The 71,763-nt window shown below is 29.2% G+C and overlaps 9 protein-coding genes across 16 annotated transcripts in view; 7 read left to right on the top strand and 2 right to left on the bottom strand.

Annotated features, from left to right (window-relative positions):
* The window catches only part of LOC149881018 (uncharacterized), a 933-nt gene extending 191 nt beyond the window's left edge, over positions 1-742 (top strand). The window contains exon 1 of the mRNA XM_090069830.1: positions 1-742. This exon is cut by the window's left edge and continues 191 nt beyond it. Within this exon, the coding sequence (XP_089925956.1) occupies positions 1-742 (742 nt within the window).
* The window catches only part of LOC149881016 (uncharacterized), a 12,187-nt gene extending 2,414 nt beyond the window's left edge, over positions 1-9,773 (top strand). For 2 of the 8 annotated variants that reach the window (XR_016446014.1, XR_016446017.1), the window contains 8 exons: positions 2,875-3,069; positions 4,347-4,416; positions 5,007-5,102; positions 5,382-5,421; positions 5,521-5,553; positions 6,423-6,522; positions 8,263-8,351; positions 9,531-9,773. Coding sequence is in view for 4 of the 8 variants with exons in the window: in XM_090069831.1 (XP_089925957.1) it covers positions 2,991-3,069; positions 4,347-4,416; positions 5,007-5,102; positions 5,382-5,416; positions 5,521-5,553; positions 6,423-6,522; positions 8,263-8,351; positions 9,531-9,601 (573 nt within the window). In the remaining 4 variants the exon portion in view is untranslated. The remainder of the gene's footprint in view (positions 1-2,874; positions 3,070-4,346; positions 4,417-5,006; positions 5,103-5,381; positions 5,422-5,520; positions 5,554-6,422; positions 6,523-8,262; positions 8,352-9,530) is intronic. The other 6 variants (XM_090069831.1, XM_090069833.1, XR_016446015.1 and 3 more) reach the window with 5 other exon arrangements.
* LOC149881017 (uncharacterized) lies at positions 800-1,881 on the top strand. The gene has a single exon (XM_090069828.1). It carries the CDS (start codon positions 800-802, stop codon positions 1,778-1,780), a length of 981 nt encoding a protein of 326 aa, XP_089925954.1. The 3' UTR covers positions 1,781-1,881.
* A 3,038-nt stretch (positions 9,774-12,811) lies between the features above and the next one.
* On the top strand, positions 12,812-15,893 carry LOC145194464 (inositol-3-phosphate synthase-like). The gene is made up of 2 exons (XM_080072117.2): positions 12,812-13,703; positions 14,092-15,893. Exon 2 carries the CDS (start codon positions 14,096-14,098, stop codon positions 15,758-15,760), a length of 1,665 nt encoding a protein of 554 aa, XP_079928243.2. The 5' UTR covers positions 12,812-13,703; positions 14,092-14,095; the 3' UTR covers positions 15,761-15,893.
* A 12,342-nt stretch (positions 15,894-28,235) lies between these two features.
* On the bottom strand, positions 28,236-30,323 carry LOC145194073 (purine nucleoside phosphorylase-like). Its single transcript, XM_080071661.2, has 6 exons — positions 30,185-30,323; positions 29,631-29,800; positions 29,380-29,483; positions 29,097-29,272; positions 28,737-28,908; positions 28,236-28,537 (listed from the first exon to the last, which is right to left on the bottom strand). Exons 1-6 carry the CDS (start codon positions 30,202-30,204, stop codon positions 28,322-28,324), a joined length of 858 nt encoding a protein of 285 aa, XP_079927787.2. The 5' UTR covers positions 30,205-30,323; the 3' UTR covers positions 28,236-28,321.
* A 4,280-nt stretch (positions 30,324-34,603) lies between these two features.
* Positions 34,604-35,823, bottom strand: LOC149881015 (uncharacterized). The gene is made up of 2 exons (XM_090067918.1): positions 35,203-35,823; positions 34,604-35,133 (listed from the first exon to the last, which is right to left on the bottom strand). Exons 1-2 carry the CDS (start codon positions 35,249-35,251, stop codon positions 34,604-34,606), a joined length of 579 nt encoding a protein of 192 aa, XP_089924044.1. The 5' UTR covers positions 35,252-35,823.
* Positions 35,824-48,476: 12,653 nt separating this feature from the next.
* On the top strand, positions 48,477-55,966 carry LOC145193780 (uncharacterized). Its single transcript, XM_090068801.1, has 9 exons — positions 48,477-48,715; positions 50,563-50,633; positions 53,857-53,906; positions 54,017-54,080; positions 54,232-54,324; positions 55,050-55,103; positions 55,221-55,282; positions 55,512-55,615; positions 55,838-55,966. Exons 1-9 carry the CDS (start codon positions 48,571-48,573, stop codon positions 55,924-55,926), a joined length of 732 nt encoding a protein of 243 aa, XP_089924927.1. The 5' UTR covers positions 48,477-48,570; the 3' UTR covers positions 55,927-55,966.
* Positions 55,967-56,382: 416 nt separating this feature from the next.
* On the top strand, positions 56,383-59,294 carry LOC145193779 (GPI-anchor transamidase component PIGS-like). Its single transcript, XM_080071306.2, has one exon. The coding sequence runs from the start codon at positions 56,437-56,439 to the stop codon at positions 57,916-57,918; it is 1,482 nt and encodes a 493-aa protein (XP_079927432.2). The 5' UTR covers positions 56,383-56,436; the 3' UTR covers positions 57,919-59,294.
* A 1,951-nt stretch (positions 59,295-61,245) lies between these two features.
* LOC145193847 (vacuolar protein sorting-associated protein 4A-like) lies at positions 61,246-70,755 on the top strand. Its single transcript, XM_090068572.1, has 13 exons — positions 61,246-61,357; positions 62,117-62,228; positions 62,346-62,490; positions 63,405-63,589; positions 63,958-63,995; positions 65,182-65,300; positions 65,671-65,819; positions 67,895-67,976; positions 68,097-68,228; positions 69,546-69,633; positions 69,787-69,853; positions 69,964-70,037; positions 70,287-70,755. The coding sequence occupies exons 1-13, from the start codon at positions 61,334-61,336 to the stop codon at positions 70,386-70,388; spliced, it is 1,317 nt and encodes a 438-aa protein (XP_089924698.1). The 5' UTR covers positions 61,246-61,333; the 3' UTR covers positions 70,389-70,755.
* Positions 70,756-71,763: the final 1,008 nt, after the last annotated feature.

Here is a 71,763-nt window from a genome sequence, read left to right as displayed (position 1 = left end):
TGTCAAAAATTTTGAAAAGAAGTTTGTGAACTGGCTTAATGAATATTTAATCGTCAGAAAAAAAGACAATGAACCAACTGCAAGTAGACGTGGTCGAAAACCAGTTGCATTTGATAATAGTTTTAATAAAACTAAAAAACGACGTGTATCTTGTTTAATTGAATCTCATTCATCCACTGAATTATTTTTTGCTGCTAATAAAAAATTTAGAGATGAATCTATTGTTATTGCTGCCAAGAACGTTTTAAATATTTCAAATACAGATAAAGCAACTAAATATTCAGCAGACGAAGCACTAGCTTTAATAATTGATGCAAGTCTGACAAAAGCATCCTATCAATTGATTAGAAGCGGAGCCTTGGAGAAAGAATATAACATCTACCCCCCTTACAATGATGTCAGAGATGCAAAATTGAAATGTTATCCTGCAAACATAACAGTGGAGGACTATTCAGCTTCAGTTCCTTTAAAAGATTTAATAATTCATACTTTGCAAAGAGTCTGTGCAGTTCAGGAACCTGTGCTAAGGCACTTGATATTGAACGACAAAGCAATAAAAACCATGACACTAACGTGTAAGGCTGGTTTTGATGGTGCTACTGGGCAAAGCATTTATAAACAAGTTTTATCAGAACCCGACATTAACAGAGATTTAAAGCGTGAAGAATCATTATTTGTTACTTGTCTAGTACCATTGGATTTGACTGGATTTAACAACAGCAACAAAAAGATGCCTATTTGAAGAAATTAAAAGTCATCCTCCACAGCCTATTGTAGACCCATAAGATTTGCATACAAAATGGAATCCAAGGAATCTGTGATTGAAGAAGATCAGTACATTAAAAGTGAGATAGAAAGCTTGGGTATGATTTTATTAGAGGTTTGCGGATCTTCTATTGAAGTGAATTGTATTATTGAACTTACAATGATTGATGGGAAGGTTCAAACAACATTATCTGAAAAAAATAACTCATACCAATGCTGTTCAGTGTGTGGTGTCTCTCCAAATAATATGAATAGTCTTGATATCCTTAATATAGATTATACTAACAGAGAGTTCAAGTATGGTCTTTCCAGTCTTCATGCATGGATTCGATTTTTTGAGATGGTATTACAAATTGCATATAAAAAAGAAACAAGAAAGTGGCAAGCAAGATCTAAAGAACACAAAGAAAAGGCATCTGTAGCTAAACAAAAGATTCAGACTGATTTTATGAACAAAATGGGACTTGTTGTTGATTTCCCTAAAAGTGGTGGTTCTGGAACAAGCAATGATGGCAATACCTCAAGGCGTGCTTTTGCAGCATATGAACAAACAGCTGAAATTCTGGGTATTGATCAAAACCTTATATTCAGATTTTACATTATCTTGGTAATGCTCTCTTCAAGATATGAAAGCCTAAAGTTCAAGGATTATTGTTTTGACACTTTTAGACTATTTGTGTCCCTTTATCCATGGTATTACATGGCTCAATCAGTTCACAAAGTATTGATACATGGACATGACATAATTAAAAGCCATACATTACCCATCGGACTTATGTCAGAGGAAACTCAAGAGGCTAGAAATAAAGGCTTTAAATCTTATTGCGAAAATTTCAGCCAAAAAACATCCAGAAAAGCAACAAATACTGATCTTATCAATAGACTCCTATTTTCCAGTGATCCTGTTATTTTATCACTGCGTAAATCAACATCACACCAAAAAATTCATAAAGCATTTCCTTCAGATGTTTTACAATTACTTAAACAATCTTCAAACGTTATTATTGTTTTATAATTTTTTGATGTAATTTAAAATTGATAATGTTTTCTTGCACTATTTTTTGCTTTTATTATTCCTAAAACATTATTTACCTAAATACTCAATTTTTATTCAATATAAGTGGGTCAAAAATCCAATAAAATATTCAAATATCAATTTACCACTTTGTAACTAAGGAAAGTATCCGGTAACTAAGCAATATAAGTATCCATAACAACTTAATTTAAAAAATTATCACTTTTGTAAGAAGTATGATCTCATATTGATACTCATACCAAATTTAGTGAATATAGTACTTGTAAAATATCTGCAGATAACAAAAGTAGGTTGTTGCTAAGCAAAATAAAGGTATCCATAGCAACAAAATAAAAAAATATTACCTTCATAAAAAGCGCAGACATCATATTAGTACTCATACTAATTTTAGTGAATATAGCTCTAATATTAAATTAGTTACGAATTTTGTCCAGTAAAAGTGCATTCTGGCCCACTGTGCATTGTGTACTTGATTGCTAGATTGAGATTCATGCAACTCCTCTCATACACTTTCAGACTTGCTCTTTGTATTTTCCTCATTCAAATATTTATATTTGATGCTGTCATCACATTGCTTGCAATTTGTAATGTGTACCTACATCACAAATTGCGAGCAAAATTGTGATGACAGCATCAAATATAAATACACAAGTACCATTATTTGCAATATCAACACATCAAAAGTTATATTTCATGCAAGCCCCTTTTTTACCTTTTATTTAATTAAAAAGCTTAGTTACACTGCTTTTTGGTATCTCTGAAACTAGTTATTTAGTATTTCTTCAACATATGATCCCTGCTTTTAAGTAAAGAAATGAACTTAATATGGTATTAAAGAATTACTCAAGTATTCAATTATAATATGGTCTATGTGACTATGTATGCAATAAATGTAAGATTGTAGAAATGTAATCATTTCTACTGAAACTGAACCAAGTAATGTAATCTAGTAGAAATGTATTACATATGGATAAGCCTGTAGAATCAAATACTGTTAGTAACATTCTCTGAGTTGCTTTTAAGTTTTAATATTTTATAACTTTATAGGTATTTATTCATTTAATTATCAATAGCTTAACACAATCCCAGACATCCTATCAGAAGAGTCTGAAGAGAAAAACTGTTTACAAAAAATGGCCTAAACAAGGCTGACAGCCGAACTGTGACCAGTTATATTCCTGTCTTCAACATGTATATCCCTGGTCCACACTTGGTCTGCACATTACAGCTCAGTATAAGAATGAGCTGTTATGTTTACAGTCTTCAAGGTATAGTTGATAGTACTATATTGTTTAATTTTTTTTTTTATATAATATTCTGATCTGTCTACTGTATTTTGGAAAACAAATGAAGATAAATATCTCAATAATTCTTACAAAGTGTGTACTTTTTTATTTTTTAACTCTGATCATTAGCTAAGGATTTAAAATCTTAATTCTATTTGTAATTGGTGTATTAATTAAAAACAGTGATGAAGCCAGTATTTGATTTAGTATTTTCTTTCTCCTTTTCCTGCTTTTTCAAAATGTTAAACTCAGGATCACTTTTAGGAGAGTTCTGAGATGCAAAACCCATAGAACTACTAGGTTCAGTGACAAGAAATTCTTTAGCTGAGTTACTGATATAACCAACCAACTGAACAGTTTATTCATTTCTCTTCTCTTTTCTTTATCTATTATTATCTATTTCTTTTCCATTATTAGTTTTTTTCGCTGGAGTCTGAGATCTTTCGTCTAGTTTGAAAATACCGCTTTAACCCAGGAGAATTTGACTGGCTTCATAGTTAATATTACAGCTTAGATTTTAAAATACTTAAAATGATGTCAGTCAGACTAAAAAAAAATTTTATGCCCTGAAAAAATATGTAAACATTTCTGGTAGTGGACAGAAAAAATTTGTAAATCTTCTAAAAGATATCAAATCAACCAATCATTTTGTTTGTTGACTTCAACATTTTCACATATTTATTTTTCAGACTTTCTTAATTTTTATGATTTGATCTCTTTTTCCTTCTGTTTAAGAGGTGGCCTTCTTTCATTGTCTTCTTACTTTGAAATGCATCTAAACTGTAATTTAAAACTCAAATTAATTATTGTGTTAATAAATTTTATATATATATATATTTAACTTTGTTCATTTATGATAAAAAGAACAGCATTGTGCAATTATAATTATAATTTGTAGACTAAATAAAAAATCACCATTACTTTCATGGAATTACTTTGTTTATTTTTTATTATGATATTTTAATTATAAAGAGCAAATTCAGCAGTACTCAGAAACCTCCCACAAAATGCTGTTATATTAAAAAGTGCATCTAATAATCAGAAGAGCAATATTTAATGCAACTATCATTTTTGAGAAATTTGTATGATAGTGTTTCCTGTTCTAATGTATTTATGCAAATATATAATTGTTTTTTTTTTCTGATCCAAATTTTATTTAAACTCTGCTTTAAGACTCGATTTCCCATCTACAAAAGTATAATTGATACCTGATGAATAAACACATCATGTAGTATTTATGTTTTTAAAAATTTTTACAGTGAAACAGCTATCAGAACTGGTAGGAAAAACACCTGCTACAAAGAGTGTTCAAATGGGAAAAAGCAAAAGGTCTTTTTATTGGCATTATTGTTTACATCTTTTAGGACATCATTATGTAAATGTTTGTTAAAATCTATATTAAGCTTAAATTAATGTTTCTTACTTGATCAACTGGAATTCTAAATTTAACTGCCTGCACTAAGAAATTTAAAGTACTTTTTTGGTAAATGTAATTAACAAGTACTATATTAAGTTAACAAAATTTTGCAATTTGCTTGATAAACAAATTACTAATTTCAAGCCAAACATTTTGGCTCTTAACACTTACAACTTTGAGCCAGAAACATGCAGACATGAGATATAATAAAATACATAAAATATACACATAAAAAAAAAACATTTGTACTTTTTTATGCATTGAATTTAAACCAGGTTTAAAAAAGTTTTTTATCATAATGAAAAATCTTACTCTTAATACAAAAGCATAGTTTTTTAATGCTTTAATTTTTTTTTTTGGTTTGATTTTATCCATCCCTTTAAGTTATGAAACAAAGAAACCAATTTTAGTTTGTATTTGTAATGATCATCATCTCTCTTTAAGATGCAGTTATAATGCATTTGCTATAAATATGTATTTTTTTAACATTTAAAAATGACAGAGCTTCAAAAGATGATATGGCTGATTTGAATGTTTTAAAAATAACACCTGAGTTTCAAAAGTTTGCGTCTACAAAGTTGTCCGATTATTTAGATGAGTAAGCTGCTTAATTTGTTTAAACTTTTTATTCGCGTTTTTCATTTTTTGAAAGAAGTGCATTTATTTTTTGAGACTAATATGCATTCTAATAAATAGGCAGCCTTCATACTCTTTTTTTAATAAATTTTTCTTACTTTGTTTTATTGATATATACTTTTGTATATTTACACTATTTAATTTTTCTTTGTTGAAGTAATTCACTCTTTCAATAATGATTTTTACTTTTTTAAGTATGATTTTAGAATTTTCTTGCTTTTGATTTTTTGTATTCTTACAGGATTTTGAAGGAGAAGAAAATAGATTCGCAAGCATGTAAGGTATTTTTTATTGTGTTTTTTTTTTTAGTTTTATTGAATGTAATTTTTTTCATCAATTTAAAAATTGTTTTTAAATTTTAAATTTTTTTAAAATCTTAGCCTTTGTGCCTGTTCAAAATGGAAAAAAAGAAGGTAAAATACTTTTGGTAGATTTTTTTTGTTGATTAATTTTAGGAACAGAGTAAGTTTGATTTAAACTTACTCAGTTTCTAAAATTGATAAACAAAGAAACAAAGTGGTATAAAATACACCAATTTAACTACATATGAATCAATTGGTGTTTTAAAAACCTTGTTTTACAAATTTTCTTATGGAAAGAAAGAGTTGGTTTTAGTAATTAAGTTTCTTTTTTTTATTTTACTTTATATTTGTAAACTTTTTACTTAAAACGTTAATATCATCATCAGTATACTTTCATACTCAAGCAAAGATGTTTTTATACTTTCGTGCTCAAGATGTTTTTAATATTTTTAAAAACTGTTAAGAGAAATTTTCCCATCAATTTTCCTGATAAATTTAGCAAAAATTCTTTTGTAGTTTGCTTTCATTTTAACTAAAAATTTTGCTGACCAAAATTTACATAACTTTTTTTGTTGCTACTAAATTAAATATTGCATCTCGTTCAAACAAAATGTATAATATACATATTAAACTTCAACTTTCTTATCACATTAACCTTGAAGTAAAATTTTTAAAATTTTCAGTTTTTTAACAAAACTGGATCCTAAATTTAAAATTCAAGTTTTATTCTTGTTAATTTTCACTTTGCTTAAAATCATGCATAAAACTAAAGGGTTTGAAAGCTTTTAACTTTTGGTTTGAAGGGTTTTAAATCTTTAAGTATCAAGTTTTTTCATTAGTTGTTTTAAAATTCCAAATTATGTGTTGCCTATTATCTTCTTAAAATAAAATATTAATAATGATTGCTGTTTATAACAAAATCATTTTAATGGTTTTAAAGCCTAAAAATGTAACTGAAAAAATGTTTTTTTTTTTTTAAGGTATTCATCTTTATTCCCATTCAAAGTTGATTCCTGATGACTTTGATGAAAATTGTGTTAAGGTAAAACCAAAAAGAACGAAAAAGAAATATTCAAGCAGGTATTCATTTTTACTCCAAATAAGAAATATTTAGATGTTGCAGGTAAAGGCTGGGTTCTTATAAAAAAAAATTCCGTTCTTAATATTAGAGCACATACAAGTGTATTATAGTAGCTTACAGGATTTAAACTTAAATGTTAAGTTTTAATTGCATGCTGTTTTTCCTGTGTTTTGATTATTTTTGCATAGCATTACTTGCCAGCCTGTAAAAGAATTATTATTAATTTAATGAACTTTAGTCATGCAGGGCGTACAGAAACTCATAAGAAATCTTTTTAAAAATGCTCTATTGTGATGAATCATAGAGCTAAGCTTACAAATATTGGAGAACAGTAGGTATTTTTTGTTTATAAAATCTTTTGTAAAGCTTCTCTAAATGTGTCAAAAACAATTGATAAAAAAGCTATAAATGAGCTGATTTTCTCAGGAATGAAGCCTGCAAGCAATTTGGCATCTGTTTAAAGACTGAAAAATGTAAGAACAAGACATCATCTGGTCATTGGTTCAATAAAAGACTGCGAAGGTCAAAAGGTTACTCAACATTCTAAAAGTAGAAAAAATTATATAAGTCTTAAAAAGGCTGAAGATGTCTTAAAAAATATCAGCCATACTTTTTCAAATGAAACATCCTGTAGCAGTTATGATTTTTAGCCCTTTTGCTTCAGATGGAAAAAATGCCTCCAGTATTTTTTTCTAGTGGCTTAATTAAATCTGATTTCAACATATATATATTGTAAAAAAGATTCCTGGGTGAGGTCCAAGATCAGTCCAGACATAAAGGTTGTGTTCCACCAGGATGGGGCTTCTGCTTAACTGCCAAAAAAAGTTCAAAAATGGTTGTCAACTAACATGCCTGGGTTCTGGTCAAAGGAAAAGTGACCTCCAAGCAGCCTTGACCTGAATCTCTTAGGCTATGCCATATGGGTCAACATTGAGCCCATATTGAGGATATATTGAATGATTGTCTTGCTAAAGGATAAATTAATATATTTTATTTATATAATTCAATCCATTTTAATTATGCTTTTAAGCAGTAGACTTGATTTTTTAAGTCAAAGTTTTTTCTTACGAGTTTCAGCACACCCTGTATTTATGTTGATTTATTTAACTTATTTTACAATTGTGAACAAACTTTGTCAAGATACATTGATTTACTTACTTTTTTGTGTCAACTTATTTTAGATTTCTACTTCAGTAAATGACTATTTAATAAGTATTCATTACATTTAGTTCAAAAAATGAATTCATCATTTAATGGGTAGCTGTTATATTTAATTAAGCTCCTAGAAGATAATTCACATTTATTATCAAATTACTATCCAAAAGAGTGTAATCAGGCCAGAAATCCAAGTCATTGAATGTTGATCTGTTTTCAAAGTTTGTAATGAGTTAACCTCTGACAGTCTCAAGCCCTAACTTCCCAAAAGCCATCTTGATATCATCAGTAACAATTTCAGATTCTAAAAAAATCAGAAGAACTGCAGAAATAAAAAGCCCAGGTGTCATTGTCAAAACTATTACATCTATATGATAAGGACAGTATTCAAATCCAAACATATCCCGCACCATTAGTGCTTATTGAGGTAGTTCTCAAACTGGACCTTAAAAAGTTTAAAATGAAAAAATAAACATAGGCATAGTATAAATTATAGGTAAAAGATCATCACTAAAGACTTTGATGCAAGAATTTAATTGTTTTAAACTGTTACTAAATTTTATATTTTTTATTTTTCTTTAAAGTGATGACGACGAATCTTTTAAAAGATTCCGCTCAGTTGCAGTTACTGTCGAGAGTATTATGGAAGGGGCATGTGATTATGCTAAAAAAGGTAGTTTGTTGATATTTCTTAACTAATTTAAGACTAAACAGGAAAAACTACAGCTGTCCAATTTACATCCTGAAAGTTGAAATGTCACTGACTATAAACCAGTGATAACCAATAATATCCATAATATAAGCATGTAAAAAAACGTTAGATAAGCGTTTTTCAGTTTTTTACTTTGATTTACTCATATACTATTTTTTTCAAAAGTATTAAAAGTGGACAACTGTTGGTCTTCCCCTGTACTCTTCTTTTTTTTTTTTTTTTCTTGTCTTTATCTTTAGGACCCATCATTTCAAATGGTATGAATCATTTAAACAAAATCACCAATCAATACCTAACTCTGTTTATTTACAGAATTGGGTATTGATTGGTGATTTTGTTTATAAGAGTTCAAAGTCAAAACAAATTGACTTGCAGTTTGAAAAGTATTTATGTGTGACTGAAACAATCTGACAGACTCTTGAAACTTTATGCAAATTGCTTTGTAAAATAATCAAGTTTTTTTGAACTTCATTCGTCGTTGAAATCGTATATTGGCGAACATGCAATTTTTCCAAATTGAGTTAATTACATTATCCTGTGTTTATTTATATCCTTTGGTTGCCAGGATACTTGCTGCAACTTGACAAAGCATGTTTTTGGCTTTAAAATTAAGTTTAAAGTTTATAATAATTTATAAAAATCCTGAGCAGTTCAAACGAAAAAGGCTAAATTGCAAACTGTAACACAAGCTCCTTTGATTGGTCAATAAAAAATGAAGCCCAATTAGTTAAATATGCTAAGTAAAGAAAAGTTTTACCTCCTGAAATAACATAATATAAAATGTAAGAGTTAAGTAAAACCAATTATATCCAGAAGTAGTAACTTTTTATTTGGGGTGAATTTTTTTTACATTTCTGTCAATGGAAAATAAGTTTGTAGTAATTATGAGATTTAGCAGTAAATACTCCTTTGCAATTTCACACATTAAACACAATAATATAACTTTATAGCTATTTCTTGTTATAGAACATTATTGAATGTAATTTTAGATAGTGTATTGATATTCTTTATATTATTAATTTGTCAGTTTTTACAAATATTATTAATCTTTATTGAAGTGTTCACCGTTTTTTTTCTACTGGATATTTTACATAAAAATACACGTAAAAAAAAGAATTATAAAATTTGTATGTATTCCAGACGAGAAGTCGCCAATAACGAAGGAGGGGAAGAAAAAGAAGAGCAATAAATCAGCATCGAGAGTTACTTAACAGCAAATAAAAACCTGTTTTAAAATATGAAAATACACAACACTTAAGTGTTATGAATTTAATTCTTATTTTACTTTGGTATAGAAATTTGAATAAGAATTATATATTGCAGTGTAAACGTCGTACTGGATAATTTATTAAGATTATTTTCTTTTAAGAAAATGTAAACTGGTATTTTATGTTTCTTTTTAAACGCTGGTCCTGAGTTTTTCACCAGAAGGAGAAATTGGATAGATTAATGATATAATGCAGGCCTACACTTGAACTAAAGTAATTTGGGTAAAGTTCTTTTCCAAGGACTTCAATATCATTTTCGTTCTATGAACTTTTTATAATTTCCCGAAGATGTGATGTTGATCTTGGACCTTTGCTTGGATTTTTCAATCTTGATAATGGAACGACTCAATCGAATTTTTTAGATTTTAGGTAGTGTGGCCACTCCTTATAATTTGGCGTTCGTTTTCTCATTCTTCGTTTTTCTTTTTTTTTTTTTTTTCTTTTTTTTTTCTTTTGTACAAAATTTTTTTGTTTCTTTTGTACAAAAACTTTTTGAATAGTAATTTGAGTCATCTTCATGAAATACAAATCCTCTTATAATTAAAAGTGTTCCTTTACGACAGGCCCCAAAAAAAAGTTTTCTAATTTTTGTGCTTCCTAGCTCTAGCAAATTTTTTCACTTTACTTTGTAAGGGTTACAGAGGTTTTTTATAGCGGCTATTCACCTTTTTACATGTGTACTTTAATAGTCGCAATACATTAGGGCTTATTCAGACTTTCTGTAATTTCTGATCCAGTCAATCCTCGAATTCGAATGGTCTATTGAAACCTTATTTTCATATTTGTGCTCATGCGAGGTCTTGAAAAAGGATGAGTTTTGAAAAAAAAACTTGGACAGTTTATCAGTCATTTCAAAGAAAATAACATTAACAGATATTCAGCAAACTATATAATACTTATTTTAATCCAAACATCCGGATTTGTTTAAAGGATTTTCTTAACAGTGAATAAGGTGGATGCAGTGAAAATAAAGTGCATGCAGTGAAAATAAAGTTCATGCAGTGAAAATCAACCCGGTTATTATAATTTTTGAGAAAATGTCAAGTTTTAAGTTTCAACGAATTTATCAAATCCATGACTTGTTTTTTATAGTTAAGTATTTGGGACGCGCAAAACGTTTGGGAAAACGGTTAAACTTTTGCCATTGCTCTTTCAAAGTTTCAGTTTTAAAATTATATTTTGGCTTTAAAATACGTACGAAGATACTTTTGCAGCATAAAATTTTTTTACGTTTTCACAAAGTTCGTAGTGTGAAGGCGAAAGTTTTATAACATCGACCCCTGGGGTAAATCTTATAAAACGTCTTCGTAACGCCTACGAATTTCGTGACAACGCAAATGTTACCATACTATGAAATATCTGTGTGATTAAAAAAAACCACGAAATATCTTCCTGATTATAAAAGAAAATCACAGATTCAAAAAGTTTTAAATGAAATCGTTTTTATTCAAAAAAAATTATTAATTTATGCATTTTAATTTAGTTCATATTTTAATAAAAAAAATTTTTTTTTACTGACAGAGATTCTCAGTTTTATTTTATGAAAATCGTTAAAGATATATAAACATATACATACATATATATATATATATATATATATATATATATATATATATATATATATATATATATATATATATATATGTATATATGTATATATATATATATATATATATATATATATATATATTCTTTATCATGTAGATTTTTTTAAATTTTCTCTTTCATATTATGGTTCACAAAATCAGGAATAGTTTTAATAATTTAAACAAAAGATCACCTATCTATCAGCTTTCAAATGATTTATTATGAAGTGTTTACATATATATATTACATAATAAATGGTTTCAAACCACATCAACTTTATCAACATTGGTAAAAGGGTTGCGCAAATGGAAAAATGATTAGTGCTAGATAATGGAATTGGAAACTTCAGATTAAATAATATTAGGAGTTTTAATATAATTAATTGTAAAAAATATTCTTGCATTGTTAAAAAAAAAATTAATTTAAATTGATGCCAAACCAAAACGAACAAGTAAAAGTTTGTTGTGGTTTGTGGTTGTGGTTTTTAGCTGAAAACGCAGACTAAAGACTGCGTTTTTAGTTTAAAATTGCATTCCCAAAGTTTGACGTTTTTAAAATTTGAATTCGTGGTGATCAGCTTAATCATTTAGAAATAGTAACCATTGTTTTGAGAACTTCAAATATTTTATCAAATATTATTGTATACATTAAAAAACATTTACTACAATGCAAATATATAAGCAAATATTACTTATCTAGTATATGTTTGTCTATGTTAAATATTTCGTCGGTTTTAAATTAAAACTCACTTTAGTTCTCTGGCGGGAAAAAAAAAATCATTTTAGAAAAAAATTTAGCGTATATCTCAAGCTTGTTTCTAAATTAGTGGGAAAAATCATTAGGTTCTATAATTTAAATGGCTGAAAGAGTATTTAAATACATTTTTCTCTGAAAGTTGAAATTTCACTGACTATAAACTAGTGATAACCAGTAATATCCATAATATTAGCATATAAAAAAATGTTCGATGAATATTTTCAGTTTTTTACTTTGATTTACTCATATTTATTTAAGTTGTGTTTTTTATTGTTGTAAGTTAGTATTTCGAAATATTTTAAAACAAATCCTCGGTGTTCCACTTTTTGAAAAAAATTTTAATGTCAACCAGCCGGTACGGAAGTGAATTCTTGGTTTTTTTTTTAAAAAAACAACAAAAATAATGGTTCGACAACCAGATCTATTTACAGAAAATCTTTTAAGCTTTTTAAATTTTATGTTTTATTTTCCTCTAAACCATTTTCCTTTTAGATGATTTTTAACATGAGTTACGTTAAAATGAAAACTTAGTGAGAAATGTTTGATTTGCTTAAAAATGTTATCTAATCCGGGCCAAAAAATTATTTTACGCGTTTTAAAATAGAACAAGAAAAAAGTCTTGTTAACGAATATTTCTTTCTCCAACATTTTAAGAATACTTACGCTGGAACATGTGCTTTGTTTAAATTTATGGCGTTTCAAATTTGGGGAAAAAAAGAAAAAAAAAAATTATTACGATTAGAAAGGTGGTATGATCAAAAAATGTGGTACGATAAGAGCTATAAATTAATTATTTATGAATCTCGACGCATTTGCCTTAAATGTGGTGAGATGGATCGCAGGTATCCTGTGCGTAAAAAGATTTTTTTGAATATTTTACTATTTAATGGTATCTTTAAAAGTTTCTGATTTTAGTAAAGATTTTTTCCTCGCTGTTTTTTTTTTTTTTTTTATTTTTAGTTTTTTTTTTAAGTTAATAAAAGAACTTTGATTACAAGTTTTACTAGTTTTTTTTCTGTAATTTTTTATTGCAAACGAAACTTAATTTACATTGGTGATTCCCTTGATATTCTGTATTGTACGATAAAAAATCACGAGCCAAAGAAATTTTGTAATGGTTTCTATTAAGATAGTTAAAGAGGATTACTGTAAATTATAAATAATAATGTTATTTATATTTTTTTAAACTTATCTATAGTTTATAGGGCTTGCTATCGAAAATAGATAAGTTAGATTTTATTGAATTTTTTTACTAAAAAGATAATTTTACGGAAAACATTTTTTACTGAAGTTATTGTTTTTAGGCACATTGATAAAAACCAGGTTGCCTTTAATAGATGTCACCTGATAAATATCGTGATAGTAGATTTTTTTAAAAAGAACCGAGTGTTTTGCTGTTAAGGGGGTTGTATATATGTATACTTTTTAATACTTAATAATTTTAGTAAAATATATTTGACCAAAAAAAACAGGCTTTTTATTCTAAAAATATAAAAATGGAAATTCAAGGCATTGAAATGTATATACCAATATTTTGTGCTTTGGTATTTATTTTGAAATTAAAGTTATGCCCTCGTCGTTTACCCTTTACTTTGGAATTCAAGGCCGCTTATTTAAATGCGAAACGTTCCAGCAGATCTCCTTCCATTTCGTCTAACTAACTCTGGCGACGTCTCGACTGAATAGATATTCAGAAACTAAGGTGAGATTATTTCCGTTTTTGAATTACCCTTGGTTTTTTTTTTTTGGTATATTGATCGATTTAATCTTTCGCCTGTCTTTGTGTTTAATCTCATTTAACGGGTGCTTAATGAGAATAATACTTTTTAAAACAACTATTAAAAAACCTAATTTTTTTTTTTTTTTTTTTTGTATTCTTATTAAATTTTGTTAGAATTAGTAGTTATTACTTTAATCGCAAATATCAAAATCATCTAACGGGCTTGTTGTAATTCCCCTCTCCTCCTCCCCCTCATAATATTTTATTTCACTCGTTATTTTTTATAAAATTTTTCTTTATAGCTTTATTATACTTTAGATTTCCTTTTCTGTGTTCTACCAAATCTAATCTTTTCTTATTTTTCTTTCAGTACCATGGCAAACATTCAAATAAACAGTGATAATATTGAATATACATCTGAAAATATAATCAGTAAATACGTTTACCAAACAACAAGTGTAAATGTTGAAAAGAGTCGAATCTCTGTAACACCAGTTGATTTTAATATCACATTCAAAACTAAAAGAAATGTATCAAAACTTGGTGTTATGCTTGTGGGTTGGGGAGGAAACAATGGAAGCACATTTACTGGTGCACATCTTGCAAACAAACATAAAATTTCTTGGGTGACTAAATCTGGTGTGAAGCACCCTAACTGGTATGGATCAGTCCTCCAATCTTCAACAGTTAGTCTTGGATTTAGCCAAAATGGAGAAATATATGTACCTATGAGAGACATGCTTCCTATGGTTGATCCAAACAATTTGATAATTGATGGTTGGGATATTTCATCATTAAATCTTGCTGAATCTATGAAGCGTGCTGAGGTCTTTGATTATGATCTTCAGAGGCAGCTAATTCCCTATATGGAAGGCTTAAAACCAAGAGCTGCAATTCATAGACCTGATTTTGTTGCTGCAAATCAGTCTGATCGTGCTGACAATGTAGTAATGCTTGATCATGCAGCGGATCAGCTTGCATCAATAAGAAATGATATCAAAGATTTTAAAAGCAAGAATGATGTTGACACTGTTATTGTGTTGTGGACAGCTAATACAGAGCGTTTCTGTGACATTATACCTGGTATTCATGACAATGCAGAAAATTTGATTAATAGCATTAAAAGAAACGAAGCTGAGATTTCTTCTTCCACACTTTATGCTGTAGCCAGTATTTTAGAGGGTTGCTCATATATCAATGGGTCACCACAAAATACTTTTGTACCAGGGGTAATTGAGCTTGCTGAACAGCACAATGTCTTTTTGGGAGGTGATGACTTTAAGTCAGGACAAACAAAAATAAAATCAGTACTTGTAGACTTCTTGGTGAGTGCTGGAATTAAACCAGTATCTATTGTCAGCTACAACCATCTTGGAAACAATGATGGGAAAAATTTGTCTGCTCCAAAACAATTTCGTTCCAAAGAAATATCCAAGAGTAATGTTGTAGATGATATGGTTGAATCAAATGATATTCTTTACAGTAAAGATGAAAAGCCAGATCATGTTGTTGTTATTAAGTATGTTCCAACAGTTGGAGATAGTAAGCGTGCAATGGATGAGTATATATCTGAAATAATGATGCATGGTACAAACACAATTGCAATTCATAATACATGTGAAGATTCATTGTTGGCTACACCAATTATTTTGGACTTGGTTCTTCTTACTGAACTCTGTCAGCGTGTTCAAATAAAAGTTGGACCTGATGGTGAATATCAAAACTTTAACACTATTCTGTCATTATTAAGCTATTTACTGAAAGCTCCTTTGGTACCCAAAGATACACCTCTAGTTAATGCCTTGTTTAAACAGAGAGCTGCTATTGAAAATATCATGCGTGCTATGTTGTCACTTCCAGCTCAAAATCATATGTTATTAGAATACAAATTGGCAGACATGAGTGTGTTTCAGAAAGATCTGCAAATGCAAAACATTCATACAAAAGAAAAAAATAGTGGAACTGTGAAACATGGACTATCTAAAAATAAACTCGAAAATGGAATTTATGCACCTGTGCTAAAGAGTATTATTCATTGAGTTCTTTGAGAGAAAAAAAAACTGGATGTATCTTTATGAATTCATATTTTTATTTCTTTGTGTTACATATGTGCTTTTTCAGATTCTTTAAATGAAACTTGTCTTATATAAATAAATTCTAATGGGTGGTAAACCCCATCTTTTTATTTTTCTATTTTATTTCAAGTATTTTATTTGCTTTTTATAATTCCATCAACAGAAATAATGAGCACTAAACTTAGCTCCTTCAATAGTTCAGTTTATTTGGCGATATTATAATTTATAATTATATATTTATAATTTAAAGTAAGATGAGTTTGATGCCTTATGTTTTTGTTTCAGACTAAATGGGGGTAAATTTTTCGGCTAGACAAACTTTGTTTTCTATTGAAATTTTTACTCACGCCTTCCTGCGAAGCTACCTATGTAACTGGAACTGAATAAATATTTTCATGTAAAATCAAACTAATACAGTTTTACCAGAAATGTTTAAAGCTGTATCAATTTATTTAATGATAGAAAATGGAAGCCCAGTGTCAGTTTCAAACTCATTGTAGTAAACGAGCTAAGTTCGCGTTATGTAATATATTAAAAGCAAGAATACTCTGTCTGCAGACAAGAAAATCCTATTAGACTACGTTAAGTCATCGGCTAGTGTTTTCTTTAAGCAAATCCGCATTTGGTTAAAGAAAGCAATAGGGAACAATCTTTCAGTTCTTCAATTTAATGTTATTTAGCTACAGCAAATTAAGCCTGTATGTTTTGAAAGAACCTTAAAAGTCTCACATAATTTGATAGTTGGCAGGGACAAAGCTAATGTTTATTAGACATGTTCGATATCAAACAGCAGATAGAAAAGTCTTTCTACTCATGTAATATTTAGAGTGATGAGCTGATTTTTAAATTCCCATCTAAGGAAAAAGAACCAAATATGTTACAAAGCTTTTGTGAATAGAAAGAATAGTGGATTAAAATGTTCTCTCGCTTGGCCGTAGATACACAAAATTACCTATCCTCGGCAGCTACTATAATATGAAGGAAATAGGTAAATTTGCACAACATGACGTAAAAGATGATGATGTTCTTTGGCAGTTAAAAAGCTCAAGCAAAACTGTAAATCTCATTAGGACCCAAATTTGGCTTTAGTGTAAATACAAAAATTGCTTAGAACAATCATTTTAACCCGATTTCTCTCAGCACGAGAGTTATTATCAGAGTTAAAAAATAAAACTACTTTGTAGTTTAGATGACTATCGGCTCTCTTTAGATTTTTAAGGAGTAACTTGTGAAAAAGCTCGACTTTTTCAAATTCCGACTTTTTATAATTTTTACTTTTAATAAATTGGACGAGTCTAAATGGCATTTTTAAAAACAGGTTGAGCTTTTTTTAAAGCCTTAGCCTTACAAGAAGTCGGACTTTTTCCAAAAGAGCTAAAAAGTTTTTTTTAAAATAAAATCGGCATAATGATGTCCAGTAATGGAGCAGGTGAACTTCTCCTACCTATATAGTTTATAAGGCAACTAATCTGTGGTCAGCGTAGTGAGTCTACGTCCTAAAAGGTCCTAAAGGAGTGAGATACTTTAGCACTCCAAGTGAATGGGTTTGATAGGGCAGCTTATGAAGATTTTTGTTTTACCTCCTTTTAAGGTGGTATACCCCTTTTAAAATTATCTTGGAAGTAAAATCTTATACTCAAAATTAAAATTAAGCCTATGAAAGATCTTATTAAATGAAATCGATTTATAAAATTACAGGTGGTTATGTTGTCATGACAATCACCTAAAATGGCGGATATAGGAAAATATGCACGTCGCACTGTCAAAAATATCTCAGATTCTAATAGAGTATTCAAAGTAAAACTTGGCCCAATGATAAAAAACAGTTTGATCTATGCAATCTGCCAAAAGTTTTTAAATCTGACTATTAGTTTCCATGTAGCACTACACGGATTATGAAGATTTTTAAATGAGCCAATTTTTAGTGCTGAAACAGCAATATCTCAAACCCTGAAATGTTTTATAATTAACTTTTGGCAGATTGCATACATCATATAAAAACACATCATTGCTGAAAATTTGATTAAAAACTGATTACTAGAAAATCAAATAACTGTGACGGGAGATTGAAAAATAGAAGTTAGCAAAAAAACACTTTAAAAATTAAAAAAGAGAAAAAAATGCAGAAAAATATTTTTAAAATAAACAATGTCTGTAAATTTTAAAGCAAAATGTTTAAAAGCTACCAGCAGCATAAAGAGTTCCTTGTTTTTGCTTTTCCTTATCATTTTTGTTCTTTTTATTGCCCCTGATTGTTTTTCTACGCAACTTAACATCGGATTTATTTTTGTATGACGATTGATACAAGCGTATTTTATTTTCTTTATTGCAGCCATCTATCATAAATGTTCCTGGAATCATATTGAGTTTTTCATAAGTCATCACTGATGCTTTTCTTCCAATATTAAAGTTTGCAATAGCATCATATGTTGCAAATTTCAAATGTAACAATGAACAGAATTTAGTTTTCGGTACTCTTTCCCATATCATCATGTTAAGACTCTCATTTTGGTTCTGAGTTTTTCCATGCATACATTTTGCAAGTAATTCATTAGAGCTAAGTTCTTTATAAATTGGCTTTAGTAACTCAATAATATCACGTGGCAAACCAGGGCCAGGTTTATAGAGAGAAGGTTGATTGGGATGTTTTCGATCAACATTGTGCTGGCACCAACTTTTTTCACCGTTTGGACAATAGGTGTGATAATTATTTTCTTTTGAGGAAGCAACATGAAACAATGAAGCAAGTATAGCACTGCGCATTTCATGAACAGACTGATTTTTGGTTCTTACTGCAATTCCATAATAGTTTTGCAATCTGTCAATTGTTGCATCAGTAAGTCTTCCTTTACCACCTAGACACCTTTCCTTTTTCAATTTTCTTAATCGTGTGCCAACTCTTTTTTGCATATGACCAACACATTCTAATTTTGAAACTATTGTATCACCATACACTCTTTCAACAGATGAAAATGCCTTACTATCTCCGTCACCACAAAATTCAGTATAGCGAAGTTTATATTTTTCAATAGATCGTTCAAAAATTGATTTTGCTCCAGCGACCTCCATACCGGTGGATGGGCCAGTATAGTTGAGGTTACAAAAATGAGTATTTTTTAGCATTTTATATGCATCAGGGTCTGTATTTTTTTTCTTTAGAATTAAAAAACATTGTTTGCAATATTTGGATAATACTTCACAATCCAAAACTTTTCCTGTAATCATTGATATTGCAGTATAAACACCGTTGTATGAGGAAAAACCTCGACGTTGCCAAGTACCATCACAAGAAACACTGGTATTTATTAAATTGAATTCATCAGTAGTATGTTGGGATGCTTTTATAATTTCAAGTGCAGCATCAGACATGGTTTCTACTGCAATTGCTTCAACTTCAATAGCAATTTTTCGAACAATTTTAATGTAAGTGTTTTTAGTCATTGGCGGTGGAAGATCCATAAGATAACAGAATCTTTTAAGGCCAGTATGGCCTTGTCCACATGAACGCATTGCATAAACTGACCTTTGGTTAATATCAAAGGCTCTACAACTTCCAGAACCACACTTCTTGGATGTAAAAAATTCATGATTGAATCCACATTTACAAAATATAATCAATGAGCTGGAAAGTCCAAATTTTTTTTTTGCATTTTCAGCTAAATTAAGTCGACAAGTTTTACATTCTGGACAACATAACTGAACAACAATGGCTAATAAAGTGCTATCAATAATTCTGTATCCACATATGTTTTTTTTATTAGAACTTGCAAAAGTATTAATAGGGTTTACCTTCGAATTAGATACATTTATTGAGCTCTGTGAATCTGTTAGTAGAAGACTAGTATTTGCTGAATTTTTTTTATTTAAAGTATATTGATTTCCATGAAATCTTTTTTTCTTTTTGTATTGAGTAGCAAATTTCACACGTTCTCTACCCATTAAAAGTATAAGGTTTAAATTATATAAACATAAACAGATACCTAGATATATATATATAACTTTTAAGATGGCAATTCGTTTTAAAGAAACTTCTGGAAGAAATTTATGAGAAATTCAGTTATTGCTTTTAATCTTACAGATGTTTTGATTAATGGAAAATAGAAATAAATTATAAACTCATTTCAACAAGCTTTTTCTCAGTATCAAAAGTTATATTTGGGGAGAATTTCTTGGCCAAGTAAAAATTTAACCGTTGCTATGGAGGTTGTCAAGGGCGCTTTAAAAAGTAAGGTTTAGTAAAGTTTGTTTTCCTCAAGTTACATACTGAATTTTAAAAAATGGTTTTCAGAATATGATTCTATGATAAATTTTAGATTAAATAAAACAACAAAAATTTTTTTGAAAAATTTGATATTTCTGAGGGGTATACCACCTTAAGAAAGAAGTCAGAAGTTAAAGTTTTATTGGAAATAACTTATCCTCTAATATTTTTCTAAAAGTTATTGAAGTTTGTAAAGAATACGAAATAAAGTTTGTTTGTTCTCCACCAAAGAGGGCATAAAAGATAACTCCTTGATGTGACTTCCTCAAAACAGTTTCGCGCTAAATATTCACATTCTAAAAAGATTGCTATTTTTTATAGCAGTCGATTCGCCTGCTGGCTGGATGAAAATGTTTCCTAATAAACAACATTTTGCAGAACTTTTAAATATCATAACATTGTAATAAATTCTTTTAATAGACGAAATATAGTAAAAATTGATTACACCCTAAGGAATTCATTCCATTCCAACATGGAGTTACATTTAAACCACTGGCTAACCCATTATAACATATCTTTTCAGGAAGTTCTAGCCAATTGTATAAAAGATATCGGAATATTTTTTGACTTTCAATCAGAAGACTGAAGTTTTAAAAACTTATGTAAACATTTTTAAGCAGCTAATGTTGAACTAATCATTACACTAAGTCAAATACATGAAAAGACTAAAATAAGAAAGAATAAAATGAGATGGTACTAACACATATAACGTCGAAATCTGGCATCAATTTCTGAACTAGTACTAATTCATAGATTAGAGAAAAAAAGGTTACTTTGCCATGATCCGTACATAACGTAAGGTTTTTATAAGTTTTTCAGTTTAATCAAAAGGACATTTGGAACAAGTGATTTTTTCAAATGTCCGAGAAAAACAATACCCATCACTACTGTTACATTAATAATCAAATTAAGTTGAAAAATTCAAGACAAAGTCGTGGGATGTAAAAAGAATCCAGAATATATAACCATAATTGCAGAAGAATTTTTACAAGAATACCGTTTCATAAAGATAAAGTAAAAAAACAAGAGATTATAAATGAGCACATTCCATCGCTTCTTGTAAAAAAGCAAGGTTAAATAGCACATCACGGCACTAAGGTTTATCATTCCAATTCATTCACATAGTTTCTGCATCAGAGGCTCAATTAAAATGTAAACTTTTGAATAATAAAGCTAAAACTTCTGATATTTTGTAAACATTATATTATGAGGGACTCTTATTTCTACAGAGAGTTCATAGATTGCCCAGGCTTCGTGGAAAGAGATAATGATTTAGTACAGAAATCTTGACATATTTCTTTCTATAAAAAAATCTAAAGATTTACTTTTTGACTAGTTTATGTTATAATTAAAAGAGCATAAGCCCGCTATATTTAATTCAGGTATATGGCTGGTTCTACCGTGTCGATCTTGGAGTTCATATTTCATGTTACTTTGGCTACTTTCTGAGTCTATTTGTTCCGTTTTGGATCCTTGCTCATCTACAAAAAAAAAAAAATGCTAACAGCAGAGGAAACAATGCGAGGCTGAGGAACTGCATCTTTTAATGAACCTTGCAGCGGATCTTATTTTTTAGGAGCAATTTAAAGTATGAATTCATAAGATGTTATGAGTGATTCATTTTTTACTCTCTAGGTTATCCTTTGCTGGTTTCCTCTTTAATTCCTCTTTACTTTAACTTCTTTTATTTTTATAATCTCCATGGCGATATGTTAGAATATCCTTGAAAAATCAGTAAACAAAAAAAAGTATGCATTTGCTGAATTAATAATTTTGATCCAAAACTTTTTAAAATAAAACTAATTTTTTTTTTATCAATTAAACTAAAATAATCTAACAACATTTTTTTTAGTTTAATAACAAAACGTATTTTTATCTCGTTAGTTAATTTGCGTACAGTTTGCAACTGAGCACAGTGCAGTTAACACAATCTATTTTTGACGCGACTTTTTTATACAAAAAGAAGACAATCAAATTAACCACTGAGGTTTACAAATTATCCGTTAGAAAATTAAATATGTGAAAAATGTGCACGTCTGACTTGTGGCGTTCTCTAAAAGAGACAATTCCCACAACTTAATGAAAAAATACTTTAATGTAATTGCCAACGTAAAATATTTAAAAATAAATGTTCGTAACAATAGTTTAGCTTTGTGGAAAAAAAAACATAGTAATATTTAATTTGACCTGTAAGCGTAAGCATGTCGGTGCCGTGAATTTGTTGTTCTCATTACATTTAACCCTTTGTGGTCCAAGGTGTGACAATGATTTTTTTTTTTAAATTGTTTTATTTTTTTTTTAATTTGTGATAAATCTACATACAAAAAAAAAAAAAGATTTAATTTTTTTATTTTAGCTGTCTTAAAAATTACTATGGGACAAATAAGTCCCGACAGGCATTATCTAAACCAACAAAAAGTGTATATTATTTACAATGTACAGATAAAGTTGTTCATTCATGAAACTCTTTAAAGCAGTTTCTTTTATCATTTATACATAAGAAAATTTTACAAGTGCTACACTTGAAAAATGGCCTTGCTTCAATCTTCTTTTTTGAACAAACTTCGCACCGTCCTCGTTTTCCATCATGATGTGGCCAATGAATTCCAAGATGTTCTTTACGAATTGATGGCACTACTGAATAATTTGACTTTCTTCTTTTGTTAGTAGTAAGTCTGTTGGAAGGAGATGATGTTATTGGTCTGCCAAGATTTGGTGGCTTCCCTTTCATAACCATGGATTGTGCAACTGATCTTCGAAAGTCAAGAAGATTTATATTTTCATTGGACATTTTTTTATAAACAACATAAGCATTGCAGATTGTTCGCTCAACAAGACCAAAAAAAATGCGATGCCACCACTTTTTGGATTTTCTAGAAGTGCCATATAGCGAACAAAGCATGTCAGCTTTATCAACCCCTCCCATAAAGGCGTTATAATCTTTTACTGCTTTTGGACCGCAAATCATTGATATGGTTCCATCCTTGTTCTTTCTCTTTATTTCTGATGTATCCGTTCCATGATAGTTTGAAATGACATGAACAGGTTTGTTATCCTTCCATTTAAAAACTACAATTCCATCTTTGGATATTCGATAATCAAAGTCGCCTCGCTTTAGGCACCTATCTTTTATAAAGTCTTGTGGCAGGTACTTTCTTTTTGTACGCAAAGTTCCACAACTTAGAACCTGATTAGAGAGTAAGTATTCCATGAGCGGAACAGATGTGAAGTAATTGTCAATAAAAACTTCATGAAACTTTCCTTGCAATGATTTTGTCATTTCATAAATGACTTTTTCTCCTAAACCAAAATATTTAGGCATAGCAGGATCAATTCTACAATTATCTTTTCCTTGATAAACCTCAAATTTGTAAAGGTAGCCATCCATATCTGCTAAGGACCAAAGTTTATAACCTCTTTTTGTTGGTTTCACAGGATTGTATTGCTTTAATGAGCTGCGCCCTTTGAAAAGAATCATGCTTTCATCAATACTAACGGAACGTAATACACTGTACAGTTCAGTAAACTTTTTATTCAAGCTGTCAATTAGTGGTCGCATTTTATTAAGTTTATCAGTATTGGTATCTGGAACTGCGTTATTGTCATTGACATGGATATTAGATAGTATCTGCAAAAATCTATTTCTAGATAATGCATTTGAAATAAACGGTACAGACAAATCTTGCTCGCCATTCCAATAATGTTTCCATGATGGTAACTCGTGATACCCCATCACCATGTTAATCCCCATAAATGCGAATAATTCAGCTTTTGACAATGCAGAAACTCTTTTTTGTGTCTGATTGATATACAAATTACTTTGGAACAAGATGGAATCCATTATTTCATTATCAAAATATTTTAAAAAGTAATCAACTGGTTTTTGGCAGTCAGCAAAATGCACTTTGACAGGTCCTAAAATATTAATGTAAAATAAAGTGAAATCATGTGCTTAACTATTACAAAGAATAATAAGAAACAAATTATAAATGTTATTTGATTAGTGAATGTATGTGTACATTCACATTCAGAAAAAACTCATAGAGAATATATGTATATATTCTCAATGAGCTTTTTCTGGATGAAAAATAAGCAAAACAAAAAAGCATTTTGAATTAATAAATAGAAAGGTACCTTCCGGTTGATTGAAGCTTGAAACAAATTCATTCTTTTCAATCTTGCTCCACTTTCTATCTTGCTCTACATTATAGTCATTTTTACCTGAAAAACTATTATAAGTATCACAGATATTGCCATCATATGAATACTCAGATGACTCATATTCAGAAACATCTACTTCAACTTGATTGGATAAGTCATCATTACACTGTTGTTCAGCTTGCAGTTTATCTAGTTCAAAATTCTCATCATCATCTGAATAGTCAGATAAATCACTGCTGTCTCCTAGGGGAATATCTTCTAAGATTATTTTTGTAGCTTCGGCAGCAGTATAATACTTTTTATGTTTCATTATTATTATCTCTTGAAGTAAATAAAATCAAATTAATAATACCAAATTAAATAAAATACATCCAAAACAGAGTTCCATAAAACCTGAAGGGACATATATGTCCCACAACAAAGTAGTGAAAATAAACAACCTAGAACAAACTTTCACCTATAAAATTTAATATATATTGATCATATTACTATTAAAGAACACAACAAAAAAGTTTGGGAATTCTGTAATAATTTGATAATGAATAATAAAGTTTTTTCTTCGTACTAAAATCAAAAACATGCGCATATCAGTTTACCTTTTTAAAAACTAGTATTTATGCCATAAAAGTACTATATATGCCGCAAAAAGTTGGTTTGAGATATAGCCAAACAATTATAGAAATGACATAATCAAAATATTTGACTTTCTTAACTTCAAGTGAATCGCCATAGAGCCTTAAGTAAACTGGGACATTTATGTCCCGTCGGACCACAAAGGGTTAAACCTGTAAATTTAAATATAGTTTAAATATCATATTAAACATATTGTGAGTTAACAGAAAAATTTTCAATCGTTTGAAAAGGACGGATGGTAGAGGGTGTGATGCCTAGGTACAAAGCATTGTACAGTATTTCCTACCGGCCGAGTATCGAACACTTAACTTAGATACCAGATACTTACAACAACAAAAGCATTATCAAACGGACATTTGGTTTCTTTAAACCCTTTCCCTGAACTGTTAAAACAAATCAAAAATAATTTTCTTTATGGTTCGAAGATTTTTTCAAGCCTAATTTATCATTTTTAAAATCAAGCTACTAACCTATGAAAATCAGACTTGTAAGCTGTAAATATACAGTAGCATTGTAAGCTGTAAATAAACAGTAGCATGCGATATTCTCTAAAAACATATTTTAGAAGCACTTGAAAAAAAAAGTTGAAATTCTAAAAAGCACTCAAATTAAAGTGCCAATTTTAAACATTTCTTGGTATAAGATAATGATAGATTTTTAAACCATAATTAAGTAAAACATAATTATCTTTTGTTAAATAACTTTTTTTTAATATATGGGAAGGTAAGAAAATTTAATACATACAAGGGTAGGAAATTGTAATATTTGTGAGGGCAAAAAATTGAGATATATAAATGAGGATCCGGACCTCTTTGATTTAACTCCCTGATTGTGTTTAAATAATAAGCTTTAAATATTAACAAGCAATTATTAAATAAACAATTTTTGGGGTGGATTCAATTAGCTTTGATTGGGTTAAAATGCAGTGAAAAAAATAACAAGAATAAGAAATGCAAAATAAAGACACTTTAGCATGAATATCTGAACCCATTCAACAAATTAACATTTACAACTCTGTCGTCGTAATGTACGCCAGTATTTTGCTGAATCGTTATTTGATGTTTCTTTGTTTCTACGAGTTCAAAATTGTTTGCATATTGAAGCAGAGGTTTGTAAAAATACTAGTAATACTTTGAGCTTTCACAAGAAAAGCTGTAAACACCTATTAGTACCTAAAGCTGTTATAGATGCATAAATTTTAACATCAGTGCCCCATCGTTTATCGGCTATCAATTGCCATCGCCTTCAAGATTGTCAACTTCGAACAGCTTGCCTAAGTAACTTTTTCCTATGGATACCAAAACTTCTTTTTAAAGGTATTTTGGAAGGAGGAGGGATGTTTAATAAGCAGAACTTGATCCCCATTTACTAATAATGACATGAAAGTTTCGCTTGGTTAATACAACTCTTTTAGATTCTCAATTAGCACCTTTATCATCATATACTTTTTCATGTGTATTTTCATGTGTCTTTTCTCAAAACGTTTAGTGTTTGAACCTTGGTGCTCTGTGCGTATCGTATCACCATTGATTGTTTTTAGTTCATAAAGTCCTTACCTCCAATCTTGAAATGACATTGGTTTATGTGAAGTTTTTCGTATTGAGAAATCTTAATTTTTGCAACTTCATTGTGAATTATGCATTCAATGTTTTTGATTTGTTTCAATAATTTGTTGAAAGTTATATTCTTTCATGAACGAAGATTTAACATGGAAAATAAATAAAACTCAAAAAAAAAAAAGACTTTTAAAGAATTGTAATATATTTCCGTATTGTTTAAGTACTAAATTTTAACATAACTTAATTTTTTTGTGTGACTATTTGTTTCTATATCATTATTCTATTTGTTGATTAAATTGCTTTCGAGAAGCTCAAAAGATTATTCGAGTTGTTTCAATTGAACCAATCAAAGAAAAGAAATAAAGTTATCAAAAATATTTTACCGAAAGACAACAACTCACCAATTTTAGTATTTATTTTCTACCCTTGCGTAATTTTCAACTTAGATTTAAATTTTCAAAGTTCTTTTTTTTAAGGATGAATTTTTCGAGTTTAATGAGAAAAAAAAACTTTGCTATGGCACTTTAAAAAAGTTTAAAGGCAGTCTTCGATGTATGCTTGAGTATTTATAGTTTTTACCTTATCTAGACAGTAAATCTAAAAGGCCCTGTCGACTTAAACATGTAACATTGCTTTTAGGCTGAAATTGGCTTTAATGGATTAGTGTTTTCGGGGATTCTCTGACACCTATCCATGATAAATTTAGTTGTTTTCAGCCGACTTGTCCAAAGTATATCCAGGATTCGTCGCCTGTGAAAACGTTAAACAACTGCTATTTGCTTTTTGTGAGTAAAATTCGCTTGAAATTCATATATTTTTATTTGTTGATGACGCTTTAGGAACGTGCAACAAAAATAGAAAATATTTACCTAAAATCAATAAAAGCTGAAAATAGGCAAATATGTGTTTCAGTGCAGTAAAGATGGACTACTATTTGTAAAATGGCAAGACACAAAAGAAATCCTTATGTTTAGTAATTGTCATAAAGGTGATGTTACAAAAGTGATGAAAACTTTGAAAGACTACTCAAAATGTTGTGTTTCTTGCCCAGAGATGATTGCGTTTCATCGCGAAATTATGGAAAGGGTGGATTTAGCGGACCAAATGATAGGACTATATGAACTGGATCGTAAATCGATCTAAATAAGTAAATACTTTTCCAGTAGATTAGGTACTATTGACTAACAAAATTTTAAAAACACAAAAAAACATATTCGTACTTTTAAAAAAAAAACCATCTCGAAAGGGTTAATCCATCTTCAGACAGTAATGTACGGAGGAGCGCATCCGAAAATGAGAAAGATTTCCTTGACTAGTAAATGCTCTGAATCACGAGATATTATACTTTGAAAAAAAAAAGACTTACAAAGAAGTACAAGCAAAATTATCATTTCTTCTCGATATCCCTAAATTTGTTAATATTTTTCCTATTAAATCTAAAACTTGAAATGATGTTACCAGGCAACGTGATTATTTTTATTTGTTCAATAATTGTAATTACATTATATCAGTTGTAATTTAGAAGAAAAAAAAGAGGGCGGGAGGAAGGAGGAAAAGGAGAAGAGTAACTTTTTAAAATGGTTTCTAATATTTTAACCTAATTCCATCTGAAACCATTCCATGGGTTTTGAAACAAAATCAATTGAATTTAATTTTGACTTTTAAAAGTTTGCACGACAATCGTGTTATTTGTTTATGAAATTTATTCACTAAGTGTCGTCAGTATAATAAAAAAGTAAGATGAGAGTTCAAAAATTCTGGTGTTATAAATAGAATAAGACAATTTTAAACTGACCTTGTAAAATGAAAAATAAAATTCTTTAGATATAAAATTCTTTAGATATATTCTTTAGACTACAAACTGAATTATTCATTTAAAGTAAGATAACATACTCTGATTATAAAATTTTATTACAAATTTGAGATAAATTTTGTGACAATATCAAGTACACATTCTGATCTTCGTTGAGCAACTTCAAGCACCTCTGCATGGTTTGGAGCATTTCTTGTTTCATAGTCTATTACACAATAATTAGTGATGAGAGATATGCCAAGGCACTTGATTCCCATATGTGCTGCAACAATAACTTCAGGTACGGTACTCATTCCAACAGCATCACCACCAATCTAAACCCATAACCATTATACTTTCTAACTTAGCTTGTGGGTGTTTAAACAAATTATTTTTTATAAATATAGCTTAAACAAATTTTCAATGCTGTTTTTCTTTTGAGAAAAACTATAAAAAAGTACTTATGAGATCTATTATTGAATATAAAAACTAAAAATATAAATTTATTTTGTAACTATGTTACTTAAAACATACCGTTTGTATAAACCTTAGCTCTGCTGGTGTTTCGTAGCAAGGTCCACTAACCATGCAATAAACACCATTTTGCATAAAATCCCCATAACCTGATTCTTTAGCTATTTCTAGAGCAGATCTTTGATATTCCTTATCATAAACTCCATTCATAGATGGAAAACGAGGACCAAATCTAAAAAAAAAATTATATTAAGTTCAATAAAAAAGTGTATTACTTGTAATGAACACATATTACATTTTAGTGACAATGTTTAAGAACGATAAATTTAAATTCCAACATTATGCAACTGTAAAAAAATTGATTTAATAAATAAAATCTTTAAAATTTCAGAGTTTATAATAATATTTGCTAGCACAAACCTTTCATCATTTTTCCCTACTAATGGACTAATACCAGCCATGCATGGAATTCCAATATGGTCTTTAATTATCATGATATCACCAACACTAAAACTTCTATTGATACCTCCAGCTGCATTTGTGACAACTAAGGTTTTAATGCCTAATGAGGCCATAACTCTCACAGGCATTGTACACTGAAATAAAGTCATAACCATATTTCTTATTATTGCTCCCTGCAAACATGTACAATAGTTATACAAATATCTCAGCACTTATATAATGTAAAACATTGCCCTTATACCTTGTTTATTCCATGACCTTCATAGAAATGAAACCTTCCTTGCAGACAAACAATTTTTTTTCCTTTGATTGTTCCAAAAACCAATTTTCCTGCATGACCTTTTACTAAAAAAATAACAAAATAGAAAACTGCTGATAAAATTTTTGCTTTCTAAAAAAGAAAACCATGATAAAGTTTCATTACTGGAATGTTGAAACCAGCATTGAAAAAATAAACATTTTGACTTTCAAGCAAGAATAAACAAAATTTACCTGTGCTAATAGGAAAACCTGGAATATCCTCGTAAGCAAACTCTTCTTTGTTCTCAACATTATTTACTAAGCCCCCAAGACCTGATCCACAGATAACCCCAACAGTTGGCCGATATTGCGTTTTTGAGAGAAGAAAATCTGTAATACTTTTAACATCTTCAAAGGAATGTCTAAATAATACATACTTATATGTTATGTATTTTTTATATAACAAAAATGTACCAAAATGACAGATACATACTCACACACACTATGTATGGAATAAAATTAGACTTTTACTAAAAAAACTGCATGTATTGATATAAATAGAAGTGAGTACAGAGGAGTAATTCTAGTCAGAGTATTTTAGTTATACAATTCAAAGTTTCCTTGAAAAATAAAAAGTTCTCATAAAAAAACTTCTTCTTGAATACTTTTTCTGATAATTCTTATTCACTCTCAATAACTTTTTAAATTGACCTTCAAAAAGTTTATATTATCACACAACTTAAAACTATTACTTTTATTTTATTTTAATCACAACACAAATATTTACAAACAAAAATGAAACCTACCCTTCAGCTTCACCAGACATACTGTTGCAGAATAAATTTATTTTGGACAAACTAAATGAGTAATTTAGGAATGTCTCATTTTATAATAAAATCAGAAAGTAAAATAAAGCCAGAATTATTTACATAGAATCTACCAATATTATTGAGATCATTCTTATCCTGTTCTTATCCTGTTTTAAAAACATTTACAAAAAAAAAAGATAATAATAATAAATAGCTTGATTATATTTGGCCATATATATATTATATATATATATATATATATATATATATATATATATATATATATATATATATATATATATATATATATATAACTTTAATTAGCTATATGATTTATTGTATTTTTATAAAATACTTCTAGCTAAGTTTTAGTTACGTATATTATAAACAATGTTCAATTTTTCTACAAAAATAACCTATCAAGAGAGTAATATTAAAATTTTATATTTTAAAATTATAAAATCCCAAAACGAAAAATATTTCCGGTATTATAAGAGAAAAGTTGTTTTAATTAAGTAAAAAAAAATATAATTAGCGCTTTTAACCCTTTGTGGTCCAAGGTGTGACAATGATTTTTTTTTTTAAATTGTTTTATTTTTTTTTTAATTTGTGATAAATCTACATACAAAAAAAAAAAAAGATTTAATTTTTTTATTTTAGCTGTCTTAAAAATTACTATGGGACAAATAAGTCCCGACAGGCATTATCTAAACCAACAAAAAGTGTATATTATTTACAATGTACAGATAAAGTTGTTCATTCATGAAACTCTTTAAAGCAGTTTCTTTTATCATTTATACATAAGAAAATTTTACAAGTGCTACACTTGAAAAATGGCCTTGCTTCAATCTTCTTTTTTGAACAAACTTCGCACCGTCCTCGTTTTCCATCATGATGTGGCCAATGAATTCCAAGATGTTCTTTACGAATTGATGGCACTACTGAATAATTTGACTTTCTTCTTTTGTTAGTAGTAAGTCTGTTGGAAGGAGATGATGTTATTGGTCTGCCAAGATTTGGTGGCTTCCCTTTCATAACCATGGATTGTGCAACTGATCTTCGAAAGTCAAGAAGATTTATATTTTCATTGGACATTTTTTTATAAACAACATAAGCATTGCAGATTGTTCGCTCAACAAGACCAAAAAAAATGCGATGCCACCACTTTTTGGATTTTCTAGAAGTGCCATATAGCGAACAAAGCATGTCAGCTTTATCAACCCCTCCCATAAAGGCGTTATAATCTTTTACTGCTTTTGGACCGCAAATCATTGATATGGTTCCATCCTTGTTCTTTCTCTTTATTTCTGATGTATCCGTTCCATGATAGTTTGAAATGACATGAACAGGTTTGTTATCCTTCCATTTAAAAACTACAATTCCATCTTTGGATATTCGATAATCAAAGTCGCCTCGCTTTAGGCACCTATCTTTTATAAAGTCTTGTGGCAGGTACTTTCTTTTTGTACGCAAAGTTCCACAACTTAGAACCTGATTAGAGAGTAAGTATTCCATGAGCGGAACAGATGTGAAGTAATTGTCAATAAAAACTTCATGAAACTTTCCTTGCAATGATTTTGTCATTTCATAAATGACTTTTTCTCCTAAACCAAAATATTTAGGCATAGCAGGATCAATTCTACAATTATCTTTTCCTTGATAAACCTCAAATTTGTAAAGGTAGCCATCCATATCTGCTAAGGACCAAAGTTTATAACCTCTTTTTGTTGGTTTCACAGGATTGTATTGCTTTAATGAGCTGCGCCCTTTGAAAAGAATCATGCTTTCATCAATACTAACGGAACGTAATACACTGTACAGTTCAGTAAACTTTTTATTCAAGCTGTCAATTAGTGGTCGCATTTTATAAAGTTTATCAGTATTGGTATCTGGAACTGCGTTATTGTCATTGACATGGATATTAGATAGTATCTGCAAAAATCTATTTCTAGATAATGCATTTGAAATAAACGGTACAGACAAATCTTGCTCGCCATTCCAATAATGTTTCCATGATGGTAACTCGTGATACCCCATCACCATGTTAATCCCCATAAATGCGAATAATTCAGCTTTTGACAATGCAGAAACTCTTTTTTGTGTCTGATTGATATACAAATTACTTTGGAACAAGATGGAATCCATTATTTCATTATCAAAATATTTTAAAAAGTAATCAACTGGTTTTTGGCAGTCAGCAAAATGCACTTTGACAGGTCCTAAAATATTAATGTAAAATAAAGTGAAATCATGTGCTTAACTATTACAAAGAATAATAAGAAACAAATTATAAATGTTATTTGATTAGTGAATGTATGTGTACATTCACATTCAGAAAAAACTCATAGAGAATATATGTATATATTCTCAATGAGCTTTTTCTGGATGAAAAATAAGCAAAACAAAAAAGCATTTTGAATTAATAAATAGAAAGGTACCTTCCGGTTGATTGAAGCTTGAAACAAATTCATTCTTTTCAATCTTGCTCCACTTTCTATCTTGCTCTACATTATAGTCATTTTTACCTGAAAAACTATTATAAGTATCACAGATATTGCCATCATATGAATACTCAGATGACTCATATTCAGAAACATCTACTTCAACTTGATTGGATAAGTCATCATTACACTGTTGTTCAGCTTGCAGTTTATCTAGTTCAAAATTCTCATCATCATCTGAATAGTCAGATAAATCACTGCTGTCTCCTAGGGGAATATCTTCTAAGATTATTTTTGTAGCTTCGGCAGCAGTATAATACTTTTTATGTTTCATTATTATTATCTCTTGAAGTAAATAAAATCAAATTAATAATACCAAATTAAATAAAATACATCCAAAACAGAGTTCCATAAAACCTGAAGGGACATATATGTCCCACAACAAAGTAGTGAAAATAAACAACCTAGAACAAACTTTCACCTATAAAATTTAATATATATTGATCATATTACTATTAAAGAACACAACAAAAAAGTTTGGGAATTCTGTAATAATTTGATAATGAATAATAAAGTTTTTTCTTCGTACTAAAATCAAAAACATGCGCATATCAGTTTACCTTTTTAAAAACTAGTATTTATGCCATAAAAGTACTATATATGCCGCAAAAAGTTGGTTTGAGATATAGCCAAACAATTATAGAAATGACATAATCAAAATATTTGACTTTCTTAACTTCAAGTGAATCGCCATAGAGCCTTAAGTAAACTGGGACATTTATGTCCCGTCGGACCACAAAGGGTTAAATGACCGTTTTGAGCTTTCTGCCGATGCACAACCGTTGAAAGAAAAATATCACACACCCACCTTAATCTTTCGAAAGATTCGAACACTTGAACCTCTTATTTAAAAAAAAAAACACGAAGCCACAAGAAGATAAACGCATGTTGTATAAGTACCATAAGAGGGCTGCACTAAAAAAGTTTTTTGCTTATTTAAGAAATAATGTTTAGTTGGACAAAGGAAATCTTTCCAAAAGTAAACGAAAATCAAAAGTAATAATGCAGCGATATTAGAGTCTAATGAACTAGTTTTGTTTTTATTCAAGTGCTCTTCGCAAGAGCAATTTAGCAATTTGTTATATTTTTATACCACGTTGTTTGTGCTGCTCTTCACCGTTTTAAGATTTAAAATTGTTTATTCTATGGATTTCTCTGATCTGAAATAAATTAATAATATACAGTATGCGACAAAATTATTCATACTCCAAGCAAATTCATACCCCAAGCAAAGTTACAAAGCTTTGTTTTCATACTCTAACATGTTTATTTTTTATTGCTATGAACAAATAAATATGTGTAAACAAGATAATTAAGAATAATTCTGTGTTGATAATTATGATGCTAAGTTATTATGTTTGGTTATAATTAGTATATAACATAAAAAGTGTAATTTTAAATACGAATAAGTATTTATACCCATTGAATTATTTAGTGCTAAAAGTTTATTCTTTGATTGTTTTTTCTAGTAAGTTATTTAATTTGGTTTGTCTACACTACAGATGTCTACACTACAGACGTAAAATTTTAAATATTTAAATAACTTCTTCTGTTTCATTTCAAAAATTTTCCAAAATGCCTACGACCTACGAAGTTAGTATTGAGGTATGGCAAATGATTGTTGATGATCACGAAAGAGGCTTCGGGTATAGAAAAGTTGCTGAAAAATATAATAAAAGTAAGACAACGCACAGTGGGCCAGACATATAGGATATGGTGGACAAAACCTAATTATTACCCAATTGCTCCCCAAATCCATTTAGATATATAAATAATCATTATATATGAAATAATATTTATTTTTATCAAAAATATTTTAATTTTTAATAACAAAATTACAATTAATAGGCTTAGTAAAAAAATTTTTTTTTAAATCAAACTTCTTTTCAAAAATCAAACAACAAATTGTGTTTAGCTACAAAGAATAAGAAGAAGGTGGAGCTGATTCCCTCAGCAAAGCCAGAACTTCACTGGGGATTTTTTTAAAACTCTTACTACTTTTGTTATGATCTTTTCTTAATGATGTTATGACAGGATCACTAGATACAAGTAGTCTGTTAACCAGGTCGCGATTTGTATCTATTCTAGAAGTCTTTCTACTGAAATCTTCCCTAAACTTTTTAAAATCCTTGTTGCGGGCCTCTTGTGCCTCCTCTGACATCAGTCCAATTGGCAAGTACTGTCTAGCAATAATGGCATGGCCATGAACTAAAATTTTGTGTACTGATTGTGACATGTAATACCAGGAATACTTAGATATGTAAAGTTTAAGAGCAGTAATACAAAACTCTTTAAACTTGACAGTACCAATTTCAAATCCAGATGATAAAGTGACTAGAATGATGTAAAGATAAAATAAAAAAGTTTCATCTACTTTCAAAATTTTGGCAGTTGATTGATAGTCTGCAAAGGCTCGTCGGGCGGTGTTTCCATCATTACTGGTACCTACAAATTGCATATATGTGATAGTTAACCTGATGATTCATATACAAGTATTTATGTAATTTCACTTACCAGATCCTCCACTTTTTGGGAGATCCACAACCAGTCCTATTTGGTTCATAAATTCTGTCTGATACGTTTCTTCATTTGCTTAACATTTTCCTTATTTTCAATAGCTCTAGACTGCCACTTTTGAGTTTCCAGCTTGTATCCAATATGTAATACCATTTCAAAAAACCTAATCCAGGAATGCAGGCTTTATATTTCCTTTTATTTCCAACTTTATATTTCCCCGGTTTGCATCCTTCCATTTCTTTTGATATACTTTTAAAAACGCAGCACATCCAGTAGAACCCAAATTCATAGAGACTAGAATAGCTTCTACAGACAAAGAAAATGATTTATCACTAGGTTTTAGTTGGTCATGCCGTATACGTTTATGGACATCACTTATCTTCATATCAACTACAAAAAAATGATTTTAACATAATTAGTGCAACCACTATAAACTAATATAACATGAATATGGCCATTATTTTCATTTCAGCTACATTTAATTAGGCCAGTATAATAAGCACAGCACCTATTATTACCTAAAACCAAAAAAATAGGTTTGTCGCGAATAGCATTTTACGAAAATATCTTTTTTTAAATGTTTACCAAACTTAAAGGGGCAGCTAAGAGCAGAATTAAACACCACCAATAGGCTGTACATATATTGTATTAACTTATTTTAACATTAATAAGCTGTTCCAGCAGGTTCTAAACTATATGCGCCACTTTTAATATAATATTTTAATATTATAAATAAGAATCTTGCCTTTATATTTCAAAATGAAACTGTGAGTTTAATACAAGACCTTGGAATTTGTGGTGGTATTTTTCGTAAAGCTATAAAATTAAATTTTAATAATGTGTCAATTAATTTCGCATATGTTAAATAGTTTAAAGGTTCTTCATTGTCATAGTTGTAGGTGATATAACTATTATAAAAATTAATAAATGAATTTCTAAATATATTCAATTGTAAATGATATTTGTACATTTATGATGTACTATCAAACTACAAATAATGTTTTAAATAAGCATCGGCGTTACCGCACCGTCGGTAAAAATGCGTAAAAATGCGTAAATTTGCGTAAAATGCGTAAAAATGCGTAAAATGCGTAAATTTGCGTAAAATGCGTAAATTTGCGTAAAAATGCGTAAATCTGCGTAAAAAGCGTAAAAATGCGTAATTACCGCGGTAATTTTGCGTAAAAATGCGTAATACGCAATTTTATCGCATTTATCACTTTTTACCGCATTTATCACTTTTTACCGTTTTTATCACTTTTTACCGCTTTTTATCACGATTTACCGCATTTTATCACAAATTACCTCTTTTTTTGCTGATTACCGAAAAACTAAAAAAAGATACTTTAAATTGCTTTTTGTATTTCTATTAGTAAATATTACATTTACAGTTTTAAACAAACAAGTTATTGATAAAAAATTAATCATCAGATATATCATCATCTGTCTCTAATAAAATGTTTGCAAGCTCAGATGCTCTGTACTTTTTTTTCTCATTCCCCTTCCAATTCGACTTCATTATATTACCTAATTTTGCTTTTTTGATTCTACTTTGATTGTGCTGGAGTGTCATTGGAATAAACAAAGAGACACTTTGAGTTTGGTCTTTACCTTGAGTCACTTCATACTCTTCTTGTTGAGCTAGAGTCCTTTGACTCTCTTGAGTATCTAACTGTAGCTGTTGTTGCTTATTAGGTTCAGGACCAGTTTGAGTATCTGATAAAGTTGGAGAAGCCTTTTCAAGTGCACCTCTTTTTTTAGTTTCAGTTTGACTATGTGATTTTCCCTGTTGGTGAGTCTTCTTAGTTGGTGGTGTGACATGAGGTAATTCATACGGCTCTTCTTCGCAAGTTTTTTCCCAATCGTTGAGGTTAGAAGGAACCCTTGCGTAATTTTGACTCACAAAAACTAACATGCTAGTGTTTTCTGGTTTTACATTATGTCTAAAATCAGTAACTGTCCTACCTCCTACTGAAAACATTCTTTCTGATGAAGCAGAAGTCACAGGTATAGCCAAGTAACTTCTAGCCAGACCAGCTAGCAAAGGTAACTCATTTTTATTTTGCTTCCACCATTCTAAAGCATCCACATCCCTTTCAGGTAAGGCCATAGTCTGATACTTTTCAAATTCAAGCATCAAGGGTGGCTTGAGCTTTGATTGGCTAGGCTGTGAAGTCCCAGGGCGATGCGCTGAAACCTGCCTCCTGTCTTTCAAAAACTCAAGGTCCACTGGATCCATTGTTTCGTCAAGATCTGATGTTTCTAGCGAAGTATGATCATCAACCAATGACTCGCAGAACTGGATTGTGGTTGGGTGATTGTCAACCAATTCCTTGATGGCGGCTTCCCTCCCTTCCTCACTGTTTGCAATATTTTTGAGTGTATATCCTCTATAATATGGGTGCAGAAGTGAACCCACATTATAGTATTTGACTCCAACGCCATAATTAGGTAAACCCTTCTCAAATTCTTTCATGAAGTTGTGTAGGCACTCTGCAACTTGAGGGTCACGCTCTTCAATGTCATTTATGGTTCTTTTGCAAAGCAAGTGGAGATTTAATATGTCTTTTTGAACTTTATGCATAGTCACTAGATTTTCAGAAGACCAGGAATCAGAGCATCGCTTACATTCTGCCAGAAATGGTAAAATGTTGTAAATACTAATAAACTCTAACTCATCCGGAATCAAACTTTGAAGATCTGGTTTGTTTAGAGTTTCTAGAGCAACCAGTAAACCAGCCTTCAATCTGAGGATTGACTTAAGCATCATAAAGTTAGAATTCCATCTTGTTACAATTGGCTGAATGATCTTGACTGGTTCTATATTTGCTTCCACGCACGCTTTCTTGATGTCCTGCCAGTCTAATGAACTTTGGTGGGTCCTTTGAGCAAGTCCTTTACATTTCTTAATTATACCATTGATTCCTTCTGATTTTTCTACAGCCTTTGTTAAACAAGTGTTGAGCAGATGATCGGCACAGGTTAGATGATCACTGATCTCTTTGCTTTCCGTGATTGCTTTCTTCATGTTGGCTGCAGCATCAGTAACACCCACTTTGTAAAGGTCTTCCCTCTGAAGACCAGGAAATTGAGAAATCATGTGGTCTATTCCTTGTGCAAGCAAAACCCCTGTATGTCTCCCAATAAAGTTTTGGCAATCCAAAGATAAGTTTTTGAGTTCAAAGTCTTTGGTAACATAATGCAATGTAAGGGAGACGAAGGGATCACCATTTCTTGCAGTCCATCCATCTGTAGTGAAAGCTGCCATTTCGCAATGCGGGATGTCTCTCTCAATTTTCATTTTTACATCACGTCTTAGATTGCGATAAATCATTGGTAGCTTGAATTTGGATAAGGTGGTTGGACTTTTTAGGTTGGCTTGTGGACAAAGATAATTCAGCAGCATTTTGCCAGCAGTTTCAATAACGTGAAACGGGAGGTTAGAGAGAACTAGTGAAAGGGTTAGGATGGTATCAAATTCCAACTGTTGAGCACTTTGTGAAGGCCACTTTATTGTTTCAGTAAAGTCGTCCATTTTTGTTTGGTGACTTGATGATGCATCATGTGGGAGGTTATCAAGCCTTTTGTTTTTATTAATAGGACCAAAATATCTTCTTATGGTACTGGACTTATCAGCCTCTGCCTGAGCATTCCTCTTTTCTTGAAATTTCTTCTCTTTATTTTCGTTATCGACTTTTTGCATCTGGTAAAAAGATAGCGGATTGCAGGATCTGAAATAAAATAGTGGAATTATATATGTTTAAAAGGATGCGAATTACAATGTTTCAGTAGTAGATAGTTCATAAAAAATAAATACATGAACCACAAGACACATTAGTGTTTTTTTAAAAATTCTAAATAATTTTTTTTTTATCATGTTGCATTTTACCATGGACATATAAGAAATGGACGTGCAACCTATTGTTTTTTTTGCGAACCATGCTCGTTGCGCATAGTTAGAAATCTTTTGTTTTAAGCAATAGAAATTAAATTATATTAAAGTCTGTCGGATTTAACGAAAATTTTTGGACTCGTCTAACCAGTCATTTCAACTTCCTCTCATTTATTAAAGATAACAGCAAAAGAACCAAGTTTTAAGCTTAATTTTATATAGATAGACATTCTTAATACCTTAAGAAATAACGCGGACAATGAAAAGAAATTGAGGTCATTTGCTTGACTACCTTAGTACATGTATAACTTGAGATAAAATAAATAATACAAAAATCAAATTATTTTGTAGCTACCTAGAGCACAATGGTTTCATGTCTAGGGAATTACTCCATCTATTATATTGCTGTAGACATCTAGTTTATGAATATTATAGAATTTTCTATTTTTATGTTTAACAACAGAAATATATACAGTAAAGGATAAATAACTTATACATAAAATGAATGTAAATACAATAAAGAAAAAAATAATTTGTCACAGTTTTAAAGAATTTAGCAAAGTCAATTTATGGCAAACCGCAAGAATAACTAAGTATTTAATATTAACATAAAATGATTTACCAGCTATATATAAACTAATTTTTATTTGACAAAAACAAATGGGTTATTATGAGCGTATTATGACAATTGAAATAATATATGAAATATGAAAAGCGAAAACATGAAATATCTGACCGCATTTTGCAAGATAATTATAAATTTGAATAACTTTTTAAAAGGTTATGCTTTATCAAATGAATTATAAAAAAGTCTATAAGAAAATACACCTACTAAAAAAATAATGCATTAAGGAATATAAATTATGGAGCTTATAAAGTAGCCGAGGCAAAAAATGGCGACATGTCGGAAAAAATACTAAAAAAATACACAAAATTAAGGCTGGTGAATGAAGGACCAAGGAGTTGAATGAAACCAGATCTTAATAACAAATTTAATTTAAGCTTTTTTATACTTCGCTATACTTTTTTTAGTCATTTTAAAATTATCCATACAGATCTATTTTATCATTGACAGACTTTGTTTACACGAAAAAAGTTCCCAAATTTACAAATATTTATCTTGAAAAAATGATGAAAATCTGTTCGTGCCGACAACTAATTTCCTTTACCTTGGTGTAATTTGTTTAGTAATTTGTCAACGCGTGAAGTAGTTACTTTATCCTGAAGTACAGTCTTATTAAACAAATGCTATAAAAGTTTAACCCTTTGTGGTCCGACGGGACATAAATGTCCCAGTTTACTTAAGGCTCTATGGCGATTCACTTGAAGTTAAGAAAGTCAAATATTTTGATTATGTCATTTCTATAATTGTTTGGCTATATCTCAAACCAACTTTTTGCGGCATATATAGTACTTTTATGGCATAAATACTAGTTTTTAAAAAGGTAAACTGATATGCGCATGTTTTTGATTTTAGTACGAAGAAAAAACTTTATTATTCATTATCAAATTATTACAGAATTCCCAAACTTTTTTGTTGTGTTCTTTAATAGTAATATGATCAATATATATTAAATTTTATAGGTGAAAGTTTGTTCTAGGTTGTTTATTTTCACTACTTTGTTGTGGGACATATATGTCCCTTCAGGTTTTATGGAACTCTGTTTTGGATGTATTTTATTTAATTTGGTATTATTAATTTGATTTTATTTACTTCAAGAGATAATAATAATGAAACATAAAAAGTATTATACTGCTGCCGAAGCTACAAAAATAATCTTAGAAGATATTCCCCTAGGAGACAGCAGTGATTTATCTGACTATTCAGATGATGATGAGAATTTTGAACTAGATAAACTGCAAGCTGAACAACAGTGTAATGATGACTTATCCAATCAAGTTGAAGTAGATGTTTCTGAATATGAGTCATCTGAGTATTCATATGATGGCAATATCTGTGATACTTATAATAGTTTTTCAGGTAAAAATGACTATAATGTAGAGCAAGATAGAAAGTGGAGCAAGATTGAAAAGAATGAATTTGTTTCAAGCTTCAATCAACCGGAAGGTACCTTTCTATTTATTAATTCAAAATGCTTTTTTGTTTTGCTTATTTTTCATCCAGAAAAAGCTCATTGAGAATATATACATATATTCTCTATGAGTTTTTTCTGAATGTGAATGTACACATACATTCACTAATCAAATAACATTTATAATTTGTTTCTTATTATTCTTTGTAATAGTTAAGCACATGATTTCACTTTATTTTACATTAATATTTTAGGACCTGTCAAAGTGCATTTTGCTGACTGCCAAAAACCAGTTGATTACTTTTTAAAATATTTTGATAATGAAATAATGGATTCCATCTTGTTCCAAAGTAATTTGTATATCAATCAGACACAAAAAAGAGTTTCTGCATTGTCAAAAGCTGAATTATTCGCATTTATGGGGATTAACATGGTGATGGGGTATCACGAGTTACCATCATGGAAACATTATTGGAATGGCGAGCAAGATTTGTCTGTACCGTTTATTTCAAATGCATTATCTAGAAATAGATTTTTGCAGATACTATCTAATATCCATGTCAATGACAATAACGCAGTTCCAGATACCAATACTGATAAACTTTATAAAATGCGACCACTAATTGACAGCTTGAATAAAAAGTTTACTGAACTGTACAGTGTATTACGTTCCGTTAGTATTGATGAAAGCATGATTCTTTTCAAAGGGCGCAGCTCATTAAAGCAATACAATCCTGTGAAACCAACAAAAAGAGGTTATAAACTTTGGTCCTTAGCAGATATGGATGGCTACCTTTACAAATTTGAGGTTTATCAAGGAAAAGATAATTGTAGAATTGATCCTGCTATGCCTAAATATTTTGGTTTAGGAGAAAAAGTCATTTATGAAATGACAAAATCATTGCAAGGAAAGTTTCATGAAGTTTTTATTGACAATTACTTCACATCTGTTCCGCTCATGGAATACTTACTCTCTAATCAGGTTCTAAGTTGTGGAACTTTGCGTACAAAAAGAAAGTACCTGCCACAAGACTTTATAAAAGATAGGTGCCTAAAGCGAGGCGACTTTGATTATCGAATATCCAAAGATGGAATTGTAGTTTTTAAATGGAAGGATAACAAACCTGTTCATGTCATTTCAAACTATCATGGAACGGATACATCAGAAATAAAGAGAAAGAACAAGGATGGAACCATATCAATGATTTGCGGTCCAAAAGCAGTAAAAGATTATAACGCCTTTATGGGAGGGGTTGATAAAGCTGACATGCTTTGTTCGCTATATGGCACTTCTAGAAAATCCAAAAAGTGGTGGCATCGCATTTTTTTTGGTCTTGTTGAGCGAACAATCTGCAATGCTTATGTTGTTTATAAAAAAATGTCCAATGAAAATATAAATCTTCTTGACTTTCGAAGATCAGTTGCACAATCCATGGTTATGAAAGGGAAGCCACCAAATCTTGGCAGACCAATAACATCATCTCCTTCCAACAGACTTACTACTAACAAAAGAAGAAAGTCAAATTATTCAGTAGTGCCATCAATTCGTAAAGAACATCTTGGAATTCATTGGCCACATCATGATGGAAAACGAGGACGGTGCGAAGTTTGTTCAAAAAAGAAGATTGAAGCAAGGCCATTTTTCAAGTGTAGCACTTGTAAAATTTTCTTATGTATAAATGATAAAAGAAACTGCTTTAAAGAGTTTCATGAATGAACAACTTTATCTGTACATTGTAAATAATATACACTTTTTGTTGGTTTAGATAATGCCTGTCGGGACTTATTTGTCCCATAGTAATTTTTAAGACAGCTAAAATAAAAAAATTAAATCTTTTTTTTTTTTTGTATGTAGATTTATCACAAATTAAAAAAAAAATAAAACAATTTAAAAAAAAAAATCATTGTCACACCTTGGACCACAAAGGGTTAAACTAATACCACGTGATCAGAGGTTCTGTTTTTAAACTGTGGGCAGCCATTTTAATAGATTTTTTTGTTGACTGGTGAAAATTTAGAGTTAGGGCCTCTTTATATGGAAAGCGGGCTGGCTCGGCAAACGAGCCAGCCCGTTTACCGAGATCTCGACGTTGTCCTTATTTCAACTTAATTTTATTTTGCGTTTATATGAATAAACAAACTAGCCCGGATCGCTATCCGGGCCAGCTCGTTCATTCATATAAACGCAAAATTTTTCGAAGCCAGTTTTGGCCTCTCAAGAAGGCGGCGGATACAACGAACGGCTATATGAAAATTAAGAAACTAATGATAATCAAATTTTATATCTTAAGCTCAAATATTGATAAGTTTCAAATAAAAATCTATTTTTTTGTTTAGCATAAGATTTTTTTCATAAAAATAACGGAATATTACATAATTACATAAACTTCAAGTATAAATATTTTTTTATTTAACAAAACATATTCTTACAATAGCTTGTTGTATGTTAACTTTCTGCTTTTCGTTTTTTAGAATAAATATGAGCCCATAATTATGAAAGTGGTCTAAATCATATTTCTTAATTCGAGATATTTAATGATTCGCATTTGAATAAATTAAAAATTCCGTATAACGTTGTAATTACAACTACTTTTTAAAGGTTCATTTTTGACGATATCGTAAAAATTACATTGAATATATTTAGTTTAAAATCATGTCGTGTGAAATAAGTGATAAATTCATTTTTTTTTAAATTTTGACTTAGACTACTTTCATAATTATGGGCACATATGATAAAATACAGATTCTCAGTAAAACTAAGTAGGAGTTTTAATTTTAGTTTGTTTCAATTTAGTTTGTTTAATAGTAGTGAAGAAAAAGTATTTGTTTACTTGTGCAGAAATCTCAAATTTAAAATAATTAGCATTTGCAATATAACTTACGTACCTTTTAGTTCTTAACTACCCAATGCTTGTGCTAGAAGCAGGGGCCTGTACAGGAATTTTTTTGGATAAGTCGCAATTTTAACCCCTTCCCAAAAATGTTAAATTTTAGCATCCCCCCCTTCCTCATTGAGAAACGCATATATGAGGTAAGACGGCTTAGTGTATGTACAAACGTAAGTCCGAATTTAATTTTTAGTGTTTAAAACCCTTACTTTCTTTTTATATTGTTCAAAATGCAAGTAATTAAAAAGATACACAGCTTTGTGTAAAACAATTGGGGATGTCCATTGATATATTTTAATATATGCTTGTTGTTAACTGTAGTCTTCTCCTCCTGATGATAAATATCAAAAGAATTTGACTAAAACTTTACTAAGGGTGTAATTGAAATGGAAGTCCGGAATTTGTTCTCTAAGAAATAATAACTTTTATTTTTTTTAAATTAACAAAAGAAAATATTTAAAAAATGAAGTACTTTATAACTTAATAAAAAAGGTATGTCCATTCAAGTTTTTTATTAATTTGTTTAAGTCAAAAATTAAAACAACCTCCGTTTAATATATAAATCGTTTTTTAATAAACTTTAGACCGTTCTCGATTTGAAAAGCGCTATAATAAAATACCAAATCGTAAATCTAACTGTTATCCCGGATTAATAACTTCTTACCATCCGTTCGAACAATTAACCTTGTATAGTTTGCTTAATTATTGCTTTAGTTTGCTATAATTATTCGCTCTGTTGACGCATCATATTTATTCAAAATATTGAAGTTGTGAAAAAATATATAAAGATACATATTTTGGGTATGTCCAGCGACGTAGCAGACATCCCCTAGACACGCCCTGAGAAGGTTAGTAGCACAACTGCATGTTGCGTTATTGAAAATATAAAATTTGTCAAAATTGTAGGTAGACACCACTGCCGCTTACCATTCAGTTGTGTTATCAACCTTCTAGCACACTGTATTGGGTAACTAAGAACTAAAAGGTACATAAGTTATACATAAATATGAATTTAATCGTAAATTGCACATAAAAAAATTATATCGAATATTTTGAACTTTAACATTTAAATTAACAATTTCTTTAATTGTCTAATTTTTTAAAAATCATTTCATTTCTATAAACTTTTTAAAAATTTGTGGCATTATTTGGATTACAAAGTTAATATCGATGAGCACAGTATCAACAAAGCTTCTTTTTAGCATTGGAGGCAGCTTGGCATAGTACTCCTCCAAACTATTTACAAAACTTAATTGATAGCGTTCCTCGTCGCTTGCGAGCAGCTATCAATGCCAAAGACTTCATACTAAATGTTAATCAACTATAAAACAAAAAACTCAAATATACTTAATAAAACTTTGAGAGGTATGAATACTTTTGACTCTTCCTAATATCTCAAATTTTAAGTGTAACCACACAGCAGCCAAACTAGAAAACCTAAATCAGCGCCTAAAGCTTGAGAAAGCAGCTGTGATATTCAAATCAACCCTATAAAAATGCAAAAAGAGCAAATATGCCATCTAAGTCAGTAACCATAAAGAAAACTTTCCGTTTTCCATAATAATAATAATAATAATAATAATAATAATAATAATAATAATAATAATAATAATAATAATAATAATAATAATAATAATAATAATAATAATAATAATAATAATAATAATAATAATAATAATAATAATAATAATAATAATAATAATAATAATAATAATAATAATAATAATAATAATAATAATAATAATAATAATAATAATAATAGTAATAATATAAATAATAATAATAATAGTAATAATAATAATAATAATAATAGTAATAATAATAATAATAATAATAATAATAATAATAATAATAATAATAGTAATAATAATAATAATAATAATAATAATAATAATAATAATAATAATAATAATAATAATAATAATAATAATAATAATAATAATAATAATAATGATAATAATAATAATAATAATAATAATAATAGTAATAATAATAATAATAATAATAGTAATAATAATAATAATAATAATAGTAATAATAATAATAATAATAATAGTAATAATAATAATAATAATAATAATAATAATAATAATAATAATAATAATAATAATAATAATAATAATAATAATAATAATAATAATAATAATAATAATAATAGTAATAATAATAATAATAATAATAATAATAATAATAATAATAATAATAATAATAATAATAATGATAATAATAATAATAATAATAATAATAATAATAATAATAATAATAATAATAATAATAATAATAATAATAAAAAAATGCACCAACACTATCATATAGTATACAAATGATGCAAATTGCAATACTCCAACACAGCAAGTCATAACTGATTGAAAATATACCAAGAAATACACATGAATGCTTACAGGTTATAACAATTAGTTAACTAAATTTTCAACGAGCATAACTGAATTAAACAAATAAGAGCATTTGAAATCAGATCCTGTGTGCTATAAGGCAAAATATATTTATAGGCTGGACAAACCAGTATAATGTATACAGTGCTTGAAAAACAGATCCATTGTGTTCTATTTTCAATAAATCATAACTTAGATCATGGCAAACAGTTTGTAAACTCTTAACTGATGCTGGATCAAAAAACATTGTTAACTGTTTAACATTTGTAACTGCATCATCAGGAGCTTGTATTACATTATTGACTTCTGTTGCATTCTTCTCTTTCAGTTTTCGGCTCCCTTCCCCACGATCCCGTGAATTTCCAAACCACGTAGAAAGTTCCTTCTCAAGCATCTCCTTGGTTGTGTCCTCAGCGGCAAAGTTTTGTTTTGCAGCACCTAAATACATATAAAACAATTACGTTGATGCCGCCGTATACATGTTAAATTATTATCATAATTACACTATTTAGCAAGTATTACTTCTCTGGGCTAAATGTTGTGATCTAAATAAATCACTCAAGATTAATATGTTGCTGTTTACATATTTAATGTAATACAAATTTGAAGTGAATACTTACTAAACAAAATCTGAAAGTGTTACAGTGCTCAAAATTTAATTTTGCTTCGTTGCCCAATCAAGTTACACTGTCGCGCTTGCTTAGATGTCATTAATTAGGCCATGTTTTGCTTGATAGATTGTGTCAAGCTGCCTCCACCATTACTGACAAAAATTGGCCAGAGAGAAATGTTTGAGCTGTTAAATAAAGGAATACCATCAATATTTATGTGACGCCAGAGCAGCCCTAGAGTTTGAAGAGCAAGCTATTACGTTGGATACTTTTTCAAGAGATGATTACAAGGAGCTGTGCGAGTTAGTGGTATTTTACCTAGGTAGAGAAGTTCCTATCTTCTTTCTTCAATAAATAGGAGCCTGCCATGAAGCAAGATTCATGGCAGATGCATTGTATCTTCTTAAACTCACAATGACTTCAAAGATATCTAAAGTCATGAATGAAGAAGAGAAAACCATGGTGGAAACTGCTTCTTTCTTTGTTGCAATCTGCTATACTCCATGGTTTTTGAAAGCATGTTTTACTAACAATGCTCCAAACAACAATCTTTAAAAGAAGTGTTTCATATTGGGACATGCTCTACTCAAAAGTATGCAAAGACACACATGGTATCTTACTGAGGATCTGGTTTTATTGGCTGATGCTAATTTAGACTATGAAGTAAAGGTAAAGATATTGAATAGAATGTTGGAGTTTGATGTGCCAAAAAAGTTCAAGGTCGGCAAACCCCAACTTCCAACAATACAAGAATCAACTTAGCTGTTTGATCTTGTAGGGCCTTAGAGTTGGGTTCTATTGAAGGTTGCAGACATAGACACCACTGAAGTGGAGAGTTGGGTTGAGGACCAAAACACCCCTTGTTTTGAAAGTTTCATATCATTTGCAAAAAACAGTATGTGCGTCAATGATTGTGCAGAGCGAAATATTCGGTTAATTCAAAATTTTGTGAACTCACACAAATCTGAGGATATGAAGCAAAATGTAATGCTAGTTGCAAGAGACAACAGAAAAAAACTCACAAAGGAGATAACGAAGAAACAACTTAAAACTGTATGAAGTACTTGTTAAATAAATATTTTATTCCACTATTTATTATTTGCTCGATTTCTGTCAAAAACCAATATTTATATCTATCTGTTTTAATGCAGATACAAACATTTTTTGTGATTTTTGGACTTCTAGGGTAAAGGAGAATGAGAAAAAACTACAAGTAAGTTGAAATTCAAATATTTTTAAAGTTTTAGGACACCCTTATATGCATGGACACTTAAAATCTTTCGGAATCTCTTTTTTCAATTTGTCCGAATTCTAAAAAAATGAACAATAACTTTAGAACCAATCAAATTTGTCTTCGAAACTTATGCACTCCTTCTTACTTAATTTTATTGATAGGTTTAAGCTAACCCAAACTCTAACTTCTACGGAGAGTTAGAGTTTGGGTTAGCGACGCAAAAATTCCTAGTTCAAAACTCTATTCATACGTTGATAACTCAGTGACCTACCTTCAGTACAGGACTTGAAAAAGCCAAGAATTAGCCTTCGAGAATGTTTTCCTTAGTTTTTTGCTTCGCTGTAATAATTAGCTTTTCTAATGTATTAGGAGAGTATACATTAACTCTGACTAATGAAAATTTCGATGCTCACGTCTTGGATTCAAAAAAAAATGTGTTGGTTGAATTTTATGCACCATGTGAGTTTTTTGTACTGTCAAATTATATGTATATTATTGATAATCATAATCGTAAACAGAGACAAACGCTAAAGAGATTTTTTTATATTTTAAATTTTTTCTATACTATTATTTTTGTTATTTCTTGATATTCTTGATGTTTCACTATAGACTGTATTTGATCCTATTGCTTTGATCCTATTGCTTTGATCGAAATTGATTTTTATTTCCTCTATCTTGTGTCTGATTGAGAGAAGATAAAGAAAAAAAGAATTATTTTCCTCAAGATATTCAATATTTTAACGGCAAATTACTGTTTGAAACTTATGCAGGATTCTGTGTCAAATTTTATAATTGTGTGCTTTTGGTCTGATATAAGTAGATATAATGGAATGCAATTTTTTAAAAAGTTTTAAGGTATTTTATTCTAACTACAAAGAAAATAAATAAAATGCTTTATTAGAATATCCTGATTTTTTATGAGTTACCATAGTAAAAATGCACAGTGAGCCAAACAGTTGGCATTGTTTAAAAATTAATTTTAACAAACTGAATATATATTAGTTATTACTGAAAACCAAATAAATTTCCAACTTATAAAAAGAAAAACAAATTCCATAGTTTTATTCAGAAAATCCATTTGATTGAATAATTTTGTTACAAAAAAGGGGAACAATTTAAATATATTTTTGAAAGTAAATTAAATTCTAAATTCTCAAAATCTATTTAAACCCTCAAAAGAAATTACAACAGTAATTTTGATTGAATAATTTTGTTACAAAAAAGGGGAACAATTTAAATATATTTTTGAAAGTAAATTAAATTCTAAATTCTCAAAATCTATTTAAACCCTCAAAAGAAATTACAACAGTTATACTTAATTACAAATTAAGAGATCACTTAAATTAAACTTGAAGTGCTTAAAGATAATAATATTAATAAAAGTGAGTATGAATTATTTCAAATTTTTATCACTGAGGAACATTTCAAAGGTTTGGGTTGATGCTTTTGGTAATAATTAAAGCAGTTTTTTCCAAATGGAAAGTTAATGTGGACCAATACAAAAGTTTTTGTACAGATTTTTACTTATTCCTGGTCAGTGAATTTCCTTGAATTACAAGAATAAATCTACCTGGACTATGGATCAGTAAAACACCATCACTACACCAACTAATTGCGCATTCATTTTTGTTTGTATTAAATAATGAGGAAAGTATTTTGGGTTATGAGTCAGGGTTAGATGGCAACAATAAAAATTAAGGACTCTCAAGAAAATCCTCCCAAATTGTCAATTTAACAAATGCAATCGACAGAATGTGGATATCAGAATTCCTTTGTGATAAGTGATACAACACAAAAACATTCTGCAAATTCTGATAAATATGATAAAAGATTCAATAATGAAAGAGGACATTCTGATAAATATTTTAATTAAAGAAATGTTCATAATGAAATTTTATCTGAAGATGACAAATTTTTTGAAGTGTTAACCTACAACTTTCCCCTTTTTTAAGTTTTACTGTTATTGTCATTGATATTTTTATGTTATCTTTATATTACAAAAAATACAATCATAGTTACATATTATAAATTATTATATTTTTTATATTATATCAACTGATTACTTGTTCATATAATTAGTGGTTAGCAAAATGATTTTCTAAAGATGAAGCATATTTACAAATAAATGAAGATATAGTTAAAGTGACACTTTCTTGAAATAGTTATCCTTTGAAAAATCATGAGGATTTTTTATTGTTTGCTTATAGTTTCTTATTGTTTAATCATTTCAAATTTATCTTGTGTACTATACCAACAGTTTTATGTTTAAAGTTGTTAACCAAATTTACATAATAAAATCTGTTTAGGGTGTGGCCACTGCAAAAACTTAGCACCTACCTACGAGAAAGTAGCTGAAGCATTTAAAAATGAACCTAATGTAAGTTGTTTTTTAATTTGTAAGTATTTTATGTTTCTTTTCTTCTCATTTGTCGTAGTAATCTTCATTTAAATTATCTAAAGTTTATAAAGCATGGCAAATGAACCAAGTTAATAGATTGCAGGAAAATCCCTTTTAAAATTGAAAAACTTATCTTTTAAATTTACTTCTTAATACCAATCTGATGCCAAATTTAAATATAGAATTTTTAACCATTACTTACTTTTTCACTTTTTCAAAAATTATCTTTCAGTTTTTTCAATGTATTTTCTTTAAATAGATCTTTAACAGTACAAGATTAGATTTAAAAAGAAAATGCCCAATCATAAACATTGTTTTTTGATTGCTCTTTTGGGGTTATCTGATTACATTATTTGAACAATCAAACTCATTTTTGCCTCACTTAAATTTTTTGTAATATTTGTTCAATTCTTTCTGTTTTTTAAATGCCTTTATCAAAAATAGTTTAATACATTTTTTTCTTCTGTTTTTTGGGATGGTTTTTTTGGGATGGTTTTTTTTGGGATGGTTTTTAAACAAAAAAAAACAATGATTTAAAAAAGTTTTAAAAAAAAAACACACATATATACATTAGGGTGATGACTTTTATACAAACTCGTTTCCCTGTATCATAGTTTGATGAGCTTTCATTTAAGATTAAATAAAATATTACATTCAAGGCGATTTGATAAAAAAACTTCACGCACAAAATGATTTTAAGAACTTTATTTATTAGCTTTTTGGCCAAATTTTTGAAGTCACTGTAAGCAGATACAAAATTGAACGCAAGCTGTAGAGTCACATGCATACAACATCATATAGGATCATCAAATGCACAAGGAAGTCAAATGTTCACGATAATGTCATTAGAGAGGATGAATCTCAGTGGGAGGTTTTCCTTATTGCGGCAGGAGTTGTGCAATTCTTGCATAACTTTGATGGCGCGCTCGCAGCACTGGTTGCTTCAGACAATTTTGATTGGAGAGTCATCTGCTTTCCATTGGGTTTTCAAGCAATTGAGAGCTTTTGGGTAGTTATTCTGAGCTTCAGATAGTTAATCAAAATCTGCAACGTGGAACAATTGATTGCTGAACCAAAGGTCAGCCCATGAGTAAGAAATGAATGAACAAATTTTACGCAACCTGATCCGGTTTATGGCATCAGAACAAACGCAAGAAGGGCTAGAATGGCACAAGAGTTCCAGCGTGCATTGCTGATGTTTGGGATCTGTTTGAAATTCACTAAGGGGATCTCATTCCTCTCAGTTAAGTGACGGAAGACACGAGTGAGGTGGTAGAGAAACTTCATGTTATCTCTCCAGCCGCCTGTTTCTTTAGTCTTAGCTTTACCGTTGCTGAAAGCTGCTTTCAATTTATCGTAATTGCTCATCAAATCCTGCACAAAGAAATACTTGATGTTTGGTGATTTAGTTAGCCCATAGAGCTCATCGTCCATGACAACGATCGTCCATGACAACGCGGTCTAGCACATGGTGCTGGCAACTGATGAAATTGGGTTTGGGGTGAGCTTTCTCTTCAAACGTTTGCTGCAGCCGAACAACAATGCCTGTCTTCTTGCCGGTATTCACGTTTGTTGTGTCGGCAACAATCATCACAACTGATCCCCACAGTTTGAACTCCTCTAACAAATCCTGGAGTCCTTCTGCAATTGTTTGAGCTTTCCCATCTTTCAATTCTAGCGCAGTCAACTTAATTTCTTTATATTCATTCTTGAGGACCACGGCCTGATATTTAAAGCCCTCAATTTGTTTGCCATCAAAGTGTATGATCAGATATATGCGGGAAGTTCAACGTTTTGCTCCATAGGTCTTTAAGCTCTACAGCAATTAAACCGATCCTCTCTCCCCGTTCTTTAGCAGTGGATTCATAAAATTTGAAGCGTCCAATGACGTGGTTTTTCAGGGGCATGCAACTTCATTCGTTCAAGGGTGCTTCATAAATTGCCACGTTGCCTCTTCTAGTTTGGGCTTGAAACTGGACTAAGTTCTTTGTCCAGGTTTCCTTGTTCTTCTCCGTGTTAGAAGAGCTCTTCTTGAACGACATGTTGTCTTCTACTCAAGAACTGAAATAGGGAAGGCCTTAGCGTCAAAATTATTAACGTAACAAGTTAAAGAAATTGTTATTAAGTTTTCAATTGAACTGTTATTGTTAATATATTTTATTTCAAAAGAAGCAAATAACGATTATAGAAAATGAAAAAGGCAGATACTAATAAAATATTATATGCTCAATTATAATTTGCGAAAGAGTTAAATGTGACTTACCAAATAATACAAGGATCTCTTTATACTTAAACTATAGAGAATGCGCAGTAATTAGAATAAGGCAGTAATAATGTTGACACCAAATTAAGATAATTAAAACTTAACTACCCGCTTTGAACACTTCTTTTATATACCAGTTTGTAGCAGACTGCAAAACAGCTGAAGAAAGTTTTAGAACTCCATAGAAGCTTCCCGAACAATTTTGTCACCGTGACGTCACTTTCATGGCTGACGGCGCACAGCGATATGCGATGTTCTGGAAAACTCTATACATTTCTCTGCTACATAAATTAATGCACAAGTCGGTTTAATGACTTAATACACAAGTCGGTTTAATTACTATATATATATATATATATATATATATATATATATATATATATATATATATATATATATATATATATATATATATTATATATATATACGTAAGTATATATATAGTTAACAAAATTACATAAAATGCTAAAATGCCTTCATAAATAATATTTCAAGATGGTTTGTGCATGACCTTTTTCAATATTTTAATGGAATAAACGTCATTTTAGTCATTAGTAGGCAAAAGTTCATTCATTCGTGCTACAGGAAATAATGTTTGAGAAAAAAAATCAAAAAGTCATTACCCTAATATACATATTCAAAATTATTAAGATAATATTTTTCTTCTCTTCCTTGAATTGATTCTTAAAAGCCCCCATATTTGTATCTAAAGATAGAATTTAAATTCCAAATCCATTATATTGCACCCCGACATACCAGCACTTTTTCCCTTATAAAACTTTAAATATTTTTTTCATTTGAAATAAAATAGTTCCACACAATTAAAGTATTCTTTATTTTTTAAAGCAGTTTTTTAATTGTACCAACATTCATAAGTAACTGTTTTTTTTATTGGTCAGTTGTATTTGGTAATTAATATTCTTTTTTTTTTGTATTAAGTGCGTTGTTGCTAAAGTTGATGCTGATAGTGAGAAAGAGTTAGGATCACGGTATGTGGGAATAAAAGTTAATGAGAAATATAAGGGTGTAAATTGCATTATACAAATGATCATTCAGCTAAATGCTTTTATTAATACTATTAAATTTTCTTGTTTCTAAGATTTGGAATTTCAGGCTTCCCTACAATCAAATTTTTCTCCAAAACGAATAAAGCTGGAGAAGAGGTAAAATTTAACTGTAAAGTTCATGTTTTATTTTTACTTTTTTTTACAAGTAAATAAAGCAAAGTTTTATAAACATATGATGTATTAAAGTATATACTTTTACTCTAATGTAGTATTAAAATGTGTATTGCTATTTGTGTGTGTATTTTAGTACTCAAGTGGTCGAAGTGAACAAGATTTTATTGACTTTTTAAATAGGAAATGTGGAACCAATCGAGTCAGTGGTGGTGGTGTAAACGATCAGGTATTAATATAACCTTTTTATTTAAGTGATAGATTTTTATCTAAATATTCATCCATAAATTTTATAATAGTGTTTAAACTTACTCCAATGCATTACAGCATTAAAACTTAAAAGTAGCAACCATTAAAAGTATATAGCATTATAGTTTAAAACATTAAGTTTTAATGCTGTAGAATGCATTCAAAATAAAAATATCAATGCAAAATACTGTGTTTATTCAATTTGCGCTAGATTAATTCCCAGGCTTTAAAAAATTATTATCTCCAACTTTTTGGCATTGTCAATTATATGTTAATTTACTTAAAGATTAAAGCTCAATTTTGTGATGGCATATGATCAAATAATTTAATTTTAAATCTGGCAAAATCTCATTAAATTTAAAATTAATTCTTATAACACGTATCAAAACTTAATATTTTACGTTTTACAGCCACAATATATTAAGCTTAAGAAGATGACTAAGATTGATATAAGTGCATGCTATATGTTATATATGCTATATGCTATATGCTATATGTAAATTTATCTTTAGATAAACATTTTAATGTTTAAAGTTCTATTATTTTTAAATATTTTAATGGTAAAACAAAAAAATGGTTTTCATTCAAAACTATTAATAAAAATTGATTTTTTTAAAATATAATTTAAATAATGAAAGGAAGATTAAGGAATTTAAAGTTAAAAAAAGTTTTACAAATTAAAAATTATGATATTTGATTTCTTAGGCTGGACGAATTGATGCATTCGATGATGCAGCTAAAAAGTTCATAAAATCAGCAGTAAGTTTATTCAAACACATTTAATAAAGATCATGTAAATAAAAGGTTGAGTCAAGTTATCAATTTAACACAGTTTTTTATTGAATCAACCAGTAGATTTTTTAAATTTATATTTAGAGTGAGCGAGATGGTTTAATTTCTGAATTAGAAGCAGCAAATGCTAATGAATCTGACCCTGAGTAAGTAAAGCTCTTCAGCTAAGTTTTAGTTTTGTATTTTTATATGTAGGACCTTTAACATAGTACCAACCTTTAAATATTATTACCCTCTCTGGTGAGCATTTTATGTTGTCTAGTTTATGATATCCAATTAAAATTTAAAATGTAAAAAATTAGTAAAAAATATATTAGTATTTAAAATAGCTTCTTTTTGTAAATAAAAGAGATCTTTGGTAAATTTTTTTTCTAGATACAAGGCATCAGGAGAATATTATGTTAAAGTTATGAAAAGTATCTTAGAGAAAGGAGATGATTACCCAAAGAATGAGATTGCTAGACTTTCTCGAGTTCTTGGTACTTATTGTATTTATAACAGTACTTTTTTTTATAGGCTTTTTTTTATAATTGATTTTTTAATTTGTTTTGACTAAAATGAGACTAAAATTACAAGAATTAGTATATTTTTCAGCAGAAAATGATTGCTAATGTAGTTTTCCTAAATATTCCCTGATATAAAAATATTGTTCTATATTTTTGTTAAAAAAAACCCCCTAATTTACTTACTTTTTTTTTTAGGAGGAAATATGAGTGCTGCAAAAATGGACACAATGTTAAAACGGAAAAATATATTGAGTCAATTTGTTCAAGAAAAAGAAGAATTGTAGTTATCCTCATATTTCAATAAATTTTTACCTTTAGAAAAAACTGTCACTAAATTAGTTCTCATTTCCTTTTACCAGAGAAATTAATCTTTCTACAGACACTTTTACAAAGTTTTTACTCTTTATTCAAGAGTTCATCTTGCGCTTTTGTATTACTCACTTTTTTTCAATCATAATATTCAAAGTAGAATCCTATTTTTTTTTGTTCTCAATAATTAATTTTAATTCGCATAGTAACTAGTAATTTTTTTTTAGCATGAAGTATTTGTTGTAGTAAATAGAAAACTGATGTGGTTTTAGATTATTTATGTATTAGCTATATGTATATATATATATATATATATATATATATATATATATATATATATATATATATATATATATATATATATATATATTAGTAAGTTATAGAAATAGTTATTAGTTTTATATTATGAAGAGTATTATTATTTACAGATTTCAGTTGTTTAATTTTTAGCTTTTTATTTAGTTTTTTTTTTAGACTATTATTACATGGAATATCCTCAAGCAGTTGTCTCTGTTGTAGTTTTCTGGATATATGTTTTCATCGGCGTGCCAGTCTGGTGGAACACAACAAAAGTTTACAGAGCATCATTGCCCTATGAAAAAATAGATGCCTTACAAAATACTTCAGTTAAACTGCAAGTTAGATTGAATGTTCTAAGTGATATTTATGAAGAGTCTGAGCTTAATGAAGCAGCTAATATGATTAAAAATGAATCAGTAGAGAAAATTAATTGGAGTGTTTCTGTTAAAAAGGTGCACTTTGTAATTAAAGATGATGCAGAGGAATATTGTAAGAATCTCTATAGGAATTCAACATTGCTACTCTACAATATCATAGTCGTTAAAGACGCTTTAAACAAAAAATCTGTAAAAAGCTATTGTCAGACATCTCTAACTGCAATATTATCACTACCCGAAAAAATCTCCTCTTCTGATTTGGGACATCAAATCTTCGATGTCATGGATGATTTTACTAGAAGTGAGGATTTTATGTCAAAAAAGTTATCGGCACCAACCCACCAGAATACAATGCCTCTTGCATCAGGTTACCATCTAACATTTACGTTGGCTGTTACCAATCCTGCTGAGTTCTTACCTTCTTGGGATATCGATGTATCAGTCGATGATTTTTTGAAGCCTTTTCTAAATAAATTTAATTTTCTTGGTCCGTTCAAAGTTTCTTCTCAAGTTTTATATTACGTTGATCTTGGAATAAAGCCATTTAAGAGTAACGAATCCTTTTATTATACAAAAAGCAAGTTACCACAACTCATCAACCCTATAGAATCGAGATTGGCATCTCACGTCACAACTGATCCAATCCTCAACTTTGTTATTTACGTGCCGCCTAAAAAGTATTCTCCTTTGTATATCCGTCAAACAAAAAATTCTGAACACAGCAGTTCATTTTATAGTCCAAGATGGGGAGGAATAGCTTTTTATAATCCACCACATTTTAACGAGAAAATAATATACACTCGTTATTTCATGGGAATTTTTATCAAACAGTTTGAATTATTGGTAGGTGTTAAATCATATTTTAACGAAACGAATGATATCGAATTTTCTCGAACTAATCTTTTAATCGAGAAAACTTTTGAAAATTTACGTACGTGTTTATCGACGTTAACTTCGTTATCAAAACTTCTAGATGAGATATCTAATATTGTTATAAAAGATGAGATTAAAGAGTTAGTCGAAGTAGCTGTACTGAATGTAGAGCTGAGTAAATATTTCTTACAAGTTGGAGATCTTGAAAAAGCGTATCAAACTTCTAAAGAAGCTTTTCTTTGTTCGGAGAAAGCATTTTATGATTCCTCTTTGCTCTCACTGCTTTATTTTCCAGACGATCAAAAATATGCAATATACGTTCCTCTATTCTTACCTATTTCTTTACCCGTACTAATGTCTTTTTTTAGAGCTGTGAAATGGCTCATTAAGTACCACAAAAAACAAAAAGAACAGTAAGTTGGTAGGAAACAGAAAGCAGATATGTGCTCTTTTAAAAATCCTTAAATTTACGAGCTGTTGTATTTCCTCCTTTATCACGGCTAGAGAACTTCGTATCCAAATCCCTTCACTCGAGTTACAAACAGATAAATTAGTCAAAGCTTTATTGTAAACTATTACATTCAAAAAAATTTCGAAAGAGTCTAAGTCAGATCTTGAATCTTTTCTAGTTTAAAACGAGTAACTAAACTATTTCAGACTAGATATTTGACTGTGATTCAATGTAAACTGCTTATTATATTGTAAAGGAATTTGTATACAAGTAGGTCAATATTCTGCGTAACGCACCTCAGAAGAAAAATTTAGGCTAAATGTCCCAGATTTATGAGGCACACCGGTGACTCTATATTGGTCTCTAGTTATCTAAATTTAACTACAAAAAATCATCTAACAACAAGGAAACAGGAGAATCTTTTTTGGTGGAGCATCCTACATTCAAAAGCCTAAAAGATGTTATCAAAATAAATATTTTTTTCTGGAATTTAAAACTTACAGAAACTATCATCTTGTCCAATAAACTGATCTTATCAGTTTTAAATACTCTGTATCAGTATTAGAATTCCATCCTTACAAGAAAAAAAAAAGAGTATTTCATTTGTGAAATAGCTCACTCCCACTGTACAGTTTCAGAACAGAAAGCTCGCAAATTCGGAAGACCTAAGACTTCAGAGTTTTTTATGTCCTTTTCTCGTCTAGTTGAACTTTGCAAAAGGATTGTGTATTCAAAAATGCGTTCCCTCATGTAACATTAAGTAGCAGATAAAGCTGAGTTCAGACAAAAAATTATCACACTAAAGAAAAAAGAATCAGCTTCTGAGACGTTACACCAACAGTGGCGATCGATCTTTCGAATTTTATTCTCGAAAAAAAATTCTTTCAGAAGTAAACAAGTTGAAGAACACCTTAAGTCTAAGTCACAAAAACGCAGAAAAATACAATAAGTGAAACTTTTTTGAGTTTTATTGAAAAATTAAGTGTTAGAAAGTTTCTTTGGCTTTAAACAAACATAGTTTGTTGGAATAATCAGACTATGATTTATTGTAATAAAATGCTATAATTGGTTAATGACATGTTCCACGAGATGACTCAAGGTCACACTTTAAGATGAGGCGTCGATGTGGTGGAGGATTTTTAAGGATTTATCTGATTATTATTGACTCGAACCAGGCCCTTACAGAGTCTGAGTGGGGCCCAAGCCGCTTTAACATTTTTAGACCTCTTGTATATCACGCATTTATAACCGTCCACCTATATCTAAAACATAAAACAAACAGAAACTGTAAATAAGTAGATAATATTATTTTTATTACATACAAACAGAATAATACCACAAACCAATTGATCTCTTACTTTATCCAAACAATTGTTCTATCAAGGTCAACTAATATCTTTTTCTAGGCAATTTGCTAAGCTCTTAATTTAAGTTCCGCATCTCGAAACAATATCGTTGTAGAAACTTTTTTATAGTACAGGTAAAGAAAGAAGAAGCTTCTGATTAATAAACAAAATTTTAAAATAGCATCAAAATTATTTTCTATTAGATTATGCTTAAAGGTAATAATAGTTAAACATAAGTTAATATGAGATTTATAAACATTAGTCACAATAATAAGTAACAAGTATGTGCGAGTTTTCTCTGGTTATTAAAACAAAGAATACTCCTTTTCACCACAAATAACATGTAAAGAATTGAACATAGAGTAAATAGCTTGTTTTTACATAATGCTAATTATGATAGCAGGATTAGAATAGTACTGATACTTATGTCAGGGTTTCTAGTATAATGCCTAAAGTTTTCATGCTTTAAAGATTTAGAAGCTCCTATGTATTATAAGACTTATGCCAAATGGCCCTAGTGGCTCCGCTCTGATATGGCTTGACTTGACCATTTGGAGAAGTGGTTTTCATACCTGAGAAAGGTCAACGTCACAAGCTTTAAAGAAGGAGGATTTTAAAATTTACTTAATGTGACTGCTGTTGAGAATGTAAAGTTAAGTCTAAAAAATACAAACCAATTTAATGTTTTTTTTATATATATAGAACCAGCTTTTTCAACCCAATCTTGCCCCTGGTTTTGTCAATGGAAAAGCCACGTAACTGTTAACTTGTTGCGTCTTTTTTCCAAAACTTATTAGTACAATGTTAAAGGTCCTCCATATAAAAATTCAAAACTGAAAATAAACTGAAGAGCTTTACTTACTCAAAGCTGTTCTAATTCAGAAATTAAACATCTCCTTCACTCTAAATATAAATCAAGCATAACTTGATGCAACTTTTATTTACATGATCTTTGTTAAATGAGTTTATTTGAATAAAACCTACCACTGGTTTTCTAACTGCATTATCGAATACATCAATTCGTCCTGTTATTAATAGGGTAACATTTTGTTATTAATGAAGGAACATTCGAGCATAATTATAATTTGAAAACTGCAGCATTAAAGCTATTAAATACACCCCATGTAAACTTCTTTTACTTATTTGCATAAAGGTTCCAAATTGAATTTGTAAAGTTTTTTTTAAAATTTTTTACATAAATTAAATAAAAAAGTTGTTTGGAATATTTTTTTTATTTAATTTATGTAAAAAATTAAGCTTTTCTCGTTACTAGACCACAAATGTTGGAGTTAAATACTATCGAGGAATTTTTTTTTTGTAAAAAAAATCTATGAAATAGTTGGAAAAGATCCGTACATCGGTTGACGTCAACTTATCAGGTAAATGTTAATGGTCTGAGCTAAAAGAATCAGAGAAGAATTAACAGTGAGAAATCAACTTATCATTTTAATTAAAAGCAATGGTTATTATTGAAAAACCCTAGGGTTTATGTTAACTAAAAATACAGTTTAATGTTTTATTTTGGCTACTGAAGAAATTGTAAGAAAAAATTATTAGAATATGGTATTTACCACAGTGAATTTTATTTTTTTAGACGGAAAAATATTTATATTTAATTACACTTTGTATTTTAATGTGTTAATATATAGCTTCTTGACTTACCATACCCTTAAATGGCCGTGTTTTATATTTTACAAGTTGAAATTCTATATGCAAAATTTAGTATAGGAATATATTTTGCAGTCCATAAAAATTTTAAAATACCATCAAACTCGAAAATGTTCATGGATTTTGAAATGTCTTTTCAAAAAGAGCATATTTTACAAGGCCATTATGATGAAACAAACAAAAAACATTTTTTCCCTCACTACCCAACAAGCTATCTCTGTGACACCATAAGCATAATAAATGTCTGCTCATACACTATGTTGTCTTATGTTTTATAACTATTAGCTCTTTTAACAAAAATTGGATTTTTAGGTATATTAATTAGTCAATAATTCTTATAAATGTTTTTTGTGCTATATTGACAATTATGGCTACAGGAGGAACTCTTCAGGTACCAGATTTTTTTTTCTAAAAAGATAAATTAGACTTCATATTTTTTAAGAAACTGTAAATTATTGACTGTTTTTATAGTGAAATTTTTTTGATAAGTTAGCTTTATCTAAGTATGAATAAAATTCACAGAAATTAAGGACATAAGATACGTTATAATTAAATGTAGCTTTTACTAATATTTTTTATCATTCTTAAGAAAACTATTAATGAAAATACATAGAAGGTTAAAAGTTTAAAATGATAGTTTTAGTGTTTTTTAATAAAAATAAGATTTCATATTTATTATTGGGAATTGTATTCTTTATCTCTTAAAAGCTGCTTTTTTTTTTTTTTTTTTAGATATTTACAGTTAATTGATAAATAAATATATTGAAAGAAATATATATATTGAGAATAAAGTAAATTAAAACCAATAAAAAAAAGTTAATAATTGTTTTCTTGTTATATTTATTAAACACTTCAGCCTTGATCTTTATCAAATACCTTGTAAATCATGGGAATATGTATGTATGTATGTATGTATGTATGTATGTATGTATGTATGTATGTATGTATGTATGTATGTATGTATGTATGTATGTATGTATGTATGTATGTATGTATGTATGTGTGTAGATGTGTGAATATATATTACTTATTTAAGTAAGTTGACTCCTGTTGTATATTAGCCTGTTAAATGTCCTCAGCCTGAAGTTACTTTTGGTTTCCAGTATTCTATCCCTTATTTTTGTTTTTATGTTGTTATTATAATCTTTAGAAAGCTATTGATCTTGTAACCAAAGCTACAGAGGAAGATAAAAATGGCAATTATGCTGAGTCATTACGCTTATATGAACATGGCGTGGAATACTTTCTTCATGCAATAAAATGTTTTTTTTATTTTATTTTTCTGTTTTGTTAATATAGTTAATGAACTTATGGTATTTTTTCTATTTTAAGTAGCTAAGCTAATCTAATGTTTTCTATGTTATTGTTTTTTTTTTAAGATGAAGCTCAAAGTGATAAATCTAAAGAAAGTATTCGTGCAAAATGTATTCAATACTTAGATAGAGCTGAAAAGCTAAAGAAATTTCTTGCTGAACAAAATGGTGATAAAAAGAAACCTGTTAAAGATGGTGGAAGCTCCAACAAGTTAGTAAACTTTAGATATTTTAAATCTAAAAGTTTTTTAAATTAGGTTCTGAATACTCACTTGTTATTAAGTATGCAGAAAAGAGGTCTGTATTGCTTAAAATTTTAGGGACCAGCTGTTTAAGCATAAACTTTTTTGATTTCAGTTCAACTCATTAATTTTTTTCCTAGCTTGTTTTCTATTTTTTATGTTACGTTAATTTTCATTATCAATTATTTATGAATGTAGACCACTCTGTTATATATTGGTTCTCCATACTTTGCTTCCAATTAATACACATTGTTGTGTTTCACTATAAAACATCTTAAAATGTAAAAATAGATTATAGCAGCATATTCAAACTTTTATAGTTAATAGATATCACATAAAAGGTATCAAAGCTCTAAAATCATTGAACTATCTTATTCAGAGAGAAAACAGGTCTGGCAGTATTCTAGCTACAAATTTTTTAGTCTCCACAGGAGCCTAACTATTTTATTAAAAATAAGTTTATTTAAATATTTTTCTAATTGCTTTTTTGATTGACCAATATGATTCTCAGCATGATAAGAACTCTATTTGCATTGATATTAAAAGATATAATACATTTCTTAAAGGAAATAGCCATAACTTCTTTGCTAGTGAAAAAAAATTTCAGAATGATTTCCAAAAAGTAGGTATTTTGCTGAGTGTAAATGAATGCTTTTGCAAACTCCACTTTCGTGGCATTTGTTAAAATAAACCAACAACATTTTTATATTATGTTTGTAAATAAAGTTAAAGAAAATAGTTTTGATTTTTTTAAAAATCCTAACTTTTTTCCTTTAAATTTTTTGTTTTACCTTTAATTGCCTGTTTTAAATTTGAACATTTACATTTTTTTAATTAGAGAAGTATCCTTAGCTAAGTTTATTGATCTGGTTTTTCTTTTCAGGAAAAATAATAGTGATAGCGATGATGAAGGCAGTGAAAGCAAAAAGTTCAAAGATCAACTCGGTGGTGCAATTGTAGTTGAGAAACCAAACATAAAATGGAGTGATGTTGCTGGTCTTGAGGCTGCCAAAGAAGCATTAAAAGAAGCTGTAATTTTGCCAATCAAATTTCCCCATTTGTTTACAGGTTTTTAGAAATTTTCATCTTTTGAAATTATAAAGAAAAATATTTAAAGCAAAGCCAGTTGCAGTGTCAGCATCCAGTTGAGAAGTTTTTGTAACTTTATGCATTTTTACTTATAAAAAAAAAGTTTTTTAAAAAAAATCATGAAGGATATTGCTTCAAATTAACTTAATATGGCCAATGTTTAAGTGCAATCTCAATCACTGCATAGTTTTTGCAAAACACTCAAAAATTGATTTTAAAGTATTTTAATGTGTTTTTTAATCTTTTAACTTATTTTTATTTGCAATAACAGATTTTAGATTTTTGTTTTCTTTATTTGATATAAATTACTAAATAAATAGTGATATTCTTGTGAAAACTATTTATAGGTAAGCGTACTCCATGGAAAGGCATCCTTCTATTTGGGGTAGGTAACTTTGCAACATCATATTCTTCTAAGGTTACTAAAAGTTTATTTTCTTGAAAAATTATGATAACAATTAAATATTTGTTTAAAATTTTAATTTTAAAGGAAAGGTTTACTCCAAAACTAGACAATTATCAGAATAAAACAAACTGTTATTTTGTATCAGTGTTTATAAAATTTATGGAAATCATAAAAGATTGTGGAAATTTGTAAAAACCATATAAACTAAAACAGCAGAAAAGTAAAAAATAAAAATAATTTGTTCAATTCTTAAAATTAATTATTTGTGATCTATCATGGGTTTAAGAGAAAAAAAAAAGATTTCACATAATCTTAAGAAGTAAATTGATCATCTTTAGGATTCATAGGTAAAAAGTATTGCTTCATAATTAACTATTTCCTTTAATGATTGGTACTTTTTAATTGTAGAATAAGTGAATGTGTTTTCTTTTATTGTCGATCTGAGAATGTGAAGACACCTGATAAAAGATAATAACTATTTTTGGCTGTTTTGAAAAAAAGAAAAGAAAATATATTCAAAGAAAAGAAAATATGGAACACTTGCTGCCAAAATCAAGCAAAATGAACTTTATTATAGCACCTCACCTACAAAAAATTATGGTTATAATGGAACCACTATTTCAGCTTAGTGTAAGCTGTGAGCTAGAATAATAATGAGTCATGATGAGAACCTCATAAAATGATTGAATTACGCAGTAAAGATAAGGCATTAATCACTGATACTGGTTCACTTTTTTCATATTATCATCTATGTAAAAAGGAAAATCTGAAAGAAAGAAAAAGCAGCCAAGAATTTTTTTTAAGACTTGGTATAAACCATGAAGTAAGAAAGGTTGCTTGTGAAAGTCAAACAATGTCTAGTTAAGATTACACAGTTTGTAATACCTATTTATAAATAAATAATCATGTATTATTAATATTATTATATTTATTAATATTATTTATTAATATTATTCCTCTTTACAATAATGTAAAGAGGAATAATATTAAATAAAAATAAAAACAAAAAACCATTACAGTTACTTGAAAATATTACAAATAACAGCCAGTATTGCCACTCGGTGTAAAACTGACAAGAATTTTTTTTTACAATTACTACATACTAGTTGATGTATAAACAAAAGCTTTTTTTGTGTGTCCTTTCATATTAGATTTAATGTTTCAGCCTCCTGGTACTGGTAAGTCATACTTAGCTAAAGCAGTAGCAACAGAAGCTAACAATTCAACATTTTTCTCCATTTCATCATCAGATTTGGTTTCAAAATGGTTAGGAGAGTCTGAAAAGTGAGTAAGAGGGTTATTTTTCAATTTTAATGCTACACTTAAAAGCTGATGGTTTAATTTTGTTTACATAAAGAATAGGATTTTGATAAATTGTAATGCAACTATATTCAGTCGACTCTATGGTTTAGGATAAAAAGTAAGTACTTATCTAATTACTTCAGACTTGAAGCTTAGTCAGTTAGGTGTTGACTCGATTTTTCTTTTTTCCTTTTTTAAAATGCATTTATAGGAATAGTATTCATGTTTATAATGTGAAAAATTATCTACAATAAATGCGTTCCTTAAAGGATGCTTACTTTTCAAGTCTCTCTAATCTTGCAAAAATTTTTGGCCTGTGAAGATTTAGTTTTTAAAAGTTTATTTTTTTTAGGTTAGTGAAAACATTGTTTCAACTTGCCCGTGAAAGTAAACCTTCCATTATATTTATTGATGAAATTGATTCACTTTGCTCAGCTCGTAGTGACTCTGAAAGCGAGTCTGCACGAAGAATTAAAACTGAATTTCTTGTTCAAATGCAAGGTTAAATTTTTTTACAGCGATTGCAATTATTATACAGCGGAGAAAATAGAATTAGCCTCACCTTTATTTTTTGTTCTAATTTAACAAAAATTGCAGGTAAACAATTATGAAATCTACTTTATTTCTTGTTACTTCTACTACAACTAAAAAGTTTATAAATTGGTATGTTTAATTAATTCCAAATGGAAAAAAAAATTAAAAATATTCAATTTGTGGAGAAAATAGAATTAGCCTCATTAGCGTTATATACAAAAAATAAAGAAAATATTTTGTTTTTTCGCTCATTTAGTATTTAGTATAGCTTCCTGAATTTTTAATGACTTCAAATATGCGGTTTGACATACTAGTCACAAGATTTTGGATAGTTTCTATAGATATTTCATTCCAAGCTTCTCTGATACGAGTTTTCAGCTCCAAGGTGCATTCAATTGCTTACCATTTTCATAAACCTTTCTAGAAAGTATTCCCCATAGATTTTCAATTGGGTTAAGGTCTGGACTACGTGCGGGCCATTCCATTACGTGAATATTTTTTTCTCTAAACCAAGCTTTTGTAAGCTTTGAATTATGGATAGTAGCATTATCTTGTTGGAAAGTGAAAGTTTCACCCATCAATTCCTCACCATGTTCAAGTAAACTTATTTCTAATAAGTCAATGTAGTCCTGTGAATTCATTTTTGTTGAAATCCATGCCAGTGGAAGTTTTCCAGCAAAGGAAAAAGCCCCCCAAACCATAACATTTCCACCCCCAAAGTTACAACTCATCCGAGTTTCTTTCTCTTTTCGAAGATCGTGCCAGTAATATTGATAGCCATCAGGACCATCTAGATTGAACTTTTTTTCATCACTAAAGAGAACTTGATGCCACTCTTCTTGCCAAGACATGTGTTCTTTCGCAAATTGTAATCTAACTTTTTTATGACGAGCAGTAAGTTTTGGTTTTGGTTTACGCTTTTTCCAAACTGTGTTTGGATCTTCATGTAAGATTTGTCTCACACGTTGAACAGATACAGGTAATTTTAAATCAGCACGAATTTGAGATGCAGTCATGTGCTGAGCAGCAGCACGACGTACAATAACTCGTTTAGTACGATTATCAATTTTACGTTTGCCACCACTTCCCTTATAGGCTCCATAATTAACGCCAATCTTGAAGTAATTGTTAACCACTTTTGGAGATCTTTTAATTTTCTTTGCAATTTCCCGATTAGATAAGCCTGTATCTTTGTATGCTTTGATTACTGCGAATTCTTCATTCGTTAAACGCTTACCATGTCCCATTTCAAATAAAGGTATCAAAAACCAAATGTTAAAAACTTTATGAGCACTGATTTCACAGTCTTTGTTTAACTTACAAATAATAATAAAAAACTAACTCACAAATGCGTATCACCAGATCAAAATATACAAGTAAACTGAAAATAATTATTGATGAGGCTAATTCTATTTGTTACCGCAAATATCAAGTATTATACATTTTATGGTTTTATCAAATGTTCCGCAATTTAATTATGCTATATTATAATCTAAAAAGTTGTTGTTTGTAACAGTAATTATATGTGTGTGGATACAAAAGTTGTACCGCACAAACTTGTTTACAGATTTACAAAATATTGGATCAGCACATGGTGAGGCTAATTCTATTTTCTCCGCTGTACAACCCTTTGAATTCTGATGATTAACTACAAACTGCTGATTTTGGAATTTTGCTGTTTTGTGTTGTTTTTGTATTTGACATATTTTATAGTGATTCATCTACGAAACTCATCAACTTAACATGCTTATTAACAAAAACTAAATCATTTAATGTGGTGGTTTAGTTTGTAATCTAAATTAGTTTATGAATTGCTAAATGTTTTTTTTTGTAAGATTTTTTTTCAGCAGAAATTTAATTTTGGTTCTGATTTACTATTTACAAATTTTCTTAAATAAAACTCTTCAAAAAATTTTTGAAGATTTTTTTTTTGAAGTTTTCTTAAATAGAAATCTTCAAAAAATTTTTGAAGACTTTTATTTAAGAAAACTTGTCAAATTAAGGATTGAGAAAGTTTTAGTTTTATTTCCTATGATTTAAAGGTGTTGGAACAGATAACGAAGGAGTGCTTGTACTAGGTGCCACAAATATTCCATGGGCTCTAGATAGTGCTATTAGAAGAAGGTGTTTTAAAATTATAATTATGTTTTTTTATTAAGAAATGTTGAGAGAAATTTTAATTGTTTTTTTTTTTTAAGTGTTAAAATATTTATTAGAGTTATTATGCTAATTTATATTGTTTAGATTCGAGAAACGTATTTACATCCCATTACCAGATGCACAAGCTCGAACCTCTATGTTCAGTTTACATATTGGTTCAACGCCTCATTCATTAACACAAAATGACTTCAAAGTACTTGCACAGCGCTCTGAAGGGTAAATAGAGCCTTAACAAATTTAAAAGTAAAAAAATGTTATATGCAGTAATTGTTTTTTTCAATGTAGTTTGTATATTTTGTGTTTTTGTGTGTGTGTGTGTGTGAGTGAGTGAGTGAGTGAGTGAGTGAGTGAGTGAGTGAGTGAGTGAGTGAGTGTGTGCACATATATGTAACACACTTGAAATATGTAAAAATGAAAGTTAATCTAGTTAAAAAATAATTAAAGTTAATAAGTAAAATTCTAAATTAACATAGTTTGGTGTTAACAAAATCAAGTAAAGTATTTAAAATCAAATATTTTATAATAACAAAAAAAACTAAAAAACAAAGTAAAAAATTACAAGATTTAAGTAAGTCTAAACATAAGTTTCATTTAAAAAAAACTCTCTTTTGATCTAATCTCTTTTTTTTTAAGAGCATTTGACCTACCAAATTGTTTATGGTTTCGAGTGATATATTGTCTCAACTATCTTTTAAGAAGTTCCAAATAACCTCCTTTAATGAAAGACACCAGTTTACTGTCTAGCTCATCCCATTGAAGTGCAATAGGGTTAACATCAGGACTTTGTGAAAGCCAGCCACAACCCCAGAGTTTAAGAAACATCCCCAAACAAATGATAAAGCCCAAATTTTTGTCTGTTGCTTCAACAAATGTAAACTCTTCTTTTTGAACCAAATTCTTTCTTATTTTGAGTCTGAAGTAATGGTTTTCTGATAACAGTTTGACCAAACAGATTAAACTCATAGATTTAATTATAGTAAGAGATACAGGTTTATTCTGAGTTTTGTTCACTTAATTGCAAATTTCTGGTGCTGTGAGTTGTCTTTTGATTTTTGGTAGTTATAATAAACTGTTCTTTTCTTTTTGTGGCATCTGGCTTTCCTGACATTAACGACATTCACTTTGTCTGTATTGATGTATTGCACAATGAACACAACTTTTTGATGATTTCAGCTTTACTGATTGTGCAAAATAGCACATCACTTTTCAAGACTTTTGTTTCACAAACTTTTCCAATTTTGAGATGTCTTAATTTTATAATAGATATGATACTTAATAAAAATAATTGAAATATGATACATGAAGCAATAAAAATAATTGAAATTCATGCTTAACATTAGTTTAATTAGCCAATAAACAACAATAAACCCCCTCAATAACCCCCCAATAAAGCACCTAGTGGTTACATTGATAATTTTAGACATTTTGGATATATTATTAAATGCACACATTTATAAAAACATCGTGCGAATGTCGAAAAGCATGTAATATTAATTTCTCAATTTTTCTACTGAAATTTTTGTTTTCATTAAGGTATTCTGGTGCTGATATTGGTGTTGTAGTTCGCGATGCGCTTATGCAACCTGTCCGTAAAGTACAATCTGCAACTCACTTCAAGAAAGTAAATATTTACCACTCCTGGAACAAATTTATTGTCAAAAAAAAGCGAAGTATTTTAATACAAAAAAAAATTATTCGTGCTTTTTAAAAAATTCGAGGTTTTTTTAAACCAAAAATTTTCTGTTAGAGATTTTAAGTAACTTTTTTTTGTCAGGTTAGCGGACCTTCAAGAGAAGATCCCAATGTAATTGTTGATGACCTACTTTCTCCATGTTCACCAGGTTATTTAAACTTTAAAACTGTATAATATGAAACTTACTTAGAGTTGTTTTGTATACTCGTCAGATTGTAACTGAATGATAGTTACATTATCTCTTCCTGTTTTTCTTAGGCGATCGTGGAGCAATCGAAATGAACTGGATGGATGTTCCAGGAAACAAATTACTTGAACCTGTAGTTTCCTTCGTAAGTGTTTTTCACTTAAACTTTTTAAGAGAGATTAAAGAAACGTGTTTCATGCAGAGAATATTAACAATGCAGGTTATGTTTAAATTTTACTGAAATTTAGATGAATTTAAAAAAAATGTTTCGTAATATACCAGTTAAGAAATCCTGTAATATTATAGTTACATAATAAATTTTCGCGCCTGCTTTTTGGTTGAAAATTAATTATATCTTCAGAGAGATCAGCTTTTATTTTAATGATATTTTTAGTCTGACATGAACCGTTCGCTAGCCTCTATTCGACCAACTATTAATGAAGATGATTTAACAAAGCTAAAAAAATTTACGGAAGACTTCGGACAAGAAGGATAACCAAACAGAGCGAAATAAGCTGCTGAACATTCTACTTGAAGTTTAGTAGTTCACACATTTTCATGACTCGGATCCTTTTTAGTGAATTATAGTTTAAAGCGTTTAACAATTTGGGTATAACTTTTAAGTCAAGTTTAATTTTCCTCTTTCCCCCTGTTGGTAAATAATAAAATTATTATTATTTTTTTTGTTTGTTTTAAAATGAAAACTTTCTACTTCTTTCACCCTTTTTTTTTTCTCGCTTTATAGTATTTTAATAGAAACTTTTTGTAGTATTAAAAGGTTTTTCTTGATTGAAAGTGTAATTTATAAACAAGGCGAATTTTGTATCGAAAAACGTTACAATGAATAATAAGTCGGCTTTAAATAATTTTTATTTGTTTACTAATTGTAACTATGTGTCACGAGTTGTTGCAATCTTTGACTTAAAAATAAACAATTATTCTATCTAATTGTAATCTAGTTTCAAAGGCATAATGACAAATCTCATGAGCTATTGACCGGTAATCCTTTAGAACTATCAATCTTAGCAGTTGAGTGGTTGTGAGCACTGTATTTTAATTAGTAACATTAAAAAACTTACCAAAATTCAGCGTAAAATCTTAAATCTGGCGTAACAACACTATTTTCAAAATGTGTTTCTATAAAAAAAACCTCTAAAATTCGTGTAGGCATAGAGATCATAGTAAACCCAACTATGATTCCTATTAACATAAGTAAAAAAAAAATCTTTAAAAATGAGGAGCGCTAACAAAAGGGCACCATAAAAGTTTCATAAGGCTTAATATGTGAGAACAAAAACATCTGAAAAATTCGGTGAAAGATCTAATGAGATATTTTATAATCATCGATGATAATCATAAAAACCATAAATCCTCCTAAACTGCTGTTTTGGTCTGTTATAAGTAGCCATGGGTTTGAGCGCTTCTACATTGGTGATGGATATATGAACCAAGGCCAGTACGAGAAATTTCTTGAGACTCAGTTGCTAGGTTTCCAAACTCGAAATATTCATGCAAAATGTCACTCAGCAAAGTCCATTATTTCAGTTTGACAAACGGATATCTTCGTTTGAATGGGAATCAACTGATCTTGATCCAAAACAAAAAAGAAGCTTAAAAAAAGATTTTTTTTTTTTTAAAAAAAAAAAGTGATTTCTAGAACCATTGCCTCAAGTTAAAAAAATTAAAAGAAGTTAAACTTACAAATAAATATTGTGTTAAAAAAATTATTTTCATTTAAATCAATTTAATAAACCTAAATGACAAAATTTGCTAAAATAATTTAGGATAGGCTAATAGTTCGATCAAGGGCTGTGTATTAGGGTATACACACACACACTCACACACATATATCACCGAATTATATTATATTA

Source organism: Hydra viridissima, unplaced genomic scaffold (genome assembly GCF_058129835.1).
Source record: "Hydra viridissima isolate aposymbiotic clone 2 unplaced genomic scaffold, HvirCarnegie_v1 scaffold_12, whole genome shotgun sequence".
Classification (NCBI taxonomy): Eukaryota; Metazoa; Cnidaria; class Hydrozoa; order Anthoathecata; family Hydridae; genus Hydra; species Hydra viridissima.
Note: the sequence above shows the minus strand (reverse complement) of the source record. Positions and strands in the feature narration are given on the sequence as shown.

Coding starts and splice junctions, on each gene's coding strand:
- LOC149881015 (XM_090067918.1), bottom strand. CDS start 35,251: ATGAACCAAATAGGACTGGTTGTGGATCTCCCAAAAAGTGGAGGATCT. Junction 35,134..35,202: donor CCCAAAAAGTGGAGGATCTG/GTAAGTGAAATT, acceptor TGCAATTTGTAG/GTACCAGTAATGATGGAAAC.
- LOC145193780 (XM_090068801.1), top strand. CDS start 48,571: ATGTTTTCCTTAGTTTTTTGCTTCGCTGTAATAATTAGCTTTTCTAAT. Junction 53,907..54,016: donor GAGAAAGAGTTAGGATCACG/GTATGTGGGAAT, acceptor CTTGTTTCTAAG/ATTTGGAATTTCAGGCTTCC. Junction 55,104..55,220: donor AAAAGTTCATAAAATCAGCA/GTAAGTTTATTC, acceptor ATTTATATTTAG/AGTGAGCGAGATGGTTTAAT.
- LOC149881017 (XM_090069828.1), top strand. CDS start 800: ATGGAATCCAAGGAATCTGTGATTGAAGAAGATCAGTACATTAAAAGT.
- LOC145194464 (XM_080072117.2), top strand. CDS start 14,096: ATGGCAAACATTCAAATAAACAGTGATAATATTGAATATACATCTGAA.
- LOC145193779 (XM_080071306.2), top strand. CDS start 56,437: ATGGAATATCCTCAAGCAGTTGTCTCTGTTGTAGTTTTCTGGATATAT.
- LOC145193847 (XM_090068572.1), top strand. CDS start 61,334: ATGGCTACAGGAGGAACTCTTCAG. Junction 65,301..65,670: donor TGGTTAGGAGAGTCTGAAAA/GTGAGTAAGAGG, acceptor TATTTTTTTTAG/GTTAGTGAAAACATTGTTTC. Junction 65,820..67,894: donor ATTTCTTGTTCAAATGCAAG/GTTAAATTTTTT, acceptor TATGATTTAAAG/GTGTTGGAACAGATAACGAA.
- LOC145194073 (XM_080071661.2), bottom strand. CDS start 30,204: ATGTCTGGTGAAGCTGAAGG. Junction 29,484..29,630: donor AGGTTTTCCTATTAGCACAG/GTAAATTTTGTT, acceptor TTATTTTTTTAG/TAAAAGGTCATGCAGGAAAA. Junction 28,538..28,736: donor AGCTAAGGTTTATACAAACG/GTATGTTTTAAG, acceptor TTATGGGTTTAG/ATTGGTGGTGATGCTGTTGG.